The sequence below is a fragment of the Sylvia atricapilla genome, chromosome 2 (genome assembly GCF_009819655.1).
Source record: "Sylvia atricapilla isolate bSylAtr1 chromosome 2, bSylAtr1.pri, whole genome shotgun sequence".
NCBI lineage: Eukaryota > Metazoa > Chordata > Aves > Passeriformes > Sylviidae > Sylvia > Sylvia atricapilla.
In genome coordinates, this window is record NC_089141.1 from 87015281 (window position 1) to 87078525 (window position 63245).

General features: G+C 37.9%; 1 protein-coding gene across 1 annotated transcript; it reads left to right on the plus strand.

Moving 5' to 3' along the window:
- Nucleotides 1-23995: 23995 nt before the first annotated feature.
- On the plus strand, nt 23996-58066 carry MRPS9 (mitochondrial ribosomal protein S9). The gene is made up of 11 exons (XM_066313698.1): nt 23996-24085; nt 30877-31056; nt 39534-39596; nt 39686-39716; nt 41938-42017; nt 48243-48325; nt 51054-51129; nt 53775-53943; nt 55383-55491; nt 56316-56485; nt 57869-58066. Exons 1-11 carry the CDS (start codon nt 23996-23998, stop codon nt 57958-57960), a joined length of 1143 nt encoding a protein of 380 aa, XP_066169795.1. The 3' UTR covers nt 57961-58066.
- Nucleotides 58067-63245: the final 5179 nt, after the last annotated feature.

Here is a 63245-nt window from a genome sequence, read left to right on the forward strand (position 1 = left end):
ACATGATATTACATTTGACAGCTTCCAGTGGTAAAATACCAGACAGCCCATGCTGAAGAGAAAAGAAACAATATGGAAGGAGAAAAACTCATCAAAAAGAAGCCACAAAATGGCCAACAGGGGAAAAGAATACCCAACAAAACCCCAGCATTTTTCAGTGGTTACAGTCATAACTCAGCACAGACACGCATGGTACCAAAAGCAACCTGCCCAGTTTAAACAGTGGAGAGCAGGCGCTGGAGTTTATGTTGTTCCCCTGTTTATTAAAAACGGATGGGAGCACTTGACAGAAAAATCAAACTTCTGGTCATGGCTCATTAATCTCTGTTGTATCTGTCAGATATGTGTGTCTAGAGTTTCAACAAGGCTCTAGAATCAAGATTACTGCTGAGGTCTGTTGTTTTCTCTAATTTTGAATGAGGGGAAATGCTGCCAATCACCCTAGGCAAGAGGCAAGCGCCAGGCCATGGCTGCAACTCTTTGCAGCCGGCATCTCCCTGCCCAGTGGTTTGGATCTGATTTCAGAGGCAGCAACTCCTCTTTCTCTTCCTCACCACAGCCAGTTTTGGCTAGCTGCCTCCCTTCCCTTCCCCCTGAAAACCAGACTCTTTGCCCACCATCAAAGCACATGCCTGTCAGTATTAAGGTGATGACGAGGCTGATCTGAGGCAGTGGTGGATGCTTCTTCATCCCTGAATTCTGCTCTCATACACAAAGTGTTAATCACATTAATCCACTGAAGACAGTGGAGCTCCTCCTGTGTAAAACCAGGGTAAGTGATGGGCTCAGCAGGCCTAGAGTGGGCTCAGCAGGTCTGAGACGAATATGGTATGAAACAATTAGCTGCAGATGGTATAGGAATCTCGTTTTCTGGAAATACAGATTTTGCCTGAAGATCTTTCTATATATATTGGATTTGTCAAACTGATAATGACTTGAACATTTGGAGGGAGAGGATAACCCACCGCAGGGCCAGATGCAGCTGTGATGGGGAGGATGGAGGATGTATATTAGCCTCAAAATGTGTCTGTCTCCCCATTACATTCCTATGCCAGTTTGTGGTGGTGGGAGGATGGATGAGGCCCTGAGTAGAGCAGGGCAGAGGAGATCACCCGCTGCCTCCCCTTATGCCATTACTTTCTTTATTTGCTTTGGACATTGCTCATTTCTTCACTCATTCTTTTCTTCCCCTCTTTCCTCCTCTTTAAATTGTCAGTGTTGCTGTTTCCAGAGACAGAAAAACTGATGGGCACTTAGAGGATGAGGCACAAGATTTAGCTGCTGCTTTGCTTAAGTGCAAAACACAGGCAATTGTGAGAGGAGGTTTCCAGCTCTGTCTGCCAGAGGACAGACTGGGGATTCCTTTCAATCCTGATACCATAAGCACTGTTCTTCAGGCAGGAACAGTGGACTCACACAACACAAATATAGACACAGATAGAAAAACAGCAAAGAAAATATGGTTTTATGACTGCAGGTATACCGCAAGCAGGCAGCCTGACCCTCACTGCTCACCAACTGTAAATGGCAGTAGCAAAACTGTGTAAAAGCCATGCTTGCCAGCTTCTTTTTCAATGAAACACATGGAGGTTCCCTCCAGGGGATGTCTCTCCTGCTTGCCAAAGTCTGCCCTCAAGATCAGCCCTGCCTGCTGCGCCAACTGCAGGATTGCAGGCACGGCTGCCACATGGTGTTCAGATCATATGGAAAGTCATATTCCTGGGGATGTTCAGAGATGCCAGAGAGCATGGCAGTCAGTTGGACTGGGAGTGGGCAGTAGGTAAATGGCAAAGAGCAGCACTTACCCTTTGTGCTGCAGCTCTCTGTTTCTCAGAAGCATAGGCATAGCCTTGTGTTTCAGCCTTAGCAGAGCTTGCCCATGCAGAACACTTCTCAAGACCATTTTGAAGATCAAATTTATAAAGCTAGACTTATTAAAAAACCAGAATGTCTACTAGATCTTAACAGACAGGGTGAATCCAGTTACTTGCTAATCTGCCTGCAATGTGGTGGACCCTTCTAATCCCAAGAGTAAATTCCCATTGCTTTAATGTCAGCTCCTATCGCTTACAATATTTTTCCTAGTGGGTTTTTAGGAATCTGGTTATTGGACCAAGAAATCTGGGCCTTCTGGCCTGTTTATTCTTGCAGACGTTTGAGTGGCTATACTAGTATAACTTGCTGTTGCGCAGAGAAGACTCTGCCTCTCTCTCTCTCTCTCTCTCTCTCTACACATATATGTATTTGCAGCATTTCTGAAGCTGCTCTGTATTTAGCACTTAATATTTTTCAATAAAGCATATATGACGTAGGAGCCATTTTCTATAGCCACATCAGAATTTAAGCCTGGATCCTTTAAGCTATTCAAGTACTTGTGTATACATATACGTCTCAGTGGAAATGTTTCAGACATCTCAGTGGGTTAGATGAGGAGCTTCCACTGAAATCTGCCCTCAGTTCCAGCTTCCCCTCAGTTGCTTAAGTTGTTCTTTTGGGATTTAGATACTGAGATGACAGGTACCTAAAATATGCAATAGCTGGATGACATGCACAAGGTAAAGACGAGTGTTTGAATCCTGTAGGATGCAGGATAATCTTTAGCTGAAAGACAGTTCAGGAAAAGGCCATGTGGCCCTCCTAGGTAGCTCCTGATCACCACAAGCCCCAGAGTGAAATTGTCAGGCAATAAACGCTGGTAGGTATCTTGTTACATGTCTGGGTATGCAAAATTTCTTATGCAGATACAGAAGGCATGGCACAGGCAAAACCTCCTTGCTAGCCCTCTTATTGGGAGCCAAGTCATAGTAATGAGCCTCTCTATTGAGAGCACTTCAGGTCAGCTCGGGTGTAACTGAGAGCAAAGAAGGGACCCACACATCAACCTAGCAGAAATAAGGGTTTGTTTCATCGAAATAGTGGGGGTATTTTTAATGGCAACCTGTAAGGAAGCTATACTGTATTCTTCAAAAAAGCAGTAGCAACTGCTGCCAGATAGGCAATAGCTGAGTGGGCTTGTTGGCATGTATTGCTTCCTGACTTTGGGCATTGGTCACACAAAATCACTATGAACCCAGGATTTGTTACCATCTTCCGTCCTTTTGGGTGTTAATTTTTTTTCTAGGAGACGCAGAGAAACCTGAGGTAACAGACCTGTTCCAACTCTACTCCTACCTCCAGGATATATATGATACAGCAGTCCTTGGTGTCCTTTACTGCATGGTGCAACAAGCAGCATTCCCTTTATTCTGAAAAAGACTTTGTGTCTCCTTGGAGAGAATCACAGAATCATTGAAGGGTTTGGTTGTAAAGAACCTTAAAAGGTAATCTAGTTCAATCCCCTGCAATGAGAAATCAGGAGGTTCCCTTGGTGGTGTAATTTGGTACTGCTGTGTACCAAGAACAACATTTTTAAGCAGCCACCATGTCCTTTGCCTTTGCAGTTTTCTTTCTGCTCTCTATTGCTGGCAAATTTTTTTGCATGCATCTGTTATTTGAACAAAATAAAATGTTTTCAAGTGAGTAAGTATATAAAATCAAGTTATTTGTAGTTTGCTGGGAAGGTTAGTGGAAGGCAATTACAAATGTTTTTATGCTTACCAAAATATAGCTGAAGAAGTTATTTGCTTTGAACTGCAAAACCTGAAAGCACAAACCCTTTTGTTATTCGAGATGTGTCACTAAAAGAATCTTTTATGAAGGGAAAGCTAAAAAACCCAACAATATTATATTTAGTTACTCTGAAACTGCAACCTTTCCCTCTGCATCTCTGTTTTTACCATCAGCCATAAAAAGCCCTTCTTCTTACCACAGAATGTATCAACTGCAGGTCTCCAGTTAACTCATGTGTGAAATGTGCTTGATACCAAATGAATGGATGATCATAAAAACAGCGTTCCTTTTTCCTGGAAACAAAAAGCAGTGGTGATACATATTGCTTCTGTTTTCAGCCAAAGACTATAGTACCAGATGGCTAACACAACCGTAACAGCTAGCTGCATCTGGATTAAAAAGTTTGAAGGGTGTGAGCTAATCTTTAAAAAATGCCAGATAACTTTTACCTCTTTAAATCATGCTACTGCTCACACCATCCTAGGACTGCTCAAACATGCCTTAGTCAAGTTCATATAGCATAATTAAACTGAACAAAAGGCTAGTAATTGTCTTTGTCAAATCAGAGGCCATCTTTTGGGATATGATTCAAGATCCACTGAAAACAAGGGAAGATTTTTGTGGCCTTGAAGTAGGAGCCTGGTGGTTATTTCTCCTTGTCCACATTGATTACAGCTGCTTACTTGTTTCTTTGTATGACAAGACTTGGCTTTTCAAATTCAAATATACTTTTTCCCATAAAGCAAGATGTTTGGGTAACAGTGGTTGTAATTGCAATAGTGATCAGATAGAGAAGAAATTTATCTTTTTGCTCTATATGATTATGAGGTACCTGAAACAATAACTTGTAGTGATGCCCTGGGCTTAGCTACAGGTGCTTGCATTGCAAAAGTCAAGCACCATTTCAAATTACTTTTATTTCAGTATCTTTCATAATCAGCTAGAAATGAAATTAATACACTGTTGGATAGTACAGTTGTTTAAAATTAATTTAAGGAAAAAGTATTTTTATTCTGTGAACAATAAGGCTGAAATGTGTGGATGGTGGACTAGATACAGAGCCACTGTTCCTTCTTTCCATAGACCGTGCCAGGCTACCAAAGCTCTGAATGCTAGCTCTTGAGTTGGTTTTGCTTTTCTTCCCTCTCCCATCTTCTTTCCTATAATGGTAGCAGCATACCTTAAAATTCCACAATTTCCACTCTAATCTTTGCTACATTGTCAGATACTCAATGGGAAGAGTTTCACAATTGCTCAGGGTTTCATGGTGTTAAAATGTCATAACAATTCAAGCATTTTTTTCATGTGAGAACATCTACAAAACTTCATGACTCGCCTTACCCGGACAGAGAAAGAGAACAGCCTTGCAATACATCATGCCATTTCTAAAATGTTGGCTATCTTAATGGGGTCAGCACTGACATTTGTCTTGAAAGCCACCCAGTTACAGCGAGAAGTTCTCACACAGTCTTCCTCACAGATGGTGAGACCTGCCAGCAGTTTTATGGCTGAGCAGTGAATGGCTCTGCAGCTGTATGGCCATACCTGCTGGAAGGCTGCCCGAGGGATACAGACAACACGTGCGGCAAAAAAACCCCAGCACCACTGGTGGCTTCCTTTGTTTAATCTTCCTCCAGCAAACAAAAAGTGACGTGGCTTCAAAACAATGGGAAGGAGGGAGAAAAATAAGGGGAGAGGGTGCTACTGAAAGATTTAGTTAAAGTCTATTCTTCTCTGGTATTTCTCAGAGTAGGGGTCAATGGTTTAAGTACAACAGGCTTGATTCACTGCCTGGATGAAGCAGATGGGGCAGATCGCCAGGCAGCGGCTTCCGAATAAAAGCTGTGGAAGGCAGCTTTAACTTTCCCTGCAGACCAAAGGGCCATTATAACACCAAGAAAGAGGGACCTGACCTGACTCAGCCCTCACTTCCATCTGCTCCGGAGAATCCTTCATATAGCAGTTCTGGTCAGAAGGACAACCTGAACTATCCCTCTCCTCCTCCATCAGCATCTTGGAGATCCAGTAGAGGAGCTGACAGACAATCTGACAGTGATTGCCTAAATCAGTCAGCCCCAGTGTGTTGATGTATACTCCCACCTGGAGCCCAGAGTTTACTGCAGGAAAAGGTGCTGCACCAGCAACTCACAAAAGGTCCTCTTGCCTGAAAGAGGAGAAAGTCTAAGAATGAAACTAGAGACAGCATTGGGAACATGGACACTTAGAGGGAAACACAAAGAAAGAGAGAGCTGACATTGCTCAGCATCATGGCCAGCAGCCTGACTGTTGCTGTGTGTGTTGCAGGCCTTGAGATGCCTTTAAAACAGGGAATGAGGTAAGTTTACAGACATCTGCTGGGAATTCTTCCCAAGAGAAAGATGAGCGAAGGGGTGAAAGTACTTATTTGGAAGTGCAATAAGTGGGTAATAACTGTGGTTTCATGGGACAAGGATGCAAGATTCAAAACAATACTAGGCAGTGAAGATCCAAGAAACTAGAAACAAGCAGTTTATGTCAGGAACCAAGATGGAAACCAGGAGAGAAGCAAAAACATTAAGTCAATATGCAGTCTAGAAGAATTAATTTTTTCAGTAGAAGTCAAAATATGTTTTTGTGGCACTCAGCTTTCCATGATTTTCCAAGGCTCCTTTCCCTTCTCAAACCTGGAATAGACCGTAAGAAATCCCTCAGAGATCTGATAGAGGAGTACCTGGAATTAACACACAGAGACACCTACTTCTTATTTTGTTTTTCAGCATTGGTGGTCTGAGTGTCACCATCAGTCTACAGAGGAGTCTCTGTTCTATATGTTTTCTAGATTTTTAGAGATCCTGACTTTGAACTACTAGCACCCACATCGTTCCCCAAACTTTTATGAAGCTTGAGTTATGAGTGTGTATAGTGATACACAGCTCTGATGAAAGGGTATCGTCCAGATTCCTATCCCATGTATGGAAATGTGTGGATAAATTTTTCCATGTCTCTTTGAGTTCATGTATTATTAGCAGATAGTCTGAAAGACAAATAATTAAGAATAAATCACTCAACACATTGTATGTCCAGAATATTCTACTGTAAGTAAACGTATTTCTATAGTAATATGTATTTCTATAATATCTTTTTTCTATTCGGTGATTCATAATTTTCTCAGTTCTTTCACTCCAACATCTGCTTGTTTCCCGAGTCTCTGAACAAGCACAGCATAACTGCCTTTCATATGCCCGATATCGACCACTGCCTTTTCTTTCAGCCGCAAAGTTTCCTAGACACCAAAACAAAGCATTCTTCTTCAATGCTCAAGAGCTTTGCTCTCATACATCACTAACTGGGCATTCAGTTCCCACATAGTTCAGTGCTCTACTAATCCTGAAGAAAACTACCCTCACCCAACTCCAAAAGGATTTTCATTTGGAATTCCTGTTTTCCATAGGAGTTATGTATGGATCAGGCTACAGATATTCAGCCACAATAAGGAAAAAATGTGCAATCTACATCTACAGAAGAAGAGAACAATGATGGAGGAATTTGATTCCATGGTCCTGGGACAACTAAACGTTGTAAAGGAATACTAAAACTAGGTAAAGCCGTAATTTATGCCTTCTTGCCCTGTCCGTGCACATTATCATCACCATGTAATTCTTCAATTACCCCAGGATCGCAGTGATGAAACCTCGACTATATTGACTTCAATGGATTTTGAAGAACTGGGTCAGAATGCATGTATGACAGATAATAAGCCTTAACTCTAAAAGCAATAAAAATGCAGAAGGTGCTATCTGTGTAATATAGTCCCATTAACATATCACACTTGAAATCTTAATTTTGGAATTTCCTGAGGTAATTTTAACTATGCAGTCTTCACTTTACATTAAGAGTCTTCCTTGTATAACACCCAGGGTGGCACAGTGTAGCAGGAACTGAAACGTGGGTTTCTGAGCTAAGTGACTTTATCCTCTGCTGCTTGAGCTTAAAGATGGCAGTCAGGAGAGACAGAGTGCCAGCGTGGGTTACAGTAGCATATTCTTTAGTTTTCTGCTACTCACACCCTTGTTTTCACAGCAGAAAAGGAAGATCAACAGGCCTGAAGGAAACTGGATGGAAGCATTCCTAGACTCAAAATAAAATAGTAAGATTTATTTTGAGTATTAAGACACATATGCATATATGGGGGTTGGGAGTGAGGAAAAGAAAAATACTCAGCATGGGTGTTAAGGAGAGAAAAACAGTGTCTGCTTTGACAGTTAGTATTTGGTGCCCTCTTCTGCACCCATCCGTATTTTTAAAGTTCTTTAGAATGAGGAGAAGAGCATCTGTCTGTCGTCCATTTCTACATAGCAGTGCTTAGCTGTGGGGGGCAGGGGGTCATCCTAGCAGATGTCAGCCATCGTGGTGATGGGAAAAGTAAAATCTTTTTTTAGGTGAGAGGAACGAGTGTGCTAATAGAGAATAAAAGGCGGTGAATAGAAATCAAAAAATATTTAACTGAGATTTCAGTTATGACATCTAAACTATTATATTAATAAAAGAAGGTTGTATTTTGATTGGACTGAAAAAGAAGTATATCATGTATATAAGGTATATAATCAGTTTAATCATATGCTGATCCCAGGACAATCTCATCCCAACATTTCATGAAATTACAAATAATATAGAGCACACACAATTCTTCATAGTAATTTAAATGTCGCTTTGCTAAATGAACTTGAAGACAGATTTGCACTTCTTGAATGCAGAATCATTTCAATATTAATTTCTATTTTTTCCATAACTGGAAGATTATTTTATGCTAGAATTTCAAATACTTAAACCCAAAAGGTTCACCAATTGTGGACTCAGCTCTTGAGTCTCAGTTCAAGTTTCAAATTCAATTGGAAATTTTCCTAACCATCTTTTTCTGTCTACCTTGAACTTCATTTTATCCACAGATGCACAAAGCATTGCAAACGTCTTACAGCATTCTCTATCAGTCTGCCACAGCCTGGGCAGCTCTTGTTTCCTGCAAGATTATTCATTTATTTTGAAGAGCAATGGTATGGGGGTTATAATTGTGCCAGCTCACAGCTCCTTCACTGAAGGAGAACTGAAGAGAGCAGTATCTAAATTATAGACATTCTTAAGAAAATGACAAGCCTCAGGTTCCTGGACAACAGTTCACCTGAGCCCCTGACCCCAGTCAGGGTTGCTCAGAAACATCATGTGAGCAAGAAATAGCAGACTGAGGTCTGGTTTTACCATTCCAGGTATGTTTCTGTTCCTGTTTATTGCTGGTTGACTTCATGAGAAGAAATCCATTTGACATTTTAAGATTTTCTTTCTTGGATACATAGGTTTGAGCAGCTGCTGCTAACCTCCCCTACAGTTTTGAAGCCAGTTTGTTTTCAGTCAAGTTAAACCTTAGAGCCAAAACTGTCAAACTTGGGTGACTACATTCCACAGAGAGACATGAAAGCAATTGGCCAGATTTTTGAGGCTGGAAAACATTCTGAGTTTGGATCAACTTAGCAACTCCAAAAGTCAGGCCATTCATTTAAGTGAGAAAATATGTATTTAGATTCCCAAATAGATTTTTTTATTTGGAATAGCTGGCTATTGTTTTCAATTTCCCTCAACAGTGAAGTGCCATTCTCAGTAACCTGTCCTGAAAACTGTTACTTTCTTTCCTATTTTCAAACTTTGGAGCAGGGAAGATACCTCTTTAGTGTAATGACTAAGTTTTATACATATGGCAGAGGATGGATAGAATGGGGTATGTCACGAAAAAAGGCCCAGGAAAATATGCAGACTATTTATTACTCTGAGCAGGCACCCGACCTCAAAAGAAGCAGGCACAGTGCACTCAAACTCATCCTGAATCTGACATATTATTATCACTAAGCAGATCTGAGCAATATAAGGAAATCTTGCTGTACTAGATCTGCATCATACTGTGCAGGAGTGAAAATCCCAAATGCAAGAACATCTCTGCAAAGCTAACTTTAGCCTAAATGTTGCCCAGATTTAACCAGGATCCCAACTTCAGCGTGGTGAAGCCTGTGGCTCTAACTGGCTGGCCCACTAATGGATGCAGTCTAACAGTTGATCTCCCTGTAGCAGGGACATATGTTTGCTCCATGGGAAAACTTCAAGGGTATACAGTCCTTCAGTGCCTTCTGCTCATCTAAAGAGGTCGGCCTTTTCTTATAAACAATTAACTGGGGATGTTTTGTTTTGTTTTGTTTTGCAGCTTGCTCCAGTAAAGAAATCCATAGGATGCCCATCCGCAACTGTTAGTATTACATACAAGCATAGTGTGGACAAAACAAACTCCAGTGTTATTTCACAGTGTGGTTGCTTTCATGAAAACAGAGCTTATCCAAACAGAGTAATTCAAGCACGGATAATTCATGTTAACTCTTCACTGAAGACACATCCATCAGTGATGCATAGGAAGAGATTTTACCCTTGCTTTGCTTTCACTTAGGTTGCTAATTAAGAGAAGATAATCTAAACAAGTTTGAACTGGATTCAAAGTGTCAGCCTCATGGATTTTTTTCTAGTTTAACATAGATCAAATAAAATTAATTAAGTAAACTTTTGGAACTTTTCTAATGAGGGCAAGATCCTGTGTAATAAAAAAATATTAGCAAAGACTGCAAAAATAGATTCCAGGGTTTACAGCACTCCTTTTTGTGATGTCTTATACTTTTATATCATATGACCATCTGCAGCTAAGTGGAGCTGGCCATTCAACAAAGGGACTAGTCAGGTCACTGAAATATGGAGTTGCCCTTTGCTTGTATTTGGATAACTGTGATGGATAAAACATTGCTGAACATTATTCAAGAATGACATCAAAAAATTTGCCTCTGTACACAAAAAATAGCAGTCTAGACTGAGAGGAGGCTTTCAGCATTCTTATTTTCTACTCAACTTTGCAAAAAGATCTTTTTGAATTCATTATTAAATGAAGGCATTTAAAAATAATAAACTAAAACTGCATTTAAATTTCAGACAAGGATAAAGTACCTGTGGAAAGAGGAAGGACATTTTCCTCCTTTTACCATAGTACCTTACAGTTTTTGAAGATGATTAACTATTAAATGCTCTAATATTAAAAGTATTCTTAAAAGGAATTTTATTGTGAGGATTCCTGATTTAAAGAAAGAAGTAATCAGCTGTTTTACTATCCTGTTGAGATAGCTATCTCTGACACTGTAAGCTCAAGTAGTATTCATATCAATGTAAGCAATGTTATGGCATACAATCTCAGATTAAACGTTGTGGAAAGCAGCTTCTAACATTGCATCATCTACATAGTAAAAATATATGCCATTAATAGAATGTACTTACAAAGACAACAAACAAATATCATGGGTAGGCTGTTTAGGAGAAAAAGGCTTCATCACTATGTAATCATCATATTTCTCTAACCTAACTAAACAAAAATAACTTTGATGAGTCAGTTAAGAACATGATTTCAGAATAAAAACACTTGAGTTTTCTTTTTCAATGTCACTGTGCACATCGGATCAAGTGCCTTGGCATTTAAACTGCTTGCCTCATGTCACACTGCATCAGCCAAAACAGACAGAGGAACTTGTGCTAGAAGTCTCTTCTTTAAGAAGGAGAAGCCTTGAAGGGGGTGAATTTCAAAGGAGTTACCTTGATTTTGGAAACCATTCCTTGTATCAACTGGTTTATCTAGGCTGTTTTCACCCTTACAGATTTCAGAGTCTATCCTTACAGATTTCAGAAGCTAGTTGTTCTACTAGACCTAACAACAAGGCTCTGAAAAAGCCACTTTTTAACTCAAAACATCACCTAGTACATCCAGAATCTAAAAGCTAGAGCAACATTCTCAACCCAAAACTCATGTGGAAAACACTCTGACCTGTTACGTAGGGTGACTCAGCACTGATGAAAAAACACAGATTTCTGAGGAGAAACAGTTTAACTGATCTGATTATAAATCTATAATATTCTGCTTACATATACAGATAAAAGGATTGAGCCCAAGATCAAAAGTGTCTAGTAGCTTCATAGTGAGAAATTAGTTTGGATCTTCTCTGAATAGGGTGAGCTCTGGAAGTGTGTGTTGTCACACAGCTCCCCACAGCTCAGAGCAAATGTCACCTCCTTTAATTTTAACCACCTCAGCCCTTCAAGACAGACAGTCATCCCCTTCTAAGCCCAGCCCACCCAGCCTGCAGCATGGGGACATCTCCAAGCAAAGGCAACACCTGTGAACAGGGATCTCAGTATCATGATGGGTCATAAAATCAATAGAGGTTTTCTCCTAAATGTCCTGAAGCCAGGGCATAGAAATCAGACTCCTTGGCCTATGTCTATGGGATTCTTGTTGCTCTCTTACTGATCCAATCTCTAGGGTTATATATAGGTAAATTAAACAGTGTCAGGCAGAGTTCTTGGGTAGGGGAAGCCTATCAGCTATATCATAAAATTAGAGTTACAATACTTCAGAATAGTTGCCACAGTTGCAAGCACAGCTTTGGTGTTGCCAAATAGGACTTCACCAGCCATGTTTCAAGAATTAGTACAGCCTTGGCACCACTTCCAACAGGTGGTGTGGATGTGGACGCCCTTTGCTGAAGGGTAAGACTTTATCAGTGCAGTTGCAAGCCACTCTGTAGCAGCTGGCTTTAGTGCCAGAACAGGGCCCCGGGATGTTTTGCTAAACACCAAATGCAGTTTAAGCACTTGCCAGGTGAAAACATACTTGCCCTCTTCACAAATTCAGGACCAGATGTGAGGCATTTTCCAAAGGTTTGGAGACGCTGAGAGTGGATGATGAATTGGACCACTTCAGTCACCCTCAGAACTCCAGAGCACTCTCTGATACACCTCTGGAGAGCAATACCATGTCCATATGGGCTGCTGTTAGCCTGAGGTGCATCTGTGGATGAAAGTGAGGCAAGTATTGCTTTTCATGGCTATCAGAAATGGAAATGGAAGCACCACAAAGCACAGGTTTGCTGCTGTTACAGGCAGTATAAAAATGAAAATGGTTATATATCTTTCCGCCGAGGTGTTCATTTCTATAGCTGCAATTTTCAGATGAAAGGGTATGTCCTGTTGCAGTCTTAACTTCCAGTAAACAGAGATATGGTTTTTAATAAATGCATACTGTGGCCCATAGAAAGTACAAATCATGTCCCTTGCTACTATGCAATAAACCTTCTCAATACCTTTTATTTAATTAATCAATGCATAGTGAGATTTTTATTTTAACATCAAGTGACTCCTTAACTATTAGAGTTCACTCCCTGGAGAGAAATGTCCCCAATTATCATAATTATCACATAGTTCAGCTCCTGCAAATTTTATATTATGCATTTAACTTCTGGCATCATAAAATGTGAAGTGCAAAGTATGCATGATGTGCCTTCCTTCACAGCTTCAGAGTAGCATCACCTACTTCCTAGACCTGCTCACTTTTTATACTTTTGACGTGGAATTACATTTACATTAACATTAGCCATTCTTCTCTGTTGCTAAAGTAAGAGAAAACATTTCTTTGCTTCAAAACTACTTGCTATATATAAACCTTTTCTCCATTATAGCAACCATTCAAAAACTGTATATTCAATTTTTAGAAAAATTCCTGGAGAAATTTCTGGACTCACCATAACAGGCTAGTTTGTAAACTTTTCTTTTGGAGATTACATGTATAAAAATTTCTCAAACAAGTCTCCTATCTACAGAGACATTTGCTCAACTTTCTCCTCACTTATCTTTAAGAGGTAGAAACTGTCTGTTACAGTGGTACTGACATACCAGAGCTACTCCCAGCAATAGTGATGTATTAGATGCTTTCCAAGAAAGAATGCTTTCTCTGCAGTGGTAGCCTACTTATCTGATAAGTTATCCCAGAAATTCACTGCGTGAATATACTTATTCTTCTGGAGTTTCTTCAGAAGTTTTTCTAGAGATTTACTTGAGGAAAGTTCAGGATAGATCATAGTTTTAAGAAATTTCAAGATAATCTTGCCATTTGAAATGATGAGTTGCATTTTCTAATTAAAAACAATTTATCTGTATTTGGTACTTTTTATATTAGATGCTTTGAATCCTTGGTTAAGCAGCCTAAGGATGTATTTAAGAAAATTTTCCTGTGCATTTAAGAGCTTTTATTCTCAGTCTTGTTTATTTAAACACTTTAGACACATACTATAGCTTCCTTCCTGCTACAGACTTCTGTCCCACCATCATCATCCATTTATTTTACTCCTAAATGAACATTTGGAATTGTCACTTAAGAGAAAGCATATTTTGTCAACGTCCTTCTCTGTTCTACTTTACTCAGTTCTGTTTATTTTCTTTCCATATCTTCAGTTACATTTCTTTAAATATTGACTTAGAAATTCCTTATATCTTAACTAAGAAAAAAGACAGACTTCTTTATTGGTTTGTGTTAGAATTACTCATAATGTACTGTATATGCCCATCCAAAAAAAAAATTTTAAAAAACAGATTTTGTTCTAAATCAAGAAAATCTACCACAAATAGAACTGTAACAGCTTGTAAGCAGACAGTGAGAATATTGCGGTGGCACAAAGGTTTCTAGATTTTTCTAAAGACAAGTAAAACAATGAGATAGTGGTGTGAAAAGGAAGAATCTTCAAACATGGATTATGGAAGAAAGCTCGAGAATGTAGATTCACTTGGAGCTACTAAAAATATTATCATATTCCAACAGTAATGTTTTTATAGATTAAAATCAAAAGGATAACTGGAATTTTAAGGAGAAGTTATTTTGAAAAGATGAACCATCTCATTATAAAATTAGTTTTGAGTCTTTAAAAACATTTGGCTTCCATCTGCTACAAATTATAAAGCAAACAGAGAATAGGTACAAAGAAGAGAATATTAATTGCTCTTTTCATTCTATTCTTTGATTTATGGATATGATCCTGTTTTAGTATAAACAAACAGTATATATTTTGGTTTAAAGAGAATATTTTTCAGTAAAAAGAAGTTATTTCCCTGACCACCTTCTTTTACAGCTCCTCTTTTGCATCAGCTTGTTCAGACATCTTCAAGAGTGTTTAAAAATGCTGCAAGCTGCACGTACAAAACTTCATATTGTAACTCAACTATGTATTGGCCAGCACCCACAAAAGGTGGGTAGATTTAACACTTAATCACTAGTGTGCTTGCCATCCTGACAAAGTACCTGATGACTTTCTGCTGGCAAGGCAGGCATCAGACACAGGGAAAAGGTTCCTGAGCATGGTCCCTCAGCATGGCAGAGCTACAATCTTTTACTTCAACCTGAAAGCCCCTGGCCTGAAAAAAATTCAATTAATTGATCATGGAAATTCTTAGGACCAGGCTTTGAAATTCCTTCTTGTGGTGCATGGCATTGAATAGTGTGCCATTAATGGCAATAGCTTTGTTCACCAGGTAAGAAGTTCTTCAAAGACATATGGCAGCAGAATCCTGGCCTTGGCTCAGTTCCAAAATTAATTTCAAGAGAATGGAATCCTCACATTTTTACAAATATGTCCAGGTTCAAAAAATGCAGTGCTATTTACACCTAATTTTATTATAATCTTCCACTCTATATTCCCATTAATTTGCTTCACTGACCTTAACTTCAGAGGATTCCTAAATTTTACATTTTTCTGAATACTGTGTTCCTGACCACTCACAGCACTGCCACTACCCAGTGACAGTGATAAGCTGTTCTATGTATTCTATCAGCTAAAATATACCACCATCTAGAATTAAACATTAACTGAGAGATTAACTGAATATTGCACAGAAGGTTTAAGAATTCATGAAAGTCCTCTAATGCTTGAAAGCAGATGACTAATTCAGATACGTTGATTTATTTTGTTAGATTTGTTCTACTACTGGAGTAAAGAAGCAAAACATCATCTAATTCTCAGCATGAACATGAGAGGACAAAAATTTTATTTTTCTAAAGAATTTCAAACTACTCTAATTTTGTGCATCAAATATTTGCATGAATCTGAGAAAAAATCTGAAGACCAATATGTGTTTGCAAACATTCTCAAAATAATTAAAAGATGCTTAACAATCATATGCCATTAGAGTGCAAAAACTTCTTTCAATAAACCTAAATAGGCAATCTAAAAAATAATTAAACTGCATACTATTTGCAGAAAATTTAAAACAGAAAAAGGCAAAACAAATTTTGTTTTCTCAAGTCTGCTCCTCATTGCAAAACAAATTATTTTCAGGCTCTAACAAGGTGTTTAAAATGTGATCTGAGCATTACCCTGAATGTACTTTATCAAATAATTCCTCATTTAATTTCATGCAACAGAAGAATTACATATAGTTGACTCATCTCCTTTTTTATTTTTAATGTTTGAAACCATAGTTTTTATTTTGAAATGCTTCCCATTTTCCCTGACAATTTCACTCAGAAATAGACTTTCTTCTGAAGGCTTCTTGCATTTAAAACCTGTATTTGCTCAGAACCTCTATATTCCAACAGAAACTCTTACTGAAATTCCAGTCTGATTAAATTTTTTTAATGTATTCAGAAGAGTGGAAAACTAGAAGTCATATCCCAGGGGACAGTGAAGTCCTTTCTCAAGAGATATTTTAAAAGCTTATTAATTTTGCTGAGCTTTTAAAATTTTATTTATTTTTAAGTAAACAGAAAAAATGTAATCTAGTTAAATCATATTGTATCTATAAGTGCAGACTGACCTTTCCATGTAACTTTATAAATGAATGAGAAGGCTTGGCCAAAGAGACAAAATGTCTGGCATCTTTAAAATATGCTGGAGCCTACTTACCTCCACAAGGTTCAGGATAATTTGCTGCCAGCCAACCACGTCCGGCTGGACTGTGGCAGCACATTATAAATGACACATGACTTATGTCATCAATAAGTAAGTGAATCAGTCAGCTTGTGACTATGATCACAGAAGTTGGAGATTCCATCTCTTTTCCCCCTCAAAATCTGCCAAGTTTGTCTTCTGTTTCACAGAGTTACCATAATATGAGAAATACAGTTGCTTGCTGCAGGTGTTCAGATTTAGGCTGACATGCAGTATTAGATTCTCACATGTAAAGAGGTGATTATTCAGACAGTTTCTACTGATACTTATAATAAACTCAGTTACATGTGATATTTCATGAGTGAGCTCCAGACTGTACCATTTACCCTCTTAAAGTGCTTTCTTTGATGGCTGAAGATGGCAGAGCAAGAGATTTTGAAACAGGAACTGCCTTTCTACCTGTAGGTCAGGTTGAGAAGAGAAAGTATTCATTAATGCTTCCTACTCTTCTCCTCAGGATTATTTCCTACAGTTGGACCTTGGCTCAAAGTGGTCACTGTCTGACAGGTTCTAAAAGTAGGCATAAAACACCTGTAAGTAAAACTACTTTCCAGGTGCCAGCTTAGTTCTCCAAGAGCAGAGTACTATTTCTGCATTTGGGTTACCTCTTGCACTGATGTGTGAATCTTAAAGAAGCTTTCCTTGCTTACTTCCCTCTCCAACTATACCCACATAAGATTATTGTGGGTTAACATCTTTACATATGCAGCAGAACAACTTCCAGCAGTCACATTGACTGAGTTTTCAGGCACCCACAGGGCAGACTGCATGTAGTGCCTTGTTGCTGCAGTAAGAGAACAGTCAAAAATTATCAGTTCTTTACTTAGAACATCTGGGAAAGACATCTGCAATATGTTAGATAGGTGGTTTTGCTGAACACTTTATGGTCTTGACATAGATTCAATGCAGGTACATGATTTGCTTGTTTCTGTAAAGAGTTTTACAGCAGACAACTGCAAATTATTTTCTTTGTTATTTTAATATAATGGTCAGAAAGTAAGAGCAGTGATTTGTGGTTTTTGCTAGTTTTTTCCTTCTTTAATCCAGATCCAATTTGTCATTCTCTTTCCTTGTTATTTCTAGTAAAGATGCATTGTATTTATTTCTTTAGATTTTTTTTTGTGGAAGTCCTGATGACTGAGAAGTTTCTGATGCTATGGCTGTTTAAAAATCTGAAATCATTTAAGTCCTAATTTCTTGTACTTCATTATTTCAGAGACTGGTTCAAAGCCTATTAATGTAAAGTTAAAGCTTCCTTTTCAGCTCTGAAATGGATGGTATTTTGGTCATTAGTTTCATTTTGAGGGGAGAAGAAATTTAGTTCTGAATAACCACTTGGTCCTCTTTAGTACATCTCCAAAAAGCATGAAAAAGTGCAATGGCTGGGTCTGCCATTTCCTGAGCTCCAAAGACACTGAGACGACCACTTCTATTCTCTAACCTTTCAGCTCCTATCCAGTTCTCAGAAGGTGAATGCAGTCTTCTGTTAGAGCACTTTGTGGCCAAGGTGGCCACAGGTTCCACAGCCTGGTCTGCTCAGCAGGATCAACACAGTGTCTGGAGACACAGCACTCTAAGGCACAGTGCTTGGTCACTGACCATCATGCACCTGCATGAATTTTAATCAAGCAGGAAAGATGTGAGGCCACAGGAAGACACACGCCAGCCTTCAAAACCAAAGAGAGCATGCTGAGTCTGACAAAGATACAGATGGAGCTCACAACCTCCAGCAGCATTCATAAATTGTAAAATGGTCAATTCCTCTTGTCCCAGGAGGGCGTGCTCAGAAATGTATTTTCTGGTTATCTGGTGAGGCAGACAGGACTTATAGTGTCTACTCCCTGCCTACAAATGAATCTTGGGAAGCACACACAATCTGACAAACTACTGTTTTCACCTATATTCTTAATATATGTTTGTACCAAGCCCTTAAAGAAATCAATACTGAAAAGTTTATAAATCTGAACAGGTTCAGTAATGGGAATAACAACATATTTCCTTCAGTGAGATGAAGGGATAAAACTAATACTGCTCTGTGTCCAGATGGGGGCGAATATTTGTATTTCTGGTTCTATTTTGGGGTCTTCCAAGCAGCTGTGCTATACAGCTTAGGGAAGGTGGCCCTAAGCAATACTAATGTGACTTGATTGAGGCCACTTTGTCTTTAGGCCAGCCCTTAGGTCTGTTTTATTTAGAAGCACAGGCACAGCTTCTAGATATAATGTCAGCTCTGACTCAAAAAATGGTACTAGGATCAGCAATGACATTAGTCTAATCACAGTGAGACAAAAAAGTCTGATGCAAACCCTAGTCTAAAGAACAGCTCCAAATGATTCTATTATTGAAATACTGAATCAGCAATAGCAACAGTGATAAACATATGGAGGCAAAGTGTATGGTAGACAAATGACAAAGACGCATTACATAGTCTAAAAGTACTTGCCAACTAAAAATAGGCATAGACACTGCATTTATATTACTTTGGGCTGACTCTGGCATTTATGTGGGATAAAACTATCTTCAGATGCCTCCAAATTACATCCATATAAGTTCTCTTTCTTTCTTGGAACTATTTGTAAATTCAGTGGGGTCTACCCAAGCACATAAATTATGGCAGAGCTGGAACATCACACTGCAGAAAAGAATGTTCCTTAAAATGCCTTGCAGAGCTCAATGACACCCATAAACTGTGGGGGGAAAAAAACCCAACCAGCAACCCCCAGACCAAGAAGAAAAGATGAAACAGATGCAGGGCTGGGATCCAAAGTGCAGTGAAAATCTGGGCAACACCTTCTTTCATGGAGAGGAAAGTAATGCTAAAGAACAAAACAGGGGGCACTGCTTTACTAGTAAAGGTCTCTGGCTATTCTTGATTCACTTTTCTTAATTCTATGCTCAGTCCAAATCATTTTCACTATAAAGTCAAACAGAATGCCTCTGTATTTGGTGTTGTCAGTTAAATTTGCCTTATTTTTATATTTGATAGTGTTGGAATAAAGATTCTTGAAATCTCTCTCACTACAAACTTGACTGACAGCCCCCTAAGTGCTGTGCCTTTTATAGCGTAACATAATTGACAACCCTTAGGTAGCTGGCATATGCAATCCATGAAATGAAGTGTGCTCGTTCCACATTTGAAGAAAAGTAGGTGCAATGAAATAGCAGTTGTTATTATTAGCCTTTTAAAATAGAATTTATGTGTTTGCATTAAAGAAAGCATGACTTCTGGATAGATCAGACTCAAGCCTTTCAATAGTGATGAGGAAGATCAATGCAAAACAATTTCTGTGTCAAAAAGCACACACATAAAATATCTGGAAATTACTTAACTGGAACAGAGTTAAAATACTGCTGAATTGTCTGCATTTTTAACATTCATGTTGTAGTTTTTCAAACACATACTGATCAGCTTTTGAAACACAAAGCTTTCTGTCAAGCCACTCTTCTCCAGTGCTCTCCCTAAAAAACACTCCAATTTTTTTGTTCAAAGCTGTACCCGGGTGTTCCTAAACTTGCTTGAAGACAATCTAGAAAGTGCTCCTGGAAATGCTCTAAGAAATGCTCTTGGCATGTGGATACTGTAACATCCTGAGATTCTGTGACCCAGCCAGCCCCTGTTGATTGCTGTCCCTTTTGGCACATGTGTCCTAGAACTTCAGCCAAAGTACTTACAGCTTAAAGAAGAAAAGCCCAGGGGAAAGAGAACAGAAAACGCTTTATAAGTAGAATAACTTTAGTTCAGAATTCCAAAACAAATCTACTCTTATTTCTGTTTAGGGAAAATGGAAAAATTTAGGCATCTCTTCATGAGATCCATCAAAAATGGATTTGGAGTACAGCATTCTGTGACGTTCTAACCCTCCTGCAACTATTTTCTTTGTTTTCTGATGGACAGAGTAACCCATCTCTGCTGCAGGTTAGCTTGTTCTGTTGCAAGGCAGATCTTGCTATATCCTTTACTGTTCTGACCTTTTCTCCTGTGTGAGTTTCTCGAATATCTAAGCCTCAGATACACTCTTCAGCTCACTACTGATGAGGAGAACCTTTCTCTGTATATCTACCCCTGTCTCTGTATATCTGCCCTCATCACAGTCTGCAACTTCCTTTTGAAGGGATGAGGAGGGGCAGGCACTGATCTCTCCTCTCTGGTGACCACTGACAAGACTGGATAGAACAGCCTCAAGTTGCGCCAGGGGAGGGTTAGGTTGGCTGTTAGGAAAAGGTTCTTCCCCCTCAGGTGGCTGAGCACTGCAACATGCTCCCCAGGGAAGCGGTCACAGCACCAAGCCTGACAGAGCTCAAGTAGCATTTGGACAATGCTCTCAGGCACATGGTGTGATTCTTGGGGATGGTCTTGTGGAGGACCAGGAGTCAGATTTGATGATCCTGAGGGGTCCCTTCCAACTCAACATGTTCTGTGATACTGTAAGCACCTATCACTCGCAGAGTGAAGCCATCAGGCTCAATACATCTTTGCACTGCCCAGATCTGTGCCAATTTTTGGACCGCTTCTATCAGGCAGTGAGCTGGACAGCCACACATCCCCAGCACTGCCACCAGGACACCTGCTCCTCAAGCAACTAGTTTTCACACTACCCATACTAGTAACCTGAACTCATGTCATCTACAAATCCCATCTCTGATTACAAAAGAACGCGCCAAATCTCACTTCAGAATAGTTTGCATGTAGGCTGGTAACATAAGCAATCCCAAATGACATGCTTACCCCTCATCATCTAAGTCTAAAAACAAAAGCAGGTAATGTGCTGCAGGCAACAGTCCCCAGTTCTGTGATTGCACAGAGCATGAATTGCAGGTTACACGAGGATATGGGTAATCAGGCTCACAAATTGAAACAGCTCCCCAGAGTAGAATATTGCCCAGCTGGGCTCAAAAAGTACATCCCTGCCACACAAGTGACTAAAGTTCCTCAGAAGGCTTAGTGAAGCATTGGGGTAGTTTGTATGGATTAGGTAAGCATCTACAGTCTGTCAACTAAACACAGAGACAGAAAGAGGAGCCCTTTGGAGTTAATCTTGGGATAAGCAGATTAAACATGGTTTTCTTGCATTCCCCTCCACCCCTGTCTTAACAAATCTTGACAGAGGGATGGGGTGCAGGTGGTTGAGCATGTAAATAACCTCTGCTCATTTTTATTCTACCTTTATTTGTGCTAAAAACTGATTTTGAACTGGCAAACCCAGATTCCTACCACCCAAGCAGAAGTGGCAATCTTTCCACTAGAAGGAATCTTTCTGGAACATGCTAGACACAGCAGTATAGTTCCTTCAAAGCATCCCAAGTAATAATACATGCACTCCTGATCAGTCTAGAAAATAATTTCTCAGGGATGTCTGTACAGGTGTCTCCTAGGAGCAAGCAAGCACAGGTAAACTCCTTGGCAGAAGCAGGATGGCTGGGAAATATACCTGAAATTTGTGCAAAAATCTTCCATCTTGAAGGGGCAGCTATCAGCTTCTAAGGGCTGACAGCTTTAACGATCCAAAAGAAACACAACATAGCCCTTAATTGTTGGACTTCACATACACCAGTCTCTATTCAGCAATAGGCAAGAGCAATTCTGTAACTTACAACTGAAGCCATGGGCTGTATGAACCCCAATGTCTTTGAAATCATGCTCCAGACTGCAAACGCATTTAGGACTTTCTCACAGTGAGGACAGGAGTAGAAAATGGTAGGAAATCAAAGAAGTTATATTTACATCAGCTAGTTACCAAGAATAAGTGGGCAATATTTTATAGGTGGCCTGCTCCTCAAGCTTAATTGATGATTAATTATATGTGGAGAATAAAAACCATTCACTCCAGCGGCGCTTTGTTTCTGTAGAGCTGACAGGGGTGAGAAGTAACAATTGCTCAGCACAGCAAGGACTGAAGAGCGCCTCTGCTGCTGAACAAAGCCAAGCTGTGGGGCGACAGATGGCAGATGAGATTCACCATGGGCTGCAAAGAGGCCATACTCATCGCTGGCATTCTCCACCCCTTCAGCTCTGCTGGCTGCTCCAGAAGGTGGGTCAGTGGGACTGTGACCCTAAGCCAACCCCCTTTTTCTCTTCCAGAGAAACAGCTAGCGACTAAATGCCCTCCCAACATACCCTGTGACTGAAAGCATGGCTGCAGTTCCCAGTGCTTGGCCAGGTGTGCACAGGAAAGACACTTCACTGCTTTCCTTCAGTGCAGTGCTCATGGCAGTCATTTGCACATATCCACTTTAGTAAAACTGCTGCTGATGAAAACCCTTTCACAGCTGGCAACTGCAAGAATGGATACACCTTTCCAGGCTTCTCCTTGAGCTCCCTGCATGGATGACTTCCTTTGCCCATGGTCAGTTTTCTTATAACCTCTTTTATAACCCAGAGAGGAAATCATACCTACATCTGCATAGGGGGAAGCAAGGGCCACCCACGAAAAACTTAACAGAAACATAAACCTGGAAAAGCACAGATTCATTACAGAATTTCCTCTCAAATAGTAACTCCTCTTAAAAAGAAGGTCCCAGTTCTTTTCTAAAGAAAAGCTTCTTAAAATTCAGTTTTTAATTAATTTCCACTTTTCCCATTGGAGAAAAAACTGACAGTATCCAGTCACCTACAAGGGTATATCTTACTTACTCACAGAAACTAGGAACACTCTCAGGCTCCCAAGGTTCAGCATCCAGAGACACAGTCATCACCTTGGGAGACGACAGGATAGACACCAGCCTCCCCTCAGCAAGAGAAAACTGTTGTGTCTCTAAAATATATCAACCAGAGAAGGGATGCAGAGCTGGTGAAAAGCCTGGAGCACAAGTCCTGTGAGAGGCACCTGAGGAGCCTGGGGTTGTTTAGCCCTGGAAAAGAGGTTGCTCACAACCACCTGAAAAGAGGCTGCAGCCAGTGGGGGTCAGTCTCTTCTGACAGGCAACCAGACACTGGACAAGAGGACATGAACTAAAGCTGCACCAGGGGAGGTTTAGATTAGACATTAGGAAGAATTTCTTCACTAAAAGGGCGATAAGACATTGGAATGGGCTGCCCAAGGTGGTGTTGGAGTCACCGTCCCTGGAGGTGCTTAAGGACAGACTGGACGTGGCACTCAGGGCCATGGTCTGGCTGACCTGCCGGTGATTGCCACAGGTTGGACTCGACGATCTCAGTGGTCTTTTCCAACCTCATCAATTCTGCGATTCCTTGATTTATTTTTTTTCCCATGGGAAAAATCCAAACAAACCAGTGCTAAGGTGAAATCTGGTTTTTGCTACAAATCTCCAGAGCAGTGCTGTCGCCCCAGACACGCTGCAAGTCCCAGCGCTGCGTACTCAGAGAGGAGTCCTGCTTTCAGCGCTGTCCTTCCGAAACAGGAGGCCGCGCCGGGGCTCTCCTGCTGACCTGGTGGCCACAGTGAATGTAACTCCAGGTATAACCCACCACCCTCCCGACGGGGCTGCATTTCAGGAAAACCGAGCCACCGCTGAGCGAGAACCGGCGGGGCCCCGAGCCCCGGCCGCAGGCTCCGGCGGTGGAGCAGCGCGCAGGCGCAGCCAGGCCCCGCCCCCGGGCCCGCCCGCCAATGGGAGGGCGGAGCGCCGCGGTCATGGCGGCGGCCGTGGGGCGCGTGCTGTGGCTGTGCCGCCGCTGGGGCGCGGGGCCGCGCGCGCAGGTGAGAGGCGGGCGGGCGGTGAGGGGCCGCGGTTCGCGTCCCGCCGGGAATGTCCCCGCCGGGAATGGTGTCCCCAAGAGGGACATGGCCTGGGAGGCCCCGGTGTGGTGCTGCCCCTGCTCCTGGGCCGGCGGGGCTGAGGCAGCCCTGCTTGGGAAGTGTCCAGGGCTGGCGCCGCGTTGAAGTCCTCCTTTCCGTGAGCCGCGTTTGTTTAACTTGATGTGAAGCAGAAGCAGCTTGGTTGAGCCTAGAATTAACAGAGCGGTATATAGAGCAAAGCCCGGCGCAAAAGATGGCTGGTTTTAGGTAGATAATTTTCAATGATGAGCTAAAACGCAAGACGTTCCACCTCAACATGAAGAATTTCTTTACGTTGATCCTGTCAGGGACTGTATTTTCCCTTCCTGGGGACATTCCAAACCCACCGGGAAGCATTCCTGTGTTACCTGCTGTAGGTGATCTTGCCTTGGCAGGGGGTTGGACTGGATGATCTCCAGAGGTCTCTTCCAACCCCGACAGTGCTGTGAATTCTGTGAATGGTGTTCAGTCAGCAGGTGGGTAGGTCACGAATCATAGAGTCACAGAAAGATTTGGGTCGGAAAGGGCCTTAAGGACCATCTAGTTCCAACCCCCTGCCATGGGCAGGGGCACGTCCCACTAGACCAGGTTGCACAGGGCAAGTCTCTGAATATCTGCAGTGGGGAGAGAAATGTGCTCCACAAGTAAGGTAACTTCTGATCAAACAGAATCGTTTTGGAGTAGGTGTGTTCAGCTGATTGCCATTTAATTAAAAAGCTTAGCTCCTGTCAGTATTGTTTGTGCTGTGGTATTTGATACACCTGTATATATATTTAATCAGTGCCCAGCAAGTGGATAAAAAGGCCTGCTGGTAACACTTTCAAATTACAAAGTAATTTAGGATAATATGGGCTGAAGAACTGTTGGTGACTGAACTGAACCAATCCATGGGGTAACAGAAGAAAGATGCAGTAAGGAAATGAAATGTAATACCGGAAGGAGCAATTTGAGCTATTTATATTGGTTACATCTAGATTAACTTTACCCATTAGAGACAAAGACCTGGTACCCATGTGAATAGTTCTTTATGCAGCAGTCAGGAATACATGCCTTTAAGGTGTGCAAGGAATGACAAAGAGAATAAAGTTGAAAATATTCTAATACTTGATTTCACTCTCAGTTGGAATAGTTTGTGTTGCTTTGGTTATCTTGTGTCAAAAGTATGATTATGACAGTAACTTGGTTTTCTTGGCAAGGCACATCCTTGAGTTTTAGCTGTAAATGATCTGTATTGTAAACGAGAGAATGTTCTTAAAGGAGGAGTCACAGAGGAAGGCAGGACTGGAAGGGGCCTTGAGGGATCATTTATCTATTCTTCTCACCCCAGATGAGTACCTAAGCCTGTGGCTATACACAAATTCTCTAACTGTCTGTGAACCAAAGAATATGAAGAGAACTAATGGGAGGCTGGGCCCAGAAACCTTAGAGACTCTTCTTTCCATTAAGTGTATTTAACTTGTGGAACTGTTTGGTGAGAATGTTCAGGATGGTAAGGATTTACATGAATAAAAAAAAAAAAAACCCAAGTTGAGAAACTTGGAAGAAAATTCCACTGAGTACCATTAAAAACAAGATACTGACATGCCTGAACTGCAGATTGCTGGAAACCAGGCACGTGTCCTGGGAAAATTATAACTACCTATTCGTCCTGTCCTTGTGACTCTGATACAGGCAGTGTTTGAGAGCAGGGTATAAGTTGATGTATCCATGTTCTGACTTGCTGTAACAATTTCTTACATTAAACACTTCCCTGTCCTGACTGTTGGAACTTTTTTTATGATGCTTGCCCGAAAAATCCCTTGCAGCTTTTTACTTTATAACTTCTTGTCTGTCTTAGTGGGAGAAAATGTTTAATTTCTTAACTTTAAAGTTTCTTGCATTGACAGGCAAAATGGAAGAGGAACTTTGTAATTCGAGTTCCCTTAGCATTGACTGAGCAACTGGTGTAGTTTCCTATTCTTCCAATAAGCAAATGGCAGAGATGTAGTGCTATTTATAAAGAAAAAATTATCTAGCTTAGTGGCTATCTATCATTCACTCTGATGTGATTGAATAGCTATGCTCAGCAGAAGAGTTCAGAGTTCCTATTTAATTTGATTGGGTTGAGTACTTTATCTAAATTATTATGGATATTATATGTACCAATATCAGAAAGAGGTGATAATACTTGGATGACAGACTTTCAGAACTACTTACTTGAAATGTAAGAGAAGCCTTTTTTGCAGTTGTTAACTAAGATACAATCCAAAAGCCTTTTAGTACCTGAAAACTTGAGCCTAAAAACAACCAGATCTGAATTCTGTTCCCTGTTATACGCATCTGACTTTTGCCATGCATCAATACCTTTAGAGCTATTTCTTACTTCCCCAGTGTACAGCAAAACTTAATATGTAGATTTAGTAAAACATGCACAGAAAGTAGGTTTTCTGATCAGGTGAGATGCAGTTCTATGGTTCCTGCCAAGGGACTTAGCTAAAAAAAAAAGAAAAAAAGTTTCTTCTAATGATATACTTTGTGAAATCAGGTATTAAAAAAAATAACATCAAATCACTTATGCATATTTGCTGACATCTTGTGATGCTCTCCGATGTGTTTTGCAAATGCTTCTGAGATATAAATCTGATAGTGGTTCACATAATTAGTTTGTAGGCCAACTGAAATCTAAGATTATATCAAATGTTGTTTTAAATAATTCAATTAAAACACATTTTGGTGAAACAGCACTCTAGAAATCCAAAACTCACTTATTGAGGAAAAAGCAATTCGTTAGAAATTGGGATGGTTCTGAGCATTTATATTCTGTACAATTGTTGTGTAAAAAATGTTGTTTTTTTCTTGTGCAACAAGTAAACAGAGGACTGTCTTGCGTGTCTGCTGGGTTCAGTAGCAGCGGCTGTGTCAGTAGCTGGAGTGTTGGACACTGGGCAGCTTTAGTCCTGCATACTGATGTATTTATACAGCTCCAGTTCCACATCTCTTAGTGAAGTCCTATCCCAGAGATAACTTCTTGGTACAAATTTATTTGTGCACTGCGTGGTTTTTGAAAAGGATGTGGTTGAAGACTGCCAGCTTAGAGCATGGAAGAATCATGGTAATGGTGCAACAGTATGTATGCCATGTCATTTGATGCCATCTTCTGCCTCTGTAACTGTGTCTTGTTGTAAAATGAACAATTTTGGGGTTTCAGTTTAAATCTCTTGACTCCAGTCCACCTTTCCTCTCACTCGAAAAGTACAGGAAACTTGACTTCTCTATTAGTTGGTTTGGTTTATATCCATGTAACTTCAATGGAGCAAAATGAACAGGATGAGGAAACAGGTAGTCCTAGTTACTTCTCTTCTTGGAAAAAAATAGGCCAAAGAAGTTGAAATTGTCTGAAAATGCTAATTTTTTTCCTAAGGCAAATTTAACGTAAGCTGATTTTCTGTAAGTTCGTGGTCTCCCTGTAAAATCAGGATTTGCCAAACAGTTTTAATTCTAGGTTGCTTAGAAAGAAATTGGGAAGGAAGGGTTAATCACAATGAGTTGTGTCCAGAAGTAAAGGCTTTCCTTTCTCCCATGTTCTGGTGCAAGAGCATATTATTTCATGAGCATTGTTAATAAGCATTACTGTTATTTAAAAAATGGTGAGGCTGCTGTCTTCAGTAATGCTTTATGAAATGTGTGAGAAGTGAATGCAAACCTCTGTGGTTTCTTCTACAAAGTAGAGGAGCCTGCTTTCTTGTTTGAATGAAATGCCAGAAGCATTTAGCTGTGCTTTGCAGTTTCTGCCTGTGCCACCCATGAAATAATGCTCTTATCCCAGAAGAGGTACCCAATACAATAGATATTAATTTACATAAGAGGCTGTTTTCTAATTATGAACAGTTTGTGTGTCCAGGGACTTTTGATTAGTGACGAATTGAAACTAGGGAAGAATATGAATAGCTTGAGGGAAGAAGGACAAAAATGAGAAAATTACAATAGAAATTGACAGGAATAAGATGAAAGCAATCTTTTTTAAAGTATTCTGTTTAAAGCATACCAGAGAGAAAGCTATTTTGGGCCAAGTAATAAGGAATCGTATGTTCATTAACAAGAATTACAAATAATTAGTTACTATTAAGACAAGTTAGACAGAAGATGAATTGAATTCTTTCCTGAGGAGTTACTAGGAGAGAAGAATAGAGAATACATGGAGATACCTTTGCTTTCCTCACTGCTTTATAAGGATACCACCAGAGCCTTGCCTTTGGAAAATGTGTAGATTTAAAATTTTGATTATTTTTCTTTTAATTCTGTGTATGTCAATGTTTCCTCACAGGAAACATGAATATTAAAAAGAAAAGAAAAAGGAAGAGACAAACCAGGATTAGAGCTGCATGCAATATATATATGAACTGCAGAGAAAATGAAGCGGTAATAGGCTCTTCAGCACCAAATTCCACCATAGACCTGTTTTAAAATCTTTTCTAGCAGAGGTAGATGTTAACTCTCCTGAGGTTCATATCCTGAGGGGCAAATCTTTGTCTGTCAGGTAAAAGATTACTTTACCTTCTATGTCAAACCTGATTGAATTCACAGGACCCATCTTGCAGCCCAGGCATGGGCTGTATACAGGTTTAAGGCAGCATATTGTAGTCTTCATTTCAAGTTGAAATTTCAAGTAGCGTTGTTAGGTTTTGTATATTGAGCACTGACACAGGCATGGATGTGTAAATTGGTCGTGCACAGCTTTATGTATGTGCAGCAAATTAGATGAGTTGGATCAGTCCATCCTGAACTGCCAGATGTCCAAAATACCAGCTGGGCTCTGTGAAAGTACCAAGAAAATCTGTGTTTCATTTCCTGTTAAAGTGGGATGTGACCATGTAATGCAGAACACCAAGAGCTTCTTGTCACAGAAGTTCTTGTAAGCTAACTGACTTTGCTAACAGAAGGTATGAATTTGATCTGCTTTTCTGTTTGCCTTGCAAATACATTTATATAATCTTGTTTTGATGAGGCATGTGTTTGTATTGTTTTGGTTATAACTGGGTTTTGAGATTACTGTTGTGTTAGTTACACGAAGGTTGCAAGTGTTTTATTTTATTTATATTAGCTGAGCTCAGAAGGGTGAAATCCGTCAAAATGCTCAGCATGTCTAAATTGTGCTCTAAAGAAGACAATTCTCATGACTTAAAGAACATTGGATAATTTTGAATATGACTTGTTCTGTTCCTTGTAATCAGAACCCTAGCTAGTTCACATTGCTGCATGTATTTGGATTTTAATATTTTGCTGAAAGTAGACTGAGGCTGCAGCTCCCAGAGTATCAGGGGCAATTTAATAATTTGCTCAAGGAAATGAAGGTAAAGGAAAGACTCTCCTCTACTTTCTTTCTCCCAATTGAATGTTTCAGCCACCTTCTTGTTGCAGCTTTGGCAATTCTCAAAGTGATCTCTGAACTGCTCAGACTTACCGGCTTGGCTGGGGATTACATGCTTGTTGGGATGAAGCAGAAGTTAGTGTTCTGCCACATGTAGGCAGCTGAGTTGGCTTGCAGAAGAGTCCTGTGCCAGAGCTGGTACAGGGCAAGTAAAGGAGTGGAGGAAAGAATGCTGGTGGGCTGAACTGTGAGATGGGCACTCTCTGCCTTGTGAGGCTGCACTGTCTCTGCACGAAGCCTAGCCGTGGCATGTTGAAGGGATGGGGGTGAAGTCTTTCAGGGTACTATGTAATGAACAAAACTTGGCATTTTTCTGAATCAGAAGTGGTTCTTTTTCTGTCTTTGCTTTTCTGTCTCACATTACTTTCTTTCTTGTGATTCCCTCCCTCCCCCCAATCACAGAAGACCACACAAATAATCAGTTCTCATTCAGTTCTTACAGTAATTAAGCTGCAGCGAACTTTAATACAAATGTTGGAGAGCCAAAATAGTGCATAATATTGACACTAGGCCAGAATGGAGACATTACAGCTCTGTAAGTGAAGCTCCTGTTTGTCTGGCAGAGAGCATCAGTGAAATTACTCATCTTGACATCCTATTGTCTTGATAGAAGTAAGACCAAACGTGTGCTGCAAAGATCAGAAGGTATCTGCCCTCTCAGTTATGACTGGAGCTGTTACAGTGCTCTGTATTATTGGCTGCTGCAATACTACCCTACTAGTTTTCTGATTGGTCTGCTTGAGACAGTGAAGTTGCTTAAGAACCATTCTGGCACAACAAACAAAAGGAAGGAGCAAGCCTTGGCCTTTCCAGAACTTCTAGCAGTACTTGGTCACTGGGTTCTGAAAAGCCTCTAGGGAGCTGCCCTGCATATTTTTAGCATACTTTATTGTGGGATGCCTTTAGGTGAAGGGAAAACCTGCTTATTTGCTGATGGATTTTGATTTATGGTAGGATGTCTTGATCAGTGCTGTTCCTTGCTTTAGGTGGATGTTCCTGGCTTAGGATGTTTATTTCCATCAAAGAAATCTTCTAAATTAATTGTAATGTGTGAAAATGTGAAGGTCTTAGAATGTGTTTTTCTGTTCATGGACATTAAACCATTGGAAGAAAATGATTTAATGAATAATAATGCTTTTCCTAACTTATTCCTGTGATGTGTTGAATCTTGTTATAGGTATGAATAGCTTGCTATAGTATTCATGTATTCATTTTATTTAGAGCTCACTATGCCAGAAATGTAAAATAAATCTCTCAGTTTTTTCTATTTTTTTTCTTTTCTCCTTTTTTTTTTTTTTTCTGCTAGACATTAAGGCTGGTCAGTACCACTACAGCAGTGCTGAGAAAAAATACAGGGGCCCCAGGACCTGAAAAGTACACAGAGGCATTTATTAAAAAACAGATTGAAGAGTTCAACCTAGGAAAGAGACATTTAGCCAACATGATGGGAGAAGATCCAGAAACTTTTACCCAAGAGGATATTGATGTAAGTACAGTTGCTCTGTTGGAGAAGTAATTTACTGTAGAGTTTTAGATATTGAAAGCACTTTATTTCAGCATGAGCCCCTCAGCTCTCTGTGAATTTTAATCAAACTGTCAGAATAAGCAAGAATGCTACTATACATTGCAAACATTGCAACTGTGACTGTGAATAGACATTCTACTTCTGCTACCATGTGAGGTCAGACATCCCAGTATAGAGCTGTATACTATACCTTGTTAAAGCACAGTAGGTTCTTTTTAAAAGTGCTAATGGATAATTCCCTTGATCTGAGGTTATAAGAGGCACTGTAAAGGTTTATGTAGCATTTCAAGACATTTACTCACAATTTAACCAGCTGTGTATGTTTAGGATTTTCTTGTGTCGTAAGAACCACGGGGTTGCTGGTAACAAATATTAAAATTTATGGGATATTTTATAACCAATGCACTGGTTTAGCTTGAGGATTTTAATGTAGATGTGAATTTAAACTCATATCAGTATCTACAAACATCCTGTTTTATTGTCATTCCCTCTCATGACTGGCAGATGGGTGGCCTCCTCTTTCTCTCTGTCGTTTAGCCTCATGTAAAGATAAGCTCCCTTTCACTCAGAAAAATGTTTTGTTGCATGGATTTTTCAATTTTTTTCTTTTTTTTTTACTCTCACCTGGCCTTCACTTCTGTCATATCTGTCTTGTTTTATCATACATCAGAGGTAGGAAGGAGAAATGTCATTTGCTGACATTCACTCTTTGGAGATGAAACTGCGTGAAGTCTCATGGCTGAAGTTTTCTTTGCACAGCAGCAACACTACTGCTGTAGCCAAGGCAGCCCAGTGTGGCAACAGGGCCCTTAGGACAGAGGTAGTGATGTGGTAAGCACAAAGCAAGAGGTGTCCATGGTTTCGTCTTTTTCAGGGAGAGGAGATTTGTTTGTTGCCTTTCCCAGTGGCAAAATTCAATCTGCATGGCTGTGTCCATTTGAGAGGTCTTGGCAGTGTGCTTATGCCAGGAAATAGTCTGTAGGTTGTGATATAGGCTCATTTCAAACATGTTTGATGGACTTTAAAACTAAGTTCTAAAAATAGGCAGCAAGGTAAAGCGATCCAGAGTAATGGCCTGTTGAGAAAGAGGCTGAAATTAGACTTGAGTTTTATCAGGTATCAGAAAATCCATAAAGGCAGCTTGAGTTCAGGTCACAAATCTGCAGGAAATCAAGCTTTGTGAGGGCAAAGCTATGCACTGATACTGCATCTGCTTCCATGCAGAGGTGTAGGGATCACTCTGCTCTTCTACCATCAAGTGCCAGTGCAGGGACCCCTCCAGTCTCAGTGGGTAAGGTCGACAGTAAAAGTATTCACTGAGGTCAGGCTATTTCTTTACACTGGCTATTTTATTTCTCTGCAAACTATAAGAGTTCCTTTCCATGTATTTTTAGTTTTTTTGGTTTTTTTTTCTTGCCTTTAATGATCTTTATTTTTTTTAGTTACTTTCTTGTAAACTGAACATGGACCAATCTACTGCTGGGATGCCTTCCATGTTAATACAGTACAATGATGATGCTGATAGTTCAGTTTGCCTGAAAGGTTAATGGTAGGAGAATGCATTAATCTGTAGTCTTCTTTCTTCCTGCCTTGACAGGGTCTAGGAAGAGGCTTCTATAAAGCAAGACTGCAAGAAATGCAAAATGAGCGTATCTGTGTAGTGGTTTCTTCTTTATAAATCCACAGCACTACGATCATTTGCACAACATTAACTAAGCTCCATCATTAGTAAAAGCAGATTCATTCTGGAAATTAGCTTTTACAAATGCAGTGCAGGTGAATGCTTTGCAAACTGTTTCTGAAATGATGGAGAAGTGGAGCCAAAAGAGTAGTGTTTTGTTTGGTGATACCAAGTATCTGCGGTTTGATTTCTTCATATTCCATTAGGTGTTGGGAAATAATTAGAGTGTGTAATAGTGTCTGCTATGCATAATTAAATTTCTGTTATAAAAATATAAAAGCTCCTTAAGCACTGGCAGGAGAATTACCAAGCTTTACATTTTGAACGGCAATAATTCTTTCTGATGAGTACTTATATACCTCTATGTCTTCTGCTGTTAATCAGTCTTTGCAGTGTATTTCAAAAGTAGACATCCTAGGATTCTGTCCTTCACTGGAGTTTTAGCTAGAGTTTAATAAAAGCTAAACCTTGGGAAGTTTTAAAACAGGAAAATAAGTTGACTTACTTGCTAATCCTCAGATGTTGTGGAAGCAGAATTGCCTGTTACTGATGCTTTTATTTAGGAATGAAAAGTTAAGCTGTGCATTACAACAGTATTTCTGGAGAAGAAAAAAAAACCCAGCAAATTGATATATAACTCTGCACAAGTCTACCAATTGCTTTTTAATTGGTATTATAGACCTCACTCAGAAGCTAGGATGTTTTATTCTCCTATGTGTGAATATATGCTATGAAGTTTTTCTAATTGATTTGCTTTGCCCATTCCATTTGATGTATCATTTTTCACAATATTTCATAATTTGTGCTCATTTCTAATGAACAGAGTCGTTAGGACAGGCATGTCTAAGTACAACTGACAGCTAACATTAGGTGCCAGATGCAGTTTATAAAGCTATGTAGAACTGCAGAGAACAGTTTAAATAAATTAGCACCTGTACATTAGTCTCACTTGCTGGTAATTTATAAGCGAATCAGTAGAGATGACATTTAGGTAAGTCATTGATCAAGTTAACAGCTGCATACCCACTGCCCAGCTGGGATACCTAATTAATAGAGATTGCAGTCCTGACCTAGTGCTTTTCCCCGTTTGAGTCTGTAATCCTTTTTATTTTGTGATTCAACTTTTAACTTACTGTTGTAGTAAACAGCCCACAGTCATTTTCCACTGTCAGTTCTGTGATATTCCACTTTAAAGCCCAGAAATCTAAGTAAGATTAATACAAGAAGCGTGTCTTAAGCTTCATGACCTATTTATATGCCAGTATTTTTATTATTCATTTTTATGCAGTCACTAAATGCTCCCTCTGATACAAGCTCATCATAAAGCAGTACTCTTTCCCCGTAAGAGTTAGTAAAACTCAAAAGCTAAAGATCTGCATTCATTTTTGCTTATTGTCTGTCTTCTGACCTAATAGATTGTTGTCAAGCAGATGGAATAATTTGAACATAAAATACATATTTTCCTCTACTAGCATTTATACTGCTGGAAAAGTACCAGTAAGGTAGTTAATGGTGAAAATGTTAAATGTTAAAAAACTTAATTCTTCATAAGGTTTCTTTCAAATAATTAAGGCTTCTTTCATGAAAAATTGCTTGTATTCAGTTGCTTTTAAAGGTGACTCAGCACATCTCATTTCCAAATAATGTTCAGATTTTAGCAATACAGAGTATTAGAAATGAGTGAATATTGGCAAATGTGAAATGTCAGAAATGTTATTCAGAACAAAATGTATTTCTGCAAATGTGTTGTCTGCAAGAAGAGTGTCTTGTCCTGCATTGTTCTTTCAAGAAATAATGGATTTTGGATTTATTTAATAATTGAAGCTAAAATGTTTTTTTCAATTATTTTTAGTTTTTTTCCCAGTAGAAGCAAAATCTGCATCAGTTTTTTTTTGGTGTTTTTTTTTTTTTTTTTTTTTTTGCTTCTGCATCAGTCCAGGCTGATAACTGCTATTTTTTTTTATTCTTTCTAATACTGTTCCATGTTTTTAAAAAATGAAATGAAGATAGAAATAAAGACTGTTTCTTTCAACAGATTTTTGGAGGGTTTTTTGTTCTGCAAGCTCATGACAAGACATTAATTTTCATTTTGAAAGTGATTACAGAGCATAAAAATAATGTAATATTAAAAGAGGGTGGGGTTTTGATATAATGACAATGGATTGTTTTGCTTGTTTTGTTGGGTTTTTTCAAGTGATAGGGTTAAAATGGTATGTCACTTTGGACTTGAAACGTCTTTCTGTACAAGCTAGAACTCAGCTTTAGATGAACAGTGATGGGGGTGGTTTCAATAAATTTTAGTAGTTAATTTTTAGCGGAGGAGTTTGCAGAGGAGTTTGTTTTGCGGTATAAACTTAGTTGTGTCACTTTCGGGGGGAGCGGTTGTGGTTTGTTTTGTTCTTAACCTTTTCTGTCTTGTTAAATAAAAAAGAAATATTTCAGAGTTAACATTTTGTGTCCCATTTTCGTTTCATTCATTACTGGGTTTACCCCAGATATGCTGGATTTTGGGTGCTGCAAGCTGTTAAAGAATACTGCTAGTGTGGTTAGAAGGAAAACAGCTGTTCCAGAAAACATCTCGGTCTGAGAGGTGATGAAGTACAGTGACTAAATGATGTGATTCAAGAGGCACAGTTAAAGAAGGGAAGTGGCTCTCGTGTGATCAAGTTGAGGAATGGAAGCTGAAACAGCTTTTGCTCAGGTGTTTCATTAAAATGGCATAAAGTGTCACTTCTCACTTCAGTGTTTTGATGATTAAAATTTCGTGTATATTTGAAAAGGAATGAGCTGGATTCTTGAGCCTGCTGCCAAAAAGGCTGCTGCTGCAAAGGAGCCCCAGAGTAGAGGTGGTTTTTGTTTGGGTTTTTAATTTTTTTCTTTCCTTTTCCCTAAAATACATTTCCTCACTGCATGTTACTTAGCTAACTATCTTTGCACATGTTTTGAGCAATGGGAATTAGTGAAATGTTTTGTGTTTGAGCTTCAATAAAAAAGGGCAAGATCAGTTGAAGAACTGAACTGCAGAAGTGTCCTATCCTAATATGACTCAATGAACTCTATTTGAATTGAAGTATTGAATTCTTAGTTTCTCAAGACATTGGGGAAAAAAGAGTAAAAGAAAAAGTAACTCCTACTGACCCATCTGAACTTAAACTTGATTCAGAGTTAGTCTCTGATGCATGAGAAAGTGAGCAAACAAAACTGCTTGGCTTGTAGAGAGGCGGTAGAAAGGGGAAGGAGGATCAGATGTCAGGATGTGCAACATCCACAGGGAAGAGGAAAGGTGAGGGTGTGGCAAGTACACTGAATTTACACAACATACACATGCAGTGCTGGACAGATTATTTAACTAATTGATTTGCGTGTTTGAAGGACTGCAGGTTTTTTGGGGTTTCTCTGGTTTTTTTGGGTTTTTTTCTTAATAGGGGATTCAGGGTTGTACTCGTTATTCCAACTGGCTTGAATTCAAACTTAAAGCTGCAAGTGAAAGACATTTTGGTCCTGTAGGCAGTGTATTGACTCTTGTGGTCCCTCAACAAATGATATAACAGGATTTCTTTCAGTGTGGTACAGGAAAGTAAAGTTTATCAGCTATGCAGTTTGGGAAATGTCAGATGTAAACTATCTTGTTACTAGCATGTTCATTATGATCTGCTGTTTTTAAAGGTGTGACTGCTGGGTATTTCCCTCTTCTCTGTGTGGATCAGCAGTGAAATTCAAAAACAAAGATTTTCAAATTCTTAAAAGGCATAACTAAATTTTTTTAGTAACTCATAGCAGAAGCAGACTGTACCCATTCCACCTTTTTCAAGTAATTTTAGTAATTATTTTTGGAAACACTGTTGTGTTATTAGGTACCAGGAATTTTAATTGTTATTCTGCTGAAAATAATTATGGATGTTTAATTTTTAGAAAGTTGTGGTTTATTTCCAAAGGCGGTGGTAACAGTGTGATTTAGCAAATGGAATGTGAAATAGCAGCCCCAGAATCTGTGGAGTCTAGAGTGAGGGGAATGTATCTTCTACAGTTGACATGATGACGTTGAGAAAGTAGTTCTTCATATTCAGCACAAGAAGTTTCTTTAATCTGGAGTTCAAGTCCAAACAAGCACTAAAAAAAGGGTATGGCCAGGACCCTTGAGGTGAAAAACCACTTCTGGAATGGGAAACTGCAGTTGAAGGTTTCTTGGGAACTTTACTGCTAATGTTTACATTTTGATTATAAATGTTTACATCTTGATTTTAAAGTTTTAAAGCTTTTTCTGTTCAGAAAAATGCAACACGTGCAGTTAAATCTCTGTGGAATTTTAGTTTGAGACCTGGAGATTCCTGAAAGAAACCTATGTTCCATATCTGAAGACATTTTTAAAAAGATTTCAGGAAAATAATTTCATGGTTATGTGCTTCAGCTGCGGTTTGGAGAGACTAATTCTGATGTAATTCCTCAGATTGATCCACCACCTTTTTATACTGCTAGTACAGGGCTTTTTAAAGGATTTCTGCAAAAATGAAACATTTGCATAGACAAAATCAGCTTCTGTAGATGAAGTTCCCAAGAGGGAGCCTGACTTTCTGTGTGGTTGGTAAAGTACAGCCTGAGGACCTAGCTGTGTAAAATTAAGAAGAAACTTCTGAATAAAGCTGAACTGGAATCTATTGCATTCCAGGATAATTCATCCTTGATTACCTTTCCATAAAAAGAGAGAAGTCAGGAAGACTTTTTTCCATCTTGTAACAACAAAAAAAAAATAAGCTTATAAAATGAGCCATTCTTCTTTGGTTAGTTGTTGTGTGGAGATCTGAGAGTAGGTGTTAGGATTTCTTAATACAGGATGTGTTCATGCTGCAGTTTGAAAGACATGAGTATACGCTTAGCAGTAGAATTAACTTTCCAAGAGGTAGAAGGTCTCAGATGGCAGCTACTTTTTTCATGGTAAGTGTTAAATTGTTATATTTGGCATTTATTAAGGTGTCATAGTTACAGTAACTGTTTTGGCTGAGATTGTGGAAATGCTTGTATAAAGATTATGTCTTAAGTACACACACAGTCAATCTCAAGATCCTGAAATAATTCCTTTTAATATATTATATAAGGTGTTGGTTTAACATCGTTTGGCTCACAGTAGATTTCTCTCTTGTCATCATAATTAATCCCCATTTGTTCATAAATAGGTGTTCACCTACAGTGTGTATCCATAAAATGCCCATTGACTAACAAATGGGAATACAGTAGTCACTAAGAGAAACAAAATTAGCATTTTATAAAATCAAGTTAAGCCTTTTGTTTGCTTCAGAATTCTGAAAATTTCTGTTCAGAATGCCGGTAGGGGATTAATGAAAGTAATGGGTTAGGTCTTTTTACACTCCATGCATATTAAATCTGTTTCCAGCACTGACAAACCACTGTAAGTCTATGGAAAAAATTATCAGCAAGTAATAGCCCTAAGGTAGCCTAACTAACAAAGAACCATTCTTCTCGAGAGAAGATTTTAAACTCACATTTTATTGTTAATTCTACTTCTCTCTACTGTCTAATGGAAATACAAATGAGACCACTGCCAGAAGGGTTTATTTGGTTGGTCCATTTTACTGTACAAGCACAATATTTTTGGCTGAAGCTCTACTACCCACTGTCTGAAGTCGGCTGCACTTGCCAGACTCCTACATCTGGGAGCTTTTGGTGGCTAGCTTTTTCTAGTTTGTTTTTAAAAACAAATGAAAATAAACAGCTCTGACAAATGCATGTTTTTATATTATTAAATTTTTGTTTAGTTACACTGAAGAAGAAGAGTAAGATGCTGTTGAACAGAAATGTGTGCCATAGGGCTTAACTTTGTAAGGCACTTTGCTTTACATTTTGGCCAGAATGACTTGGAATATTGTCACACTGACTTCATTTGTTATAGAGAAATTAAGCACGTTTTATATATCACATAAATACTGGTAAATATTGATTCAGTAAAAGTATGTACCTTGTATTTAGTAAAAACAGTAAACAATGTGTGTAATGAATGTCATATTTTTCTGAAGTGTTTTAGCAAACCTTCAGATATCTAAGGAAAAAAAAGATGTCACTTGAGTCTTTCTTCTCTGGGCAGTTAATTCAAGTTCAGCAAAGATTTGGATGATTCAAATCTTTGTTTCCAAATGCAGTGATCAATGATATGCTTATTTAGGCTATGTACAATTGCTATTACTGCTACAACAAACATAGCTTTGTAGCCTTGAAGAAACTGTCTGGAAATTGTAGAAGGAAGTATTCCAAATGTTTAAAATTTGGCTTTATCCTGTTGCCTCAAATAAAATCACATGCTTGGTCTGTCAGTAGGCACCGTTAGCAAGCACTGATACTTTCTAGAAAGCTAAATAGGTAAGTGTTGTGATTTTCTCTGGAAGTCACAGCACTTGAAGTTCTACTGGAAAATCGCTGTTTATAAAGGTGGTCTTTGCGCTGGAATACTTCTGGTAAGTTATGATAAATGCATTCTATAATACCTAAATTTGGCAGAAGAAAGTTCACTCATTCTGATGCAGTAGAGTACAGCCTTCAGAATAACGTTTTTCTTCTGAGGATTCCAGCAGAAAATGCCTGCTTTTCTTTTCAGCACATCTCATATGTGTCATATTTTCTTACTGATTTGGTTGCCTACTGTACAAAAGTTATGCTATTTTTTGCAAAAGAAAGTACATAAGAAATGTTTTGATGATGCTTTTGTGGGGAAAAAAGTCACATACAAGCTCTTTCTTCTTGTTTTCAGAGAGCTATTGCCTATCTCTTTCCTTCTGGCTTATTTGACAAACAAGCCAGACCTCTGATGAAGGTAGGATTTCTTGTTACATTTCTGAATAACTGTAGCATGATACTTTAAGTAATTTTTTTCCTTTTGCTGATATTTTTTTTTATTTACAGCATCCAAGTGAAGTTTTTCCAGAGCAGAGAAGTAAGTGTTCTTAGATACTTATTTTATTATTTCTAAGTATTAGAGTTGTTGCATATGAACGATTTCTTATTTTTATGGATTGGCTTTTTTCCCTGTTCCTAATGACTGCTAAGACATAAGCAGTAAAAGTCTATTCTGATACTCTGTGTTTTAGGATAAAAATTATGTCCATTCCAGAGTACCACTAATCTTCTCAGAAACTGTGTTAACTGACTATGATAAATGTTCTTCATTGTTTAAAAATAAGCAATAAATAGAATGTTGCATAGAATCTCTTGAAGTCGTGGGAAAACCTTTTGTTAAATTCAGTAGCTTTTTGTCAGAGCAGTCTGTCACCTCCATAAAATATTCATTAATACTGTTTTAAACCAAAAGTTTTCTTTTGTAACTTAGGTGCTCTAAAAGATTAGAAATTGCAGTTTTGAATTTTTTGAAATAATAGGCAGAGTGGAACCTCTCCTAGTCTGTTGTTTGACCTTAAAGTCCTAACTCTGTCCATACTGTCTTTAGTCTTGCTCCTGAGACACTGTATAAAGCCCCAGATGTCAGTGATATGCCAGTATGTTGATCAGTTCACTAAAATCGACAATCTTATTTTACATAGAATATTTAAAAGATAAGGTGAAAACCTGTTTTTGACTAGTATTTGGTATGAACTAGTAGCATGGGTGTGGAATTCTACATTCACTGAGCTATCAAGTCTCAGAGAAACATTTCTGATTATCATTAAAATCTTAGAATTTTTCTTCCTTTTTCCTGCTGCTGGGATAATTGATACTTAATTTTTGGTGGAATTTGTGTCTTTGGAAAGATGTCTAAACTGTCTGAAATTTTGGAATTTCAGCTTTCAAATGATATCATGCCTTATTTTTAAACTTCCCTGTATTGCGAAGTAAAAAGTAGAAAGTGAAAGGATAAGAGAGAGTTAATCATTAACTAGTTTCAAAATCCAAGGGCTGTTTTATGGTAGAACTAAGCTACAATTCTTTGAAATGCTAGCTATATCCTGAGGACTGTAAGAACAAATTAGTATAAATGTGTATTTTGTATTTACATCTAAAAATAACACTTTCAGTAAGTATCTCTTAAGGCAGCTTTGTCTTGTCTATGCATTGCGTCTTTGATAACTTTGAAGTACAAAAACTTAAATTTATACTTTGGAAAGTTTCCAGAACAGTTTTTTCAACAAAATATGCTTTCACAACTGCATACATGGAAAATCACAAAGCCCAATAGTAGTATATGTGGGTAAAAGTCCCCTGTATTCTTTCTTTTCTGCTAAGTTTTGCATCTTTACATTAAACTCCTGCTGTACTATATCTTGATGTTCTGATCCAGTATATATTGTGCTTATCAGATAGGTTTTTGGAATGTTATCTTTGCCTCTGGTTTATACACAGCTTTAATTAACTTCACTGGATGAAATGGCTGATATTTTCTCTACAGTTCAGTTTGTAAAAAGCTCTCAGGTTTTTATTTTTGTAATTTTTCTTTATTTGAAAGAGATTTTTGTTATCTAAGTTTGCCTTTTTTTTTCCTCTGAAGTTGAAATTTATTTGCCTTCAAATAACATTTTGTAATGAATAAAACACACTGGAAATGCTGAATTAATATGAAACATTTGTTTTCTTGCTGAACTAATTACATAAACTCTAGGATAGGTCTTTGTATTTAAATATCCCAAATGTAATAACACAAACGGGTTCTAAAATCACCCAAGTTCTGAATGTGGTTGTTGCCCACAAAAGACAGTTATACACATCCTTAGTTTAGCTTAGATGTATTATAATAATAAAATCCTTCTTTGTTTAGAACTGTTTTTTCCAGAGCTGCTAATCTTTCATCTTTTGCTTTTCAGTGTAGATTTCAGTTGTCTCTTATTTTGTATTTCTTTTTACTCTAAAATGTATACTTATATTTGTAATGCTTATATAGTCTTTTAGAGTTGTATACAAGGGATTTCCTTATGCAAGATGTTGTTTACAACTTTAGTGTTAAATATTTTATTGTAATTGCAGACAGAGATTAGCTTTAAAAAAGATTGTGTAAATATTAGATTTCCAGACAGTTTGAACATCAGTAAAATATCTTTGTTCTCTGATATTTAAAAAGATAATCAGTATTATGAGAGAGGTTTATAACTGCAGTTAAATACAAGGGATTTTTTTTTTTTTTTTGGTGATTGTATATGGCTTTCTTGTCTAATCTTGCCTTCCATTAGAAATCCAGTGGGGAGAAGATGGCCGACCATTTCACTTCCTCTTTTATACTGGCAAGCAGTCATATTATTCATTGATGCATGTAAGTATTTTATCTGTAATAAATAATGCCAGCTCCCAGTTAAGTACATATTATTCTAGAGGTGCCACTCAGGAGCTCCTGACTTCAGTTATGTTTTCACAGTAGACCATAATATCACCACTGAAGCTGCATGCAATGTATATTTTTGCTTCACAGTATTCATTATTATGGTCATTTTTATGTCACATCTAAGAGAAAATACTACGTAATAGTTCTTCCTTTAATTTTAGGTCCATTTTAGAGTTTGGTCTGTGTATTCGTTTTGAATAGTCTGAACACTTTCCTGTAGACTGTATCTAGCTGGTAGCAAAAGATTAGTAGTGGAGAATGCACATACAACAAAAATGGCTAGTTCTAGCAAAGTTCATTGTAGAATAAAAAAATAGTTCTTTTTTTTTTTTTTTCCTCTGTGAAGGGCAAAGCTATAGGAAATGTTATTTGTGCTGACATTTAGTGTGAAGAAAATTTGCATTTAAACTGCTTAATTGATTTTTGTAAGATGGTTCCATTCATGCAAACTTAAGGCTTTTTCTGATTAATATGGTTCCAGGAGTAAAGGATCTGCATCTTTTACCTTTATGAAAAAAGCTGTATCTAATAGAACACCACTAGACCCTGAGTCTTGACATGGGTTATGAACAGACATTTCTTATCTGTGACCATTATCTACATCTTTAGAAGAATCTATGGAAAGACATTCATGTTTCTTACATGTGCTTATAGAAGACAAAAGCATTAATAACTTATAATGTAATAATGTAGAAATATTTAATTGAGTATTCATGTCAGATTTTGTTTTCTCATTAAAGTTTTAAGGAGTTAGTTCTGTGGTTAGTCAGTTGTCAGAAAAACAAACTTTATGGTCACAAATTCAGTGCACAGCTTTACTGAGTATAGTGTTTTTATTAGAATGATCTGATATTTATTTGCGTTCTATGTACCCAAAGGACAAAATCCCCTCTTGTCAGGTACATTTATTTCTTTGGGAGAATAAAAAACACCCCCACTTTTTTTGCCTTTTTTTTTTTTCTTTTTTTGTTGACCTTGGGCAAATGAGCTTCTTGCCCTGGCAGAAATGAAATGAATGATAAATGTAGAGAGTGTCTTTGCTGAGTAATGGAGCTGCAGCATAGGCTTTCCACAGAGGTTTTCTTCTGCACAGCCCGAGGCAGCCCGAGGACCCCTGCTGTTCATTTAAATAGGTATGTCAAATCTGCCTCGAAACGCCGCTGGTTTGATCTGTGGTAATATTTGTGAAGGTTCCATATGGACTTGAGCCCCCTGCAGTGCTAAGAAATAATGTACAACGCTTCATGGTGCAGACGCAAATTTTCTCTGAAAAGGGATGCAATGCTGCGTTTTAGCTGTCGGAGAGGATGATGGAGCTGACGCGCTAGGCCTGTCAACTTGTTACACGGATGGGTTGCACGCAGCAAGGCTGTGGAAAATCTGTGCCTTTTAACTTTTCTACTTAATCACGGTTGTAGCATTGCCTTTAGACTGTATGCTACATTAATTCTCTTCCTGCCTTCTGCCTTTCATCCCAAGTTTCACGGAAGAAAGTAAAGCATGCAGGTCTTGTAGAGGAGCCTTATCAAACAGCTGTCATCTGACAAGCCATTTGCATTTGTTTTGGCTGAAACAGAGCAACCCAAGGGCAAGATGTTTTGTTGCATTCCATCATAATGAAGAAATTACAAATTTTACAAGGAGCTCAAGTTTATTTTTAGCTCTTCCTAGCAGTTAGAGTATGCAAGTTTGCCTTGGAAATCTCTGAAAGTATAGTGCGCGTTTTGTTTCTGAGAGTGCGGCAACCACCTTCGAACAAATGGCCTTGACAAATGCATTTTTCATTAGTATAGGATACTTGAGTGTTCTTCAAGTTTCTGAATGTTTTTGTTAAATAGGCTTCTATAAATGTAAATCCATTAAGTGAGATTTAACAGGGGTTTTTTTAAGTCGGCCAAATGAAAGCCAAAATCTGCATGACATTCCCAACATTGTTTTAACCACTTCTTAAACTAATGTGTCTTAAATTAATTTAACAAAATGTATTCTTAAGTCTCAAAGCTAATTAATTTGTCCAGAAAAGAGTTGTATGTTAATACAGCCTAGTGTAAGTAATCAATCCGATTTGAGGATGTCTTTTAAATTGCTACATAAAATCTAATAAACAGGATAAACATATTATTTAGCCTAAACTTGTATGCCGTTAATTACTACATGGGCTCACGTGGAACTTGAATTGTATTACTTGTTAGTTATATAACTGAGCATAGCATTATTGTGTAGTTAGTGCTAATAAATAATATTGTTCGTTAACTGAAAATAAACTATCTTTGTCTGTAACTGCCAATATACATGTTTGGCTTTCTATATGAAATTAACTACCATACAAGATATTTGTTACATGCGTTACTGGTTTTGTTCTGCTTGTTGAATAAAGTTTAGCTGTAGGGAAGGGGACAATTTCCTTTTCTTCTTATGCACAAAATAATGTTTATTGCATGAAACACTGTTTCACAAATGTTTGATAGTACCTCTGATCATCATTTAACTTACAAGTTTTTTAGATAATATTATTTTTGTAATGTGTAGAGCAAAACAAAACTGAATCTTCATACCATTGAGTACAGGAAAATAGTAATTCCATGTAATCATGCTTATACGTTTTTTAGAGATATCAGGGCTTGTGGATTGAGGTAAATGCTCTAACAATTGAGCATTTTAACTCTGAAAAATATTCCAAAACTTAAAACTCTTCAAAGTGTATGCTGAACTCAAAACACAAGAAACTAAGTAAAGTGCAAACTAAGGTAAAATATGAGCTCTGCAGCATATCTTAACTCTAATGTTAATAGAATTTTTTCCCCTGGAAAAATTCCTTTAGGATTTCATTTGCTGATTTCTTCCCTATTTTTTAATGCAGAGTAAAATATTTTTTTATTATTTTAAGTGTCCCTGTAGAGATCTGAAATTTGATCTCTCTATTAAAAATGGAAGCGTTTCAGTACATAGTCAATCTTGTAAAATCAGCTATTTTGATTGTGTAATAGCTGAGTTTACAAGACACACAGATGTGTACAGTCATGAATTGGACTATTGAATCCTCAAGTGATTAGTGAAATCTTCACCTGCCAGCTTTGAAAAAGCAAGTGTTTCTTCAGAAGCTTTCTTTAGCCATTGGGGAGTGAAGATTTGTCAGATAAATTATTGGGCATTACGTGTGATTCCTGATTTTGCAAAGACTCATCCACATACTTTACTTCACACGTGAGTGCTTCTTTCAGTCTGTTGGCTTTATCTCTATACAGAGATTAGATACATGCATCAATTTATTTTTTTTTTTTTAGTACTTCAGACCAAAATTTTATAAGTCCACTTTCATTGCCAGAAATATGTAGGAAATTACATTTAACATTTCTCTTACACTTGGAATTACTTTAAAATGCTACTTTTCAATGTTGCTTGACTTCATCTCCCATGTAAAGGGTTCTTTGTCTGAATAGACATGATTGCTGTAATTTAACCAGAACGGTTTAAAGAGATAATTTTAATTCTTAAAAGTGCATGTTCTTAGAATTAAATGGGCTATGGAGTGTTGGTGTTCTTTGGGATTACTTGGGGAGGGTCTTCCGGAAAATTTTATTATTGCAGCTGTTCTAAAGCTTTTTGTCATTGTAACTGACAATTAATTTCTGAGGCTAAAAATTGGTAACCCATATCTCATTTTATTTGCCTGTGTTTATCAGTAGTTTCCAAATATGACAAAATTCTTAAGTGTTCTTTTAACTTGCGTCACGTTACCTGGAAATACTTGAGTTGCTGTTGAGAAGCAATTCTGACTGTAGTCAGTCTGCCTTAAGGTCACAACTGTGATTACTTCCCTGTGTCCTTTTTTAAGGAACTGTGTTGTAGCTGTGTTGAGCTCCTATTTATGTATTTTTGCTGACTATATGAATAAATAAGTATGTATGCCAGAATTTAGTGGAGGAAGATGGGTGTTGGTGGGGAGGCAGACAGGAGACTGCTTTTGCAGGTAGAGTGGTGACACCCTCTGCCTTGGAAGGCAAGTGGTAAGTTAGCAGTAAGGAGAAAAACCTCCTTACGCATTTATAAGACCTAATAACCCAGAACCTCTTCTAAGTATCTGACACCAAAATATCATCTTTGTGCCTGGTTTCACTTCTTCCAAATGCAGAAACTCATGAAGCTCATCAGATTCAATCTATAAGACTCTTCCAGCTTGCGGAGAGACAGATGCAGCCCTCCTTCCCCTTCTCTTCCCTCGCTCCATGGTCCCAAGCAGAAGCTTCCATATCTTAACTACAGATACCTAAAAATTGCTTGGTGCTGGCACACCTCATGCTCTCTAACCCAAACTGTGTGCTTTTAATTTATAGGCAATAATTTTTGAAGCCTAATGGTCAGCTCTGAGTGGAGTTAAGATTACCAGAGTGATGTGACACAAATCTTGCCCACAGTAATGATACCATGTCTTGTTTTCTTAGAGGACTACAGTTATATTTGTGAGGTTTGGAAATACTTAAAAATAGAATTTCTGCTCTTTTGTGTAACATTGCCTGTGTTTGAAGATAAATATTTTTTTTAAGTTAAATTTTTTCCTAGTTCCTATTTGATACAATTATCTCATGAAAAATAAGGGATTTCTGAAAGGCTTACTGCTATAATATATGAATTCTCATGCTCTCTCAAAAGGAAGGATTTTGTACTTCAAGGTTTTTAACTGCAGAATTATTTCAAAAATGTTTTTTTCCACTATGCCATTAAAAATGTCATCAGTGACCTGCGTCAGAGACTTCAATGAGTTGTCCCTATTTAAATGCTTTGAGTGTAGCTCAGATAACAATCTGTTCTTTGTTCATACATTTTAAGTACAAATATTTTTAGTGTATGTGCAGGTGTATTTTGTATTAGTGAAAAAATCAGCTTGAACAGTAGGTGTTTAAAACTAAGCAAGGGGCTTCTATTTTGGGTTATTTTAAGCTTATTTTAGAAATTTCACTGCATCCTGTTACAAATCCCAGTTTTACGTTAAGAACTAGTATTTCATTAGTTAATATGTGACAGCAAAAGAGCTGTCTCATATTTCTTCCTTTAACTGTTTTTTTGAAAGTAATACAAATAAAAAAAACCCAAACCATTCCTTCTTGTCCCCACTAATTCTTAAACTTTTTTCTCTCTAGTATTTGCTAAAAGTATGGTATACCATAATAGTATAGTATAAGAAAGGACCTATAAGCTTTCTATTTCACTTGTAAATGAAAGTAAATTATTTGGCATAGAAGTACTTGGTTGTAGTACAACTGGCCTGTTGTTTCAATATAATTTATAATTATTTGTCTAAATGCTCCTATTTACCTTTGCATTTGCATCACTGTTGTAATTAAGTGTGATTAATGTAATTAACAGTATTAAATGTTATATTTTAGAACAAGTAGTCTTCATAACTTTCTGAACTGAAAAAAAACCCTAAAAATACTTTATTTAAAACGTGTTTCTTGTGTAATATTTTTACTGTGAATTTTTTGAGTATTTACTCCTTTTGGGTTTTTTTGTGGTGTTTTTTGTTTGGTTGGGTTTGTTTGTTTGTTTGTTTTTTCTTGAAGTACTAAACCACTATCACACCATAGTTTGAAAATAATAACATAGCTAAGAATTTTGAGGAAACTATTTAAAAATACTGAAAATTCAGAGTAAGTACATCTGCATGGTTGAAAGAACAGAAAATCCTACTATGGTAATTGTGCAACTTTATGTCCGTGTAGACATGCCAGGGTGAGAAGTCATGACTGATATCAGACCCACCAGTAAATCTGACACTTCTACATGTACAAAAATCCTAACTAAATGAAATTAAATAATTTTTTAGGGAGTCAAACCAAAATGTGAATGCACTGATGAATTATTGTCCAGTATGTTTTAGAGTTGCATTCATTATACAAGTGTATTTGTCTTTCTGTATACAGTTGTGTTTTTTTTTACAAGGATATCTAAGAAGGCAAAAAAAAATAAAACTGTTGCAGAATTCAGAATCAATTATATTGAACTACACATGATTTTTTTGTCAGAGCTCTGCTTGTTTTCTGACCTCTGTATTTTAAGTGTTTGAAGAGTAAAACCACATAAACATATATTTTAAGTAGCAAAATTTAAATATTAAAATAAAAAATCTATTTAAATACTTTTTCATGTACATTTAAGGAAACATATGAAAAGTTGCTGAATGTTCAGAAACATCAAGACCAATTGATAGCTCAAGACCTTCCTCTTCAGAAGGAAAAAAGGTGAGCTTCCAATTAGAATGAATATTGGTAGTAGTTTCTTTTCAGAATATGAAAGCACATGTTTTGGCACTTCTGGTAGTTCCCCACCCTACCTGCCTTCTATTCCACAAACACATTTTCAGGCTTTTGCTCTATTCCTTGTGTAATATTTGTATGGTAATTTCATGTTTAAAAGTTTTACCAGATATATGTGGAGCACTTAATTCTCATTGTTAAAGGAGGGAAGCCCCATCTATTTCTCTTACGCTTTAATCTCTCTCTGCTCTTTTCAGTATTCTTTGCTTTATAAAAGTTCTGAAGTGTGATTTGAAAATAAACAGGAAATAGCCAGAATGCTATCTTTCTGTATGAAACGTATTTTTATTCATATATATGAATGTTTTATACATATATAAAACACACATTCTGTGTAAATTTTTCTAATTGTCTTTTATTGAAGCATTTTGAAAAAATGAGGTAAACTTCTTATGAGAAAGCAAGGGCTTTTTAAAGTACCAACTACGTTGTTCCTGCTTTAAAAATCTCCTAAGGCTGAGCTCTTTAATAGTCTTTAATTACACTTCTTGACTATTTTAACTTACCAATATTTAAATTTAAGAGTCTCAAAATACTTAAATTCTCTATTTTTGTTCTAATGGCTTTGAACAGAAATCATTAAAACATAGTAATTTTAAAAAAGCTCATTTGGCCATATTTCTTTAATTATCACCACTGTTAGTAATTTAATTTAGTGTCTCTTTTCTGTTTAACTTCTCTGGTATGCACAGCAAGCTCTTCATCTAGTTAGCCACTGGACAGAAAAGATCCATGTCAACCAGAAGCTATGGAAAATCTACAGTTGTTGGTTTCCAAGTGTGTCCAGTCAGGATATGCTTTTATGTGCTGTTTGCTCCTGTTACACTGTATTATAACTCTTTTGAGATTTCATGCAAGGATTTTATATTAAAAAATTAGGTTAAGCAAGTGTTTAAAAGAAGTGGATACAGCTAGGAAGTTTTGAGTTAGGCATTTACTGCTTTTCTGTATTATTACTTTTTTCCAAGTCCCAAGTTGTTTTTATCTTTGTTCTTGCTGTGTATTTTCTGGCCAGATTTATGCATTGCTCCAGGAGCAAATCGTGCTGGTTTGTCACTTCTTCATTTTAGCCATTTGTTATTTAGGTTAGGAAGAGAAAGGATTAATTTGCTGTGATGATTTCAATTTCTTAAATAACAGAAGTTCATGTTTCTTCGTGATATAAATAACATTCTGTGACCCACAGAATGTTTTATTATAGATTCATGTTAGGTTCTGAGCAGACAAGAGAACAAATGAATTTAGTTTCTTGCTGCATCCTGCTGAAAAATAGCCTGACTCCTTACAGAGCTCAGCCGGTGGATTTACTGATGTGAAAAACGACCTAAAGCTAGTCAGAGATGAAAGGTTTTTTCCCTGTTAGGTTTGTAAAGCTCAGAGAATTTAAAGGATTTTTGAGACTTACTTCTCATGCTGGATCTGGTACTTCCTCTGAGATTAGTCTGGATAGGATAATTTATCTCCTAAGAGTAGGTAGAGGGCTGGTGGGAAGGGCTGTTTTTTCGGTTTGAGAGGCATGGAGTTTGTTGCAGTTTGGTTTGGGGTTTTTTCCCCAGAAGATAACCTATTGTGAATGTGTTCTGTAATATTAACTGTAGGGTTAGGATGTGATCTAAACTACTTCAGGTTTATAGCTTTTTACATGCAAGAAATTTTTTCCAGCTTCAGTGGAAATAGTAAGTAACAATATGTAAATGTAAGTATATACTTGAATCTGTCGGGATTGGAAGCTTTTAAAAAATCATTGTTAAAATCTGCACTGTTTCTAAATAATCCTTTCTTGTGTCCTGACTCAGAAAAACATTAAAATGCATGCTTGAGAAGTAGTACTTCTTAAAAACACCTTCAGAAGGAGTGTTTTGCTGGATCACAGCTTCCTTAATGCTGCTGAAAACGCTGTTTCTAAAAAACCCGGGGAGTTAAGAAGCTAGTTACATTTTTGCCTTAAATTTACTTGATAACGTTGGTATGTATATTTATGGCTGTTTAGTTGGTCACTTCACATCATACGTATTTCAAAGATTCACTTCAAGCTTTGGTTTTCATTTGTGTTAGCATCTCTGTATGAAGCTGTTTCCTTAGAAATTTCTGCTTTTGCTATCATCAGTGCAGTCACTGTGCTGAGCAGCTCGAGATTACACAGTAGATAGAATACAGGGTGTCACTGCTGTGTTAGTACTTTGACTATGCTTACTGCTAATGCTGTTCTTTGTATTGATCAGAAAAGTAAAGACCAACGGCAAAAGAATTTGATTTTAACATTCTGCCTTTGATTTTGCTCTTTGCTGCTAGTAAACCAAATTTTTCCTGGCAGGAGGCTTTTAAAAGTAAGTCATAAGTTGAGGGGAAGATCACTTCCTATTACAGTATTATATTAATTCAATCTCAGACTTCAATAATATGAATAATGCATAGCTGATACTCATAATGGTCATGTGGTTAATTCAATACATGAAGTTACCATACCTTTCAAAATGTAGATCTTTTAAAATCAACGTAGGCCTTCTCATGTTTACTATAGGAATGTGATCTGCATTCATTTGTAATGGAAAAGGTATTTCTGAATGAAGACTGACTGGATGTGTGGTCTTTTGTGATCTAACTCTAACTGCATGGTTAATTAAAGGAAGAATATATGTGATATTTTAAACAGAAACCTGGCTAGCAGCAGATGGCTGACTAAGATTGAATTGGAAGAAATGCTGTTGGAAAAAGTGTCAGATGATGATGTAAGTAATTAATCTTCCCAATCTTAAGGAAGCTTGTGTCTTAAAAATATGGACTCTGGGTGTGGTTTTGGATACTGGAAAGGTATTATGCAGAAGCAGGTGCTCTTCAAAAGAGTTTGCTGTCTTCTCATGAAGTCTGTATTTGCACTGTCACATTCACGTTGTTTTGAAGTGACTTGTGTTGATATTTAGCACAATAGAGCTCTTAAGGACTTTCAATTGTTACTACTGTAATTTAGTTTTTCTCCTAGCAACATTGTGAGACCTAGAACACTTGTTCCTTGTTATCTAATTATGTGGTCAGGAATGGGGTATAAGAATTTATTATAGAAGTAGTAATTTATTGTAGCTACAAATGAAAAATAGAGCTAGAAGCTCTGTTAGTAATTGTAGAGAAGCGGTAAATATTCAACATGGGGAAATTCAATGGATTTGTACAGTTGTAAACCTGCAGAGAGGCAAGTTATTCAATGTTAAGGATGATGATGTAATGATAGAAAAGTCACAGAGGGCATACTAGAAATAAGAAGTCCTTTTTCTTAGCAATTGACTCTAAAATCAAATAACAGGAACAAGACACAAAACTGTATAGATCTGTAGTTTGATACAGATATCTCCTGTTACATTCTCCTTTTTATGAATATGGTGGGACAGAGGATAGTTCTGCAATTTCCTGCAAACTGTATCAATCTGTAGGTTTGGAGTCATCCTTTACATCTATCTCTGGGGATAAGACTATTCATCCTGATAGTCATATACTTTTTTTCTCACTCAGAGCTTTTCCCTACAGTCCCCCGAAGAGCATTAGATTTTGTAACAGCAGGTTCAGTCTATATGGCCAGCTTTTGGAAGCTTAAATATGACAGTACCAGAGAATGTAACTCTATTTGTCTGAACATTCCAAGTCCTTTCTCACCTACAAGCAGTGTTCCTCAATCTTGTCTGTCCTGTGAACAACAGTTTGCAAAAATAGCATAACAGCAGCAAACATGTCCTTTGCTCAGTTGTCATCTGGAACAGTGGCATGTGATGGCTTTGTCTGTGGGGGATGTAAAAAGGTGTTGAGCAGATTGTGGTCCATAAGAATGAGTTAGAGTAATGAGTTAGAGTAAGAGTTGTTGTAAATTCTCCATCCTGATAATAGCTAGGAGACTTTCTCTATCTTGCTCACAGTAGAAGCCATTAAGGCTTCAGTATTTTCAGTATTTGGAATGGCTGTTCTTCCTCTCCAAGTGGCAGGTCTACCTACCAGCCAAACAGTTCTTCACTGCTTGGTTTTAATACATTCTACATCTTTAAAAGTACATTGCAGTAAACTTAAAAAAACCCCAACCAGCCAAAAACCTACACAAAACCCATATACATACTGGCCTCTCCTATGTAGGACCACAAAGCCTCATACCATAGTAAAAAACATTTTTTAAATATATTTGAAATGGCTCAGTATAAGCTGCCAGTCTTACCTGCTCAGATTCTTACCTTTTGCCACTGCAACAAAAATTTCAGTGGTGTTTGTATTATTAAACAAAATCAGAGCTATTGATTTTTTTTTTCCCTTTGCACTCTCCAAATGAAAACTGTTGGAAGCTTTCTACTTCTGTAGTCTCTATAATTTCTACAATTTTGCATTTCCATATTTATGCTCTTCAAAGGCTTTACTAAAGTCTATGTCATATTGTTAGGTAGAAATAGTTTTCAAGTATTTGTCAAAGTTCCAGGGACTGTTTTCAAGTTACAAGAAAAGTAGTGGTTGTGTGCTAGAGAAGACTCTGGTAACAGAGGGAAGAACAAATACTTGCAAAATGGCTCGTAAGTAAAAAACCCTTCAAAAATCAGGTGATGGTATCTACATGAAAAATCCATTTTTGATGGTATGATACCTTTATATCTGGTGACAGCTGTCTAGAGCTCCTGCCAGTAACACTTGGTAACAGGACATCCCAGCTTTTGGCACAAATGGGTTAACACACTGGTGGTACTCTTTAATCACATGTTGAAGAACTTTGGAGGGAAGTATAAGGGGGAAGGAGAACCACACAGTAGCGAAGGATAATTTATTTCAAGAGGTTGCCCTTTAAGTCAAGTATCTCTTGAATTTTTAAATACCTTGATTGTTCAGTTTTAAAGGAAATCATAAACATTAAAGTAATTCAGGTTGAACAGCCAAAGATAGGCATTTTTTGTATATGTTATGAAATATAATCATTTATGAGATTCAGTTCAGTGAAGTAAAATTATTTCCAAATTAGTGAATATGCTGACTTACTGAAAAGCGGGTGAAAATCTTTTCCTTTTCCTATTTTAGTAAAACAATAATAAAGTAATTAGGCATCCCCCAATGTTTGTTGAGTTTTTTTAAGTGAGACAATCTTCATTCTGATATAATAATCCTTTATTTAAAAGGGGTTGGTTATGCTTTGAAATAAAGTTTCACTGTTTTCTGAAGAAAGAACTAGATGTCTTTAGTCACACAGAAAATGATGCAACTGCATGCTGTTCTTAAATCAGCATGTAGGTGCAAAAGTGTCATCTTGTCAGAAATCATCAATAAAAGTGAAGTAGGAAAGATCCATTAAATAAAAATAGAAAGTTTTTGCAAATACAATTACACTTGCATACTTTAATGAAGTCTTGTTGTCTTACAGTATTCAAGATTTATTCAGCTCTTAGAAAAATTGGTAACAATGCCATGTGCTGACATCGAGGAGAAGTACATACAGAAGTTTTCCAAAGAAGTTCCTGTGCAATTGCAGAAGGTGGTTATTGAGCCCTTGCAGTATGACGAGCGAGGAGTGGCCTTCAGCACTGGGGAAGGTAAGAATTCCAAGTTGATTGGTAACAATGCAGACTTTGTCCCTCTTCAAACTGCTTTCTTTATAGTATGTACAACACTGCTGAAAGTGTTACTTCTTCATTTTATATGCTCATATATACATATACTGCATGTATAGCTGCCAGTGATGTTATGGAGCACCAAGTTAAGACATGGACTGATCAGAAAGTACAAGGTTTTGGCCCAGGCTCCTATTATCAGTTTTTTATACATTTTTATACATATGTATTTCCATACAGTGATAGCTCTGTAGAGAGGACCTTATTGTGTTACAGGTTATAGGGTACAAAAGGATTTTCATTTTTGGCCAGAGCTGACTGCTGAACATAAAGAGTGGAGGACTGCAGGAGCACAAACACATATAATAATGAATAATTCCATGGATTTAACAGTGTTGTTGCTTAGTATAAAAACGGCATGCTTAGACTACTGAGTAACCTTTATCATGACTTTTGTAGGCAGTCCAGCAAAGGGGAACTTTGAAGATGCAAAGAATAAATAGCAAGGCATTTGGATATTTACAAACAGCCTAGGAAAATGTGAAGAGGAAATTTCTAAATATTACGGGACAGAGGTGGATAATGGGATATTGATCATTCATACCGAAATTGAGGGGATGTTGGAGAAATGCCATGAAGGTCTTTGTGTCTTCTAAACACAGTCTGTTACATTTTCATTGAAGAGACACACAGCTGGAAAACAATATAATATAAGATGTGAATGATTGGATAGAAAAAATAATGTGGCAACAAAATATTCAGGAAAGGCAGGTGACTTTCTGGACAAAGCATGTGCTCACGCACAGTTTATGCTGTACATTTAAGAGGAATTTTAGAGATGGTGGAAATTAAGCTGCAGGCAGCAGATGATAATAAGAACAAAGGTCACAGTGAATTTGAGGGGCAAAATGGCTAGAGAGCTCTGCTTTACCTGAGTTGTCTTCAAGATTACACATGACAACAAAGAGATGTGAGAGCACCAAACTGTGATTTAATTTGCACTGGTTTTCAGTAGTATCTTCAGAACAGTAGTTAATGAAGTTTGATAAGCATGCAATCTGTGTGATTTAAGAAAAGCCACCAGGTTTAATAAGTTCAAAACCAGTCTTGTTTGTGCCCCATCGCCCCCAAAATGAAGAAGAATGTCTTATTTGTTTCATAATTCCTTTATCAGAATGATTGCTTCCTTTGTGCTGAAGAAGATTGGTTTCCCAACACACACTTTTCCCCCACTTAATAGACATTGATTAAAATATATTGAAAGATAGTGTTCTTTGTTTGCATTTTTTTTTGTTACTTCAGCTTGTAAAACCTAACAGCTAGCACTGTATGAATGTGTTGAGGTTTGTTTAATTACTTGGGCACTTGAAGTTCTGTATAATATTGAAGTCTCATAAAAGATTTGGCTTAATTCCTTTAAGGTAAAAGAAAAACTGCAAATGCTACTGCAGTAGTTTATGACAATGGGACTGGAAAAATTACAGTAAATGGAATAGACATTTTACATTACTTCCCAGTGCTGCAGGACAGGTAAGAGCACTATGAAATGCTGCATTTTTACTGTACTTAAATTATTCCAGCAAAAGTAACACCATACAGTCATATGTTGGTACTGTGTTGATTCTGTGTTCTTGTCTCTATATAACTATCTGTTTTATAAAAACATTTCTTCCTAATTTTGAGGAGTTTACTGATAGGCAAGCCTTCCTCTGTGCTCCTTGCCTCACCTTTTCTGAAGGGATACAAAAACCAAGAGCAGAGACTGTTTTAATAGGTCGAATTTTAGTTCCTTTAGAAAGGGTTTGAATTTTATTTTAAGAATCAATAATAAACATTGTTCTTTAAGTGTTTATGCAAGAGATGTGCAAATTGCATGCGTGTGTAATTACTCTGGTATACAGTAATATAGTGAAAGCAAACGAGGTCAGGCTTTTCATTTAAAGCTTCAGATTTTTGAGGATATGCACAGTCTGATATAGAGAAGACTTCTCATTAGGCTGACATAAACTTTCTATTCCTAACGTGATTTTTATTTTTTTTTTATATTGTGATTTTAAGCTCAGGAATAGAGGGAGGGGTCACTCAGTTTCAGTATCCAGAGCGGATTGATCTTGACTTCCTTAGAGAAGTTGTGGAATAAAAGTAGCTGTAAAACTGACCTTAAAATACTTACCATTGGCAGTTAGAATATGCTCCTAGCTGCTAATTTCTGTTGATTTGAATGAGATATGAATGCCTTTCTGGACCTCTGGAAGCCCAAAAGTTAACTGGTTTTTTGTATATACAATAATAAGAAATGCGCATAAAGTGGAAATTTATGCACATTAATCTTTTTTTTTTTTTTTCCCCTGTAGGGAACAGTTGTTGTTCCCTTTCCAGTTTCTTGGCAGAATTGGAAAACATGATATGGTTTGCACAGTCTCTGGTGGAGGAAGATCTGCACAGGCTGGAGCAATACGTTTAGCCTCTGCAAAAGCCTTAAGGAGTTTTGTGACAGAAAAGGAGGTGGAATTCATGAGGCAAGGTAGGAACTGAAATTATTTCAGTGTTTCTTAATGTGTTTCTGGTAATTAACAGAATTAATACAAGGATCATTAAGGATCAGATTTGAGTAAATAATCCCAGTGAAACCTTGTATATTATATGAAAGGGATCTACATTTATTTATAGACTGTTTTCAGTTGTTTCCTAGCATCCTTTGTGTACATTTTGGATGACTTCTCAAGCGTTCTTCCATCTGTTCATGACCTCTTTTAGGTCTATTAACCATATTATATTGCCCCAACATAGAATCATGAAACATGAATGTGTATTCACTACTAAACAAATCTGTATCAAACATTAGTGGGCTGTAAGGTACCGAGATTGTGGTTTGTTTTACTTGGCTGGTCGTGTCTTGTTCATGTTTTAAAAAGTTTCCTTCTGCAACATAAATGCTGGAGGGTTGGCTTTGAAGAGAGAGTAACGAACATAAACGTGCTGCGTGCAGCTAGCCAAACCAAGGGAGCTTCTTTCCTCTCTTGCATTATTTTGTGTTTATAAGTTACCTAGGATAAGATAAGAGTTTATTTAGATAACTGCAGGATTTGATGCTCCTCAGTGATGAGATATCCAGGCTGTTTCAGCAGATGCAGAGTTATGCACAGTGAGCTTTTAACTATGCTCTTTCTGGATTAGTAGCAAGAACACCTGCCTGCATTAGTGACAGAACAGCTGTGATTTTTTTTCACTCTATTGCCAGCCATGAAACCAAAGCTGTCTTCATACTTTGCAACAAGTTTCTTTTACTGTACCTTTTCAGCACTGGCAAGTATGACTTGCTAGGAAAACCCTTGTAAACAGACATTGTAATGAGTTTGGTGTCTTTACTGAGATCAGCATAATTCTGAACGTGTTTGGGACATTGCCGAATAGACTTTTAAGTATATTTATATATATAAATATATTTTGTACTTATATGTAAATATGCCACAAAACAGTGGTCTTCATAATGGGGAATGTGCAGCTGATCCATTGGGACTCAGTAAGAATGTGCTGAATATAATTCATAAGTGAATAAATACATATATCGAGTACATGCTCAAAAATACTTTTAGGACTACATGATCAAAAAGTTTGGAGACCACTGCTTTAAAGGCTTAAAGCAATATGGGTAGCTTAAAAAGAATGGGTGGTTATTTTAGTGATGTGTAAAGGAAAACATGAATGAAGTTCAGTTACTAAAGAGAAGTTAAAATGTTAGAGGATCTGATGACGCTCCTTTCAGCACTTGTGGTTCTGAACCTTTTGCCCTCTAGATGATATAAATCATACAGTTAGTGAAAGTCAGTTATTTGCTCACAAGGTGGTATACCTGTAATATTAACTAGTAGCAGTAAATAAATCGGTGCATTTCTGTGTTTTGTAGCTGGATTACTGACAGTGGACCCACGTGTGAAGGAACGAAAAAAGCCTGGTCAAGAGGGACCCAGACGGAAATTCACCTGGAAAAAGCGATAAATCTTGAGTATTAGAAGAGTGACAAAGTGCTACCAAAACTTCAAAACATTTATGATTTAAAACTGTTGTATGAATATATTTAGTAATAAAGACTTTCTTTCCCTTTATAATTATTGCCTTCTGTTTAAAAAGTAACAAAACTCTAAATTTAATTTGAAATTGTGGAAAATCATGGGGTAATTTGATGGAATGCTAAATCTAAAATAATCACCCAAGTGCCAACTTTGCATCTTAACTCCAGTGAAGTCAATAACAATTTATGAAACTATTGGTGGATTATAACTTCTAAAAACCAGCCTATTTGTTTAATGTTTTGACAGTTTAAATTCTGAAGTTAGGCAACTCCTAACCAGGTATTTGGATATCTTCGATGTGCCTCCCTTTCTGCCTTGCAGGTATCTGACGATAAGAACAACTTCCTACCTAAACTGTGGTGAAGTTGAGAAGCCAGTGAGAATGGTACTGACAATTGAGAGGATGTTGAGAGAGGAACTGTCACAGAGGATAACCTTTGCCTGTGGAATCAGTTGTCTCCAGGATGCTTCCCCAGGTTAGGTAGGGAGTGATTCAGAACAAGTACCTAAAATTAGGTTCTCTGAGTCATCCTCTGGAGGAGTCAGTTTTTCTGTTCTTCCCCCAAATGCAGGAAGAGCTGGAGGGATTAAGCTGAAGTTGTCTTTTAGAACACTCTTCTCCACCCCTTAAATCTCAAGGGGCCTGCTCAAGGAGGTGTGTTCCGAATATGGCTAATGCACAAAGATAGCATTGGACTCTTTGCCAAATACAGTCATAACTTTTCTGTTTTAAAATCAGAAGCAGGAGGTGATGACAGTGCTGCCCACCTCCTGTCTATAATTGTAGCCTTCCAGAATAGATTAGTGGTTACAGTGCTCACCCAGAAGCTTAAGGTTTTGGTTTATTGCCAGCTTCCTTCCTGGGACAGAGGTCAAATACTTCCAAGGAAGAGCATATCCTTCACCTGTCCTGTAGGAAGGGGGCCACAGCAAAAAAGGTGATAAAGTTTATCTCACCAGGAAAAACAGAAAAATACAACTCAGTAGTTTTTAACAACAGGGCACTTTCCTGCTTTCTTTTAATTTAGAACACTTAAGTACTTGGAATTCTTTCTCCCACCCAGTTATTTTTATGTGCATGAGTACCTGCTCTGCTTTATACTTGCTGTAGATCATACCAGAAGCTACACCTTAGAGGTCACAAAAGGTGCCAGCAGGTCACTGCAGGTGATAGGAAACTATAAGTGGTGTGTACAGGTAATTATTTTCCCAAGCAGCATTCAGGGGAGCAACAAATAAATGGACTCATCAGCTGAGCAAAAGAGAGGTCAGAAACTTGGTATGCATCCATGACATGTTTGTGATTCTTCTCCCCAAAACCTGTGCTTCTTTTTAACTTCTGTTCCCTGAGAATACTCTGTAAACTTGGATAAGATTCCTCATTGCTAAGGTAGTTTGTCTCAGAGTACATGAGGCTAAAATTACCTGAAAGGACATTGTACTAAGTTGGTTGTTGGCCTCTTTCCCAAAGCAGCAAGTGATAGAATGAGAGGAAACCACCTAAAGTTGTGGCACGGGAGGTTTAGACTGAATATTAGGAAAACTTTCATCACCTAAAGGATCAAGCTGTCTGGGGGAGTGGTGGAGTCTCCATCTCTGAAGTCTAGACATGAGTCTACATGTCTTCCAAATACATGTAGATGTGGCACCTGGGGACATGGTCTAGTGGGGGACTTGGCACTGCTGGGCAGATGGTCAGACTCTGAACTTAGAGGTCTCTTCCAATGCAGAAGATTCTGTGACTGGTTAAATGGAATTCAATAGCTGAGGCAATTCACCTGTCACTTTGAAGAACAAATGGGGGTTTTATCTGACAGAGTCTACACTAAGGTAAATACAGAAAGGCTTAACCAGCATTTCTTTTAATTTAAATCTGAATTGCTTCTGTGTAGCAAAATAACTCATGTATCAGTAGAAGTTGTGATTCCTAATGAGAGCATTCAGCTGTGCTGGGACAGGTACCTAAGGATCTTTTTGCTGTGCTCACATAATGAAATTAACATAATCACATGGTCTTGAAGGTGCTAGCCGAAGATGATTCTGGAGAAGATTAAATAGTAGAATTTTTATCTTGGTATCTTCTCAAATGACAATTGATCCGTTTGGCCATATTTCTTGCCTCATTACTAGGCAAGAAGCTACAAGTGCAATAGCTTATCAGCACTTCAAACATGGAAAGTCTTCTATCATGTTTTAAAGGAATTACTCGTGCTTTACCTTCCAAAAAAGTATGGCCATGGCCTTTGATATTTAAACTGAGCAAAGAAAATGAGATAAAGTTTCAGAATTTACCACAACTCTTTAGGAAAGCCACTAGGAATACTAGTTAGTGCTATGCAGCCAGGTCACTTGCTTAGTAGCTATCTGAAAGTGAGCCAAAAGAGAAAAACATTTTTAAAAGAGAGAGGGGAAAAAATCAACCAAGAATTGTACAGGTTTGGTTTTTTTTTGGTGGTTTTGTTTTTTTTTTTTTGTTTTGTTTTGTTTTGTTTTCATTTTTCTTTCCTATGAAGTTCCTCTCCATCATCTGCACTATATGTCAAGATTTAGTAGTTAGGAAGTTAAATAGTTGTATTGAGAAAGACTACTATATCTGTAGTGTTAAAGCTGATGAAAAGGCAAAACTACCATTTTTCACTCATTTTTGCAGACATCAGAACAACTATCATGCTTGAGAGAACCAAATAAGAAAATTTATCAGGGTTGTTAATTGTTGTTTGTGACAGCGGCACATAAGTAGAACCAGTTAATCAGTTTGAATAATCTGTTTTAACTTCCCACTCCTCTTATTCCATTGCATTTCCAAAGTTACTGAGAGAAGCAGCCCTAAACACCTGGCTTCTAGCTTCAAGACAGGCTTCTTAGGTCTCCGTTTTGAACGCTTGCAATGTGGACCAGCTTATCTCACCAACAAGATTTCATACTTCGGTGTCCTGTGACAGGTGCTTATGCACTGAACATTAAAATATCTTCTGAAGCTGGGCAAAAAGAAATAAGCCCTCCATGCTTTTTTTGCCAATGTATATTGTGATTCGTCCGGGCTTTTTTTTTTCCGTTCCCCTGCCCCAAATGGGTAGTTTTGCTTTAAGGTACCGCGATCGGCTGTCAGACAGTTGGGAGATGTCTGCGCCGGCGCTTCCCGGTGCTCGGCCCGTTCCCGCGGGGAAAGCTGGCGGGGCCCCGCTGCGGTCAGTGCCGCCGCGCTGCCACCAGGTGGCGCAGTTCGCAACAGAATGCACGGCCGGGACTGGGATGTGCGGATGCTTGGAAAGAGAGGAGCAATCTTCCTCATAAACGCTGCTTCGAGAACCCCAGGTTAATATGGGAATAAATGTATTGGGTTTCAAAAAGGTATAATCGAATCGTCTTTTTTTTTTTTTTCCTCGTGACAAGGGAAAAGGTTTTAGTGAGAAATAATAAATGTCAGTTAATAATACTTCTCAGCAATCTAATTTCTGTGTGTTAGTAATACCTTCAAATTGATAGTACAGCTAAGAAATGCCAGCTGCTCTTTGAAACAATTGTAACATTGTGCTAGTCATCCAAAATCATGGAATGGTTCGGGTTGAAGGGACCTTCAAAGGTCATCTAGTTCCACTCTCCCTGCCATGGGCAGGGGCCCCGTACACACGACCAAATGGCTCAAAGCTCCATCCAAGCCCCCAGCCTTGAACACTGTCAGGCATGGGCAGCCATAGCTTTTTGGAGTAACCTGTTCCAGTATCTTGCCACCCTCATTGTAAAGAATTTCTGCCTTATGTCCTAAACCTACCCTTGGTAATCTCATACCAAACATTTACATAATATAATAAATATAATTACTTAAATAAAATGCCAGAAATCAGTTTTGGCTAAGGGGAGGGAGGTTTGTTATCGAAACTGCATTTTATCTGTATAGTTACATAAAATTGTAAATGTTGAAATTAATTTTCCCTGTATTCTCTGATATATAATATGGATAAAATTTCATGGGCTGGAATTGGAAGCATTTGTTTTTTATGCTGTATTAGCACACAGTGGATATAGATCGTGGTACCTTAATAAATGTTCAGACAAACAAGTGAACATAAATCACTGCCCGTGTACCTGCCCACATAAACAGTGTGGGAGCAGAACAAAACTAGCAAGCAAATGGGCAGTAATGGGTTTAGATTTCATGGTGCTTAGCATCTGCCCTTAGCCACTGTGTCAGAAATCACCTTCACTCTTAGTTCTTAGTATTAAATACCCAAATGTTTAAGTCTTTCTGGTGGGCAGTTCCAGTCCACCTGCCATTTGTCTCCTGGTTACCAGCCACATCAGCCTATGATGGATACTCTGCTCCTCTGCTAGGGCCTTGTTCAATTTGAAGGAAGGAAGAAAAACTTGAGTGCTTCACTCGCAGCACACTGTATTTCAACACACAAAGTCTTTGAGGTATTCAAGGTGTGTTCTGACTATTTCTTAATTGTTTCAATAGATGTCAAATTCAGATGCTGATTATACTGACATAATAAACAATGCAAGCAGAGCAGTGTGTGCTTGTCACATGTCCTGAGCAGACTAGTACATCACAGAAGCAATTTCAGGCTGAGAGATTATTAGCGGGAGATACAAGATGATTCAGTCTTTCTGAGGTCAACAAAAGCAAACTCTCCTTGGTTCCAGAACCGGTCCTGACACTTTGCTGCTGGCCTAGTAACTGTGGTAACTGACATAATGCTAAGAAAAATTGATTGCACTAACAGTACCAGGGCAGAAATTATTTTAAAAATTATGTCTTGCTACAGTCCTTATTTCAAGTCCCAGAACAGCCCTGCAGGATTTAGATTGGTGGCACCACTAAAACTTTGGCCATATGGACCTAATTCCTTGAGTGCTAGAATGCATATAGGTAGTGGCAGCTGTAATGCTTTTATACTGGTGGAGATATCAACAGGATATTTTTGCTTGTTTAAACTCGTATTCATACAATGTCAACTGAGGTGTTAGAGGAAAATATTTTACAAAGCAAAAATGAGTATAGATTATCCATTGCCAACAATAAAATGGTGAGAATATTGTTACAGACTGTGTAACAGAGAAAGAAGAGGTCATTGCTTTGTAAAGGACCTTTTGTCTCTGTTTTGTAAAACTCTTTTCACACTTGGTCAGAGCACGGCATGCCCATCTCTGCAAGTGTGAGGTGAGCCAGCAAAATTCTCACTGAGTGCTCTTAGGCAGGAGCAACAA

Bases quoted from the DNA above. Each gene is read 5' to 3' on its own strand.
- MRPS9 (XM_066313698.1), top strand. From the start codon at position 23,996: ATGGGAGGGCGGAGCGCCGCGGTCATGGCGGCGGCCGTGGGGCGCGTG. The intron at 24,086-30,876 runs GTGAGAGGCGGG...TTTTTCTGCTAG, and splicing joins GCGCGGGGCCGCGCGCGCAG to ACATTAAGGCTGGTCAGTAC. The intron at 56,486-57,868 runs GTAGGAACTGAA...TGTGTTTTGTAG, and splicing joins GGTGGAATTCATGAGGCAAG to CTGGATTACTGACAGTGGAC.